General features: G+C 37.6%; 1 protein-coding gene across 4 annotated transcripts; it reads right to left on the reverse strand.

Annotated features, from left to right (window-relative positions):
* Positions 1-12,838: 12,838 nt before the first annotated feature.
* MYSM1 (Myb like, SWIRM and MPN domains 1) lies at positions 12,839-53,533 on the reverse strand. Of its 4 annotated transcripts, XM_059923671.1 has the most exons (21): positions 53,447-53,533; positions 48,719-48,794; positions 46,823-46,893; positions 44,792-44,869; positions 44,675-44,698; positions 43,477-43,555; positions 40,608-40,706; positions 37,308-38,080; positions 33,381-33,511; positions 32,171-32,274; positions 30,857-30,934; positions 29,295-29,383; positions 26,323-26,377; positions 25,926-25,976; positions 25,133-25,207; positions 24,323-24,511; positions 23,495-23,627; positions 19,113-19,218; positions 18,877-18,934; positions 16,764-16,941; positions 12,839-16,641 (listed from the first exon to the last, which is right to left on the reverse strand). In XM_059923671.1, exons 1-20 carry the CDS (start codon positions 53,509-53,511, stop codon positions 16,774-16,776), a joined length of 2,502 nt encoding a protein of 833 aa, XP_059779654.1. In that variant the 5' UTR covers positions 53,512-53,533; the 3' UTR covers positions 12,839-16,641; positions 16,764-16,773. The 4 variants fall into 4 exon arrangements, 3 of the variants coding, with proteins under 3 accessions (XP_059779654.1, XP_059779663.1, XP_059779645.1); XM_059923680.1 differs by having other exon boundaries at positions 12,839-16,941; positions 23,495-23,543; XM_059923662.1 differs by having other exon boundaries at positions 12,839-16,941.
* Positions 53,534-72,089: the final 18,556 nt, after the last annotated feature.

Below are 72,089 nucleotides of genomic sequence, written 5' to 3' on the forward strand. Positions count from 1 at the left end.
CATGTGTAGGTGCCATGGAAAAGAACACAATGTGACGGATCAGAGTGCTTGAGCACCACCCCTCCCCCCCCCCCCCGCCAGCTTTCAGTGATGAAAATACACAGGATGTAAAATGATGAAGTTACTGAAGCCTCATAATTATCCAAGTTCTGTTGCACTTTTGATTAGAAAATGCAGTTACGTTTTTTTTTTTTCACACACACGCACTGTATTTTATTTTTACAAGAGATAAATAGACTGACACCAAGCATTGTACATGGATGACCACAACAAAAGCAACAATGATTGCAATTACCAAACACGAAACACACTCATACTATGTCATAATATTGACATTCAGTCCAGTAATCCTCCACTGTAACAGCTCCTTTACTTTGCAGTGAAAATTGATTTGTATATTCTTTGCCTCTGAGTCCTTGTGGGATTTTTTTTTTTTAATTCAAACAGAAAGTCACAAAAATTATAATCATCCTCATCAGTTCACTCAGTCCCATGTAATTAATTTTTTTTTATCTTGATCTTTTGTTAGCACTTTTATAAGTGCTATAAGTGCTAATAAGTGCATATATGTTCCTATAAAAGGGTTTCCTCTTCAAGAAATTCATGGAAAAGACTGACAAGTACAGGTTTCTGGTAACTGACTGTACTGCTGAACTGAAGGAATAAGCATTTTCAGAACTCTAATGAAAAACTGATGAACTTATAACAGTTACGTTTATAGTGTTATAATCTCACCTGTCTTTGTGTTTCTGAGGAAACTGCAGGAGGATGCGTCTTCTGGAGCAAGCGGCCCTTGCTAATCAGTTGATTCATGTCTCCGGAAGATCTCAACACACTTACGCTAATGAAGAGAGACTGCTTCTCCCAGGCCCTCGGCTCCGCCCGCCCTCCGCCCTATTCTGGGGCTCGTTTTTCAGAACAAACATTCCTGCCTCAATTCTTTTTTCCTCCTTATAGTAGGAGACAAAAACACCTAGCATCTGAGTGTGAAAAAACTGATTCCCCCTGCCCCCCCCCAAAAGATCTGCCTTCCGTTTTTTCTTGTTTTCTTTCATTCATTCAATCCTTTATTCATTCATCAAACTGCCATTCGGTGCCTTATTAATTCATGCTAGGTATCATAATAGGCACTGCGGATACAAAGTTTAAAAAGTTAGGGTCCATGCTATTCAGAAGCTCACAGGACCGTGAACGTGGCAGAAAAGCAGAGACAAGTGAAAGCCAGCCTGCCTGGGGCCGTGATTGAGGTAAGAAGAGGGTGTCAGAGGGGCTCAGCTGAAAGGATCAAGCCAGTCTAGAGGGAAGAGTGGAAGAGTAGAAGAATGAAGAGCAGGCTTCTAGGGCAGAGGTGGTGTTTGTTTGAGTTTGAAGTTCACATAGAAGTAAGACAATGGTGGGACAAGGGGAGGTGTCCCATGTAGGGGAAAGGCATGGATAGGCTGCAGGTTGGAGCTGCACGTGTTTGGATTCACCCAGTCGTTCAGTATGACTAAAGCAAAGAGTGTGAGTGTGTGTGTGTGTGTGTGTGTGTGTGTGTGTGTTGGATTGGAAGGGCAGGAGGGCTGGTAAGAGGTGAGGTGGAGCATGGATAAGGGCACATCATAACGGTCTTCTCAGCTTCCATGTTGGACTTGGTGCAGAAAGCTTGGTGAGCCATTGGAGAATTTTAAGCCAAGAAATGACATGCTCAGATTTGTGCTTCATAAAAAAAATCCTTCTGGCTGCAGTATGGAGGAGGCAGGGGGACCTATTGGAGGCAGAGAGATTAATTACTTTTAAAAATGCAAGGTGTTTTTATGAATTCTCTTCTCCCAGGCTTGGCTGTAATGGAAAAGACAGGGAACCATATTGGAGCAAATTTCTATCCATGAGGCCCATTTCTTCTGTTCTTAGGTAACAGACTAATAATCCCACGGCTTCATCGGCTGTGTTAGGGTACAATGTGGTGCAGAGTCTATGAGCACAGGATTTCTTTGGTTACGCAGAGAAGTCAGGGATTCCCATGAGGTGTGATCCAGGAGCCCTGGCAATGGGAAGACCTTGACTTCCCAATCTGGCCTTGACTGGGTTTGTGACTTGGACAAGTCACTTCTCATCTTTGGGTATTAGTTCTCCCATCCAAAAATGAAGAGATTGAATTAAATTGTTCCTTAGGTTTCTTGCAGCTCTGAAATCAATAACATGATAGTTTGGAGAGCTGATTGTAGAATCATATGGATCTCAGTTTGAATTCTGTTTTTGCTACTTCTCACTGCAAGACCTTGGGTAAGTTACCTAAACATTCTAAAGCTAAGTTTATTATCTATCTATCTATCTATCTATCTATCTATCTATCTATCTATCTATCTATCATCTATCTATCTATCTTTGGCTGTGCCATGCAGCTTGTGGGATCTTAGTTCCCCAACCAGCGATTGAACCCAAGCCCTTGGCAGTGAAAGCGCCAAGTCCTAACCACTGGACCTCCAGGGAATTCCCTAAAGCTAAGTTTATTTTATATAGTTTTAAAATTTAATTTAATTTATTTATTTTTTATAGCAGCAGGTTCTTATTAGTTATCAATTTTATACATATTAGTGTACATACGTCAATCCCAATCTCCCAGTTCATCCCAGCACCACCACCACACGCCCCCACTTTCCCCCCTTGGTGTCCATACGTTCATTCTCTACATCTGTGTCTCCATTTCTGCCTTGCAAACCGGTTCATCTGTACCATTTTTCTAGGTTCCACATATATGCGTTAATATACGATATTTGTTTTTCTTTTTCTGACTTACTTCACTCTGTATGACAGTCTCTAGATCCATCCACATCTCTACAAATGACACAATTTCGTTCTTTTTTATGGATGAGTAATATTCCATTGTATATATGTACCACATCTTCTTTATCCATTCATCTGTCGATGGGCATTTAGGTTGCTTCCATGACCTGGCTATTGTAAATAGTGCTGCAATGAACATTGGGGTGCATGCGTCTTTTTGAATTATGGTTTTCTCTGGGTATATGCCCAGTAGTGGGATTGCTGGATCATATGGTAATTCTATTTTTAGTTTTTTAAGGAACCTCCATACTGTTCACCATAGTGGCTGTATTAATTTATATTCCTACCAACACTGCAAGAGGGTTCCCTTTTCTCCACACCCTCTCCAGCATTTGTTGTTTGTAGATTTTTTGATGATGCCCATTCTAACTGGTGTGAGGTGATACCTCATTGTACTTTTGATTTGCATTTCTCTAATAATTAGTGATGTTGAGCAGCTTTTCATGTGCCATCTGTATGTCCTCTTTGGAGAAATGTCTATTTAGGTTTTCTGCCCATTTTTTGATTGGGTTGTTTGTTTTTTTAATATTGAGCTGCATGAGCTGTTTATATATTTTGGGGGTTAATCCTTTGTCTGTTGCTTCATTTGCAAATATTTTCTACCATTCTGAGGGTTGTCTTTTTGTCTTATTTATAGTTTCCTTTGCTGTGCAAAAGCTTTTAAGATTCATTAGGTCCCACTTGTTTATTTTTGTTTTTATTTCCATTACTCCAGGAGGTGGGTCAAGAAAGATCTTGCTGTGACTTATGTCAAAGAGTATTCTTCCTATGTTTTCCTCTAATAGTTTTATAATGTCCTGTCTTACATTTAGGTCTCTAATCCATTATGAGTTTATTTTTGTGTATGGTGTTAGGGAGTGTTCTAATTTAATTCTTTTACACATAGCTGTCCAGTTTTCTCAGCACCAATTATTGAAGAGACTGTCTTTTCTCCATTGTATATCCTTGCCTCCTTTATCATAGATTAGTTGACCATAGGTGTGTGGGTTTATCTCTGGGGTTTCTATCCTGTTCCATTGATCTATATTTCTGTTTTTGTGCCAGAACCATATTGTCTTGATTACTGTAGCTTTGTAGTATAGTCTGAAGTCAGAGAGACTGATTCCTCCAGCTCTGTTTTTTCCCTCAAGATTGCTTTGGCTATTTGGGGTCTTTTGTGTCTCCATACAAATTTTAAGATTGTTTTGTTCTAGTTCTGTAAAAAATGCCATTGGTAATTTGATAGGGATTGCATTGAATCTGTAGGTTGCTTTGGGTAGTATAGTCATTTTCACAATATTGATCCTTCCAATCCAAGAACATGTTATATCTCTCCATCTGTTTCTGTCATCTTTGATTTCTTTCATCAGTGTCTTATCGTTTTCTGAGTACAGGTCTTTTACCTCCTTAGGTAGGTTTATTCCTTGGTATTTTATTCTTTTTGTTGTAATGGTGAATGGGATTGTATCCTTAATTTCTCTTTCTGATCTTTTGTTATTAGTGTATAGGAATGCAAGAGATTTCTGTGCATTAATTTTGTATCCTGCAACTTTACCAAATTCATTGATTAGCTCTAGTAGTTTTCTGGCGGCATCTTTAGGATTCTCTATGTATAGTATCATGTCATCTGCAAACAATGACAGATTGACTTCTTCTTTTCCAATTTGTATTACTTTTATTTTTTTTCTTCTCTGACTGCTGTGGTTAGGACTTCCAAAACTATGTTGAATAAGAGTGGTGAGAGTGAACATCCTTGTCTTGTTCCTGATCTTAGAGGAAATGCTTTCAGTTTTTCACCATTGAGAATGATGTTTGCTGTGGGTTTGTTGTATATGGCCTTTATGATGTTGAGGTAGGTTCCCTCTATGCCCACCTTCTGGAGAGCTTTTATCATAAATGGGTGTTGAATTTTGTCAAAAGCTTTTTCTGCATCTATTGAGATGATCATATGGTTTTTATTCTTCAATTGGTTAATATGCTGTATCACATTGATTAGTTTGCATATAGTGAAGAATTGTTGCATCCCTGGGATAAATCCCACTTGATCATGGTGTATGATCCTTTTAATGTGTTGTTGGATTCTGTTTGCTAGTATTTTGTTGAGGATTTTTGTATCTATATTCATCAGTGATATTGGTCTGTAATTTTCTTTTTTTGTAGTATCTTTGTCTGGTTTTGGTATCAGGGTGATGGTGGTCTCATAGAATGAGCTCGGGAGTGTTCTGTCCTCTGCAATTTTTTGGAAGAGTTTGAGAAGGATTGGTGTTAGCTCTTCTCTAAATGTTTGATAGAATTCACCTGTGAAGCCATCTGGTCCTGGACTTTTGTTTGTTGGAAGATTTTTAATCACAGTTTCAATTCCATTACTTGTGATTGGTCTGTTCATATTTTCTATTTCTTCCTGGTTCAGTCTTGGAAGGTTATACCTTTCTAAGAATTTGTCCATTTCTTCCAGGTTGTGCATTTTATTGGCATAGAGTTGCTTGTAGTAGTCTCTTAGGATGCTTTGTATTTCTGCGGTGTCTGTTGTAACTTCTCCTTTTTCATTTCTAATTTTATTGATTTGAGTCCTCTCCCTCTTTTTCTTGATGAGTCTGGCTAATGGTTTGTCAATTTTGTTTATCTCCTCAAAGAACCAGCTTTTAGTTTTATTGATCTTTGCTATTGTTTTCTTTGTTTCTTTTTCATTTATTTCTACTCTGATCTTTATGAATTCTTTCCTTCTGCTAACTTTGGGTTTTGTTTGTTCTTCTTTCTCTAGTTCCTTTAGGTGTAAGGTTAGATTGTTTATTTGAGATGTTTGTTGTTTCCTGAGGTAGGATTTTGTTGGTATAAACTTCCCTCTTAGAACTGCTTTTGCTGTATCCCATAGGTTTTGGATCGTCATGTTTTCATTGTCATTTGTCTCTAGGTATTTTTTGATTTTCTCTTCAGTGATCTCTTGGTTATTTAGTAACGTATTGTTTAGCCTCCATGTGTTTGTGTTTTTTACGTTTTTTTCCCCTGTAATTGATTTCTAATCTCATAGCGTTGTGGTTAGAAAAGATGCTTGATATGATTTCAATTTTCTTAAACTTACTGAGACTTGTTTTGTGACCCAAGATGTGATCTATCCTGGAGAACATTCTGTGCGCACTTGAGAAGAAACTGTGATATCTGCTTTTTTTTTAATGGAATGTCCTGTAAGTATCAATTAAATCTATCTGGTCTATTGTGTCATTTAAAGCTTGTGTTTCCTTTTTAATTTTCTGTCTGGATGATCTGTCCATTGGTGTCAGTGAGGTGTTAAAGTCCCCCACTATTATTGTGTTACTGTCGATTTCCTTTTTTATAGTTGTTAGCATTTGCCTTATGTATTGAGGTGCTCCTATGTTGGGTGTATATATATTTATAATTGTTATATCTTCTTCTTGGATTGATCCCTTGATATTATGTAGTGTCCTTCCTTGTCTCTTGTAACATTCTTTATTTTAAAGTCTATTTTATTGATATGAGTATTGCTACTCCAGCTTTCCTTTGATTTCCATTTACATGGAATATCTTTTCCCTCCCCTCACTTTCAGTCTGTATGTGTCCCTAGGTCTGAAGTGGGTCTCTTGTAGACAGCATATATAGGGGTCTTGTTTTTGTATCCATTCAGCGAATCTGTGTCTTTTGGCTGGAGCATTTGATCCATTCACGTTTAAGGTAATTATCGATATGTATGTTCGTATGACCATTTTCTTAATTGTTTTGGGTTTGTTTTTGTAGGTCCTTTTCTTCTCTTGTGTTTCCCACTTAGAGAAGTTCCTTTAGCATTTGTTGTAGAGCTGGTTTGGTGGTGCTGAATTCTCTTAGCTTTTGCTTTTCTGTAAAGCTTTCAATCTCCATCGAATCTGAATGAGACCTTGCCGGGTGGAGTAATCTTGGTTGTAGGTTCTTCCTTTTCATCACTTTAAGTATATCATGCCACTCCCTTCTGACTTGTAGAGTTTCTGCTGAGAAAGCAGCTGTTAACCTTATGGGAGTTCCCTTGTATGTTATTTGTCATTTTTCCCTGTTGCTTTTAATAATTTTTCTTTGTCTTTAATTTTTGTCAGTTTGATTACTATGTGTCTTGGCATGTTTAACCTTGGGTTTATTCTGCCTGGGACTCTCTGTGCTTCCTGGACTTGGGTAGCTATTTTCTTTCCCATGTTAGGGAAGTTTTCGACTATAATCTTTTAAAATATTTTCTCAGGTCTTTTCTCTCTCTCTTCTCCTTCTGGGACCCCTATAATGTCGATGTTGGTGCATTTAATGTTGTCTCAGAGGTCTCTTAGGCTGTCTTCATTTCTTTTCATTCTTTTTTCTTAATTCTGTTCCACGGCAGTGATTTCCACCATTCTGTCTTCCAGGTCATTTATCTGTTCTTCTGCCTCAGTTATTCTGCTATTGATTCCTTCTAGTGTATTTTTCATTTCAGTTATTGTATTGTTCATCTCTGTTTGTTTGTTCTTTTATTCTTCTAGGTGTTTGTTCTTTAATTCTTCTAGGTCTTTGTTAAACATTCCTTGCATCTTCTCAATCTTTGCCTACATTCATTTTCAAGGTCCTGGATCATCTTCACCATCATTATTCTGAATGTTTTTTCTGGAACATTGCCTAGTTCCACTTCATTTAGTTGATTTTCCTGGGTTTTATCTTGTTTCTTCATCTGGTACATATTCCTCTGCCTTTTCATTTTGTCTATCTTTCTGTGAATATGTTTTTTTTCCACAGGATGCAGGATTGTAGTTCTTCTTGCTTCTGCTGTTTGCCCTCTGGTGGATGAGGCTATCTAAGAGTCTTGTGCAAGCTTCCTGATGGGAGGGACTTGTAGTGTGTAGAGCTGGGTGTTGCTCTGGTGGGCAGAGCTCAGTAAAACTTTAATCCGCTTGTCTGCTGATGGGTGGGGCTGAGTTCCCTCCCTGTTGGTTGTTTGGCCTGAGGTGACCCAACACTGGAGCCTGCAGGCTCTTTGGAGGGGCCAATGGCAGACTCTGGGAGGGCTCCTGCCAAGGAGTACTTTCCAGAACTTCTGCTGCCAGTGTCCTTGTCCCCATGGTGAGGCACAGCCTTCCCCTGCCTCTGCAGGAGACCCTCCAACACTAGCAGGTAGGTCTGGTTCATTCTCCTATGGGGTCACTGCTCCTTCCCCCTGGGTCCTGATGCACACACTACTTTGTGTGTGCCCTCCAAGAGTGGAGTCTCTGTTTCCCCCAGTCCAGTCAAAGTCCTGCAATCAGATCCCGCTAGCCTTCAAAGTCTGATTCTCTAGGAATTCCTCCTCCCGTTGCCGGACCCCCAGGTTGGGAAGCCTAACGTGGTGCTCAGAACCTTCACTCCAGTGGGTGGACTTCTGTGGTATAAGTGTTCTCCAGTCTGTGAGTCACCCACCCAGCAATTATGGGATTTGATTTTATTGTGATTGTGCCCCTCCTACTGTCTGAGGATTCTCCTTTGTCTTTGGATTTGGGGTGTCTTTTTTGGTGAGTTCCAGTGTCTTCCTGTCGATGATTGTTCAGCAGTTGTTAGTTGTGATTCTGGTGCTCTCGCAAGAGGGAGTGAGTGCACGTCCTTCTACTCTGACATCTTGAACCAGTCTCCTAAAGCTGAGTTTAAAATGGGGATAATAAAACTTGTTTCAGGGTTGTTGTGGGGATTAAATGCTATACCGTTATGTATAGCATTTAGACCTGTAACTATAAATGGATGATGCTATTATTATAATACCTTCAAAATGAAACCTTGAAAAATGAAAATGGCTACCCTGTAGATACCATGAAACAAGGATGCTCACCCCAAGATCACACAATGTCAAGGCACTAGGCAACCAAATGATTTACAGTGTTTACACATTCAGCCAGATGTGCAATCTTCTCTTTGTAAAGCCAAGCAACACTACAGGGCTGAGATCATCGTGCTCATAGACTGTGACGGAGGGCCCTCTAGTGGTTTTAGATATTAACATTTTCATTAAAAAGATTGAAGAACAAATGTAGTTTTGTGGATTTATAAGCAAACAGCAAGGATTTGGGGTTCGTTAATCTTAGATAAAGCTAATAAAGGTAATCTTAGATTAAAGCTAATAAAGGGCCATTAATTATATCACTTCTAATAGTAATTCTTTAGTCAACTTTTTCCATAAAAGTCATGTTCTGGGCATTTATTAGACCTTGCAGTTCTGAAAGACAAAATTACATTTTAAATTAAAACATAAATTATATTGAAGATTTGAATTGCACATAAAATCTTCAGAGTAGTTCTTTATGCCATGAAATTAAAAATAATTTGGAATCACTCAAAAGGATGGTGCAATAGCAAAACTGTGGTTTTTCTAGACGTAACCTTGCTACAAACTTGACTGTATGACTGGGCAATGCCTTGCTTCATTTCTATGGACCTCGGTTTCTTCATATTAGAAGATAGGACTCTAAGCCTAAACGTTTCCAAGGTCCTTTCCAACTTTTAAGATTCTTCGATTTTAGGCGGATACGTTATCCATTTTCTTTTAATACTCGGGCTCTGGCACAGTAATTTAAAGTCCATTTGAAGATGAATTCATAACATTCTATAAAACCAACCCTAGCCATCTGTAACAGAGATGGCTAGTCACTAACAAAGATTCGTGTTCTCCTTCCACAGTGTAGAATCTTGTGAAGCAGTTGTGCAATCAGGACTCCATTGAGCGGCCCATCTTGGCATCAAGGTAGGACCATATGACTAGTTCTTAAAGAAATGTGAGCAAAACCGTTGTGTGTGCTCCAAGCCAAGGTCAATTATCATGTGTGATTCTGTTCTTTCTCAACCACCTGTCCTCAAATGGATGACACCTGCGCTACTTAGAGTCACAAGATGCCAGAGCCACATGTGAAAGGAATCTGGGTACCCAAACTACCTGTGGGAGATGAGCTGCTCGGGGAGCCACCCAATCAGAACAGCTGCAGTGCACTTTGTGTGAGAAATAAACCAGTGTTAAGACACTGAAAATTAGGGGTGGTTTGTTCTAGCAGCTAGCTTTAATTATCCTAACATACTCTCCAAATCTGTGATGTTGCAATCTAATTAGAGGTTTTGCCTAAAAGCAATCTCTCTGTCTCTCTCTCTCTCTGGCAGTGCAGGGTGGGGGTGGGGGGTATGTGACAGGGAGGATTAGTCTACTCATTGTTTTGTGATTAGGAAGATGGTTCTGAAAAAGGTCTTATCAAGATTTCCTTTATTTTGTTACACAAAGGGAGTCTGATGTGGACAATCTTCTGGTTATCGATGGTTCAAGATGCCACAATTACCGCTGAGTCCTAATTATGAGGTGTTTTGGAACAAAAGAAAGTTCAATGATCACTAATCTAGGTAAAATGAACTAAGCAGTGAACTCGCTTTCAGAAACTGTCCAATTCTTCCGCATTTTGAGGTGAACTTGTTAATGGGGGAAGGTGGGAGAGGAATCATGGATTATACCCAGTAACAGGTATCAGAGTTATTAACTGATAAGTTTTGTTTTTGATAGCAGGAAAAATATGGAAGACAAAAGCAAGTTTTTTATTTAGCTATATCTCTCTGCATATACTGACAATATTGCATATACTGACAATATTGTATTTAAGCTAGCATTCTATGGGAAGATAATTGAGAATCAGTGATGTAGAAACACATCAGCAACAGTAAGAAAAACCATCATTACAGTACAAATTAGATTGTGGGACAATGCTGGTCTGGAGCTACAGGCTATGACGCTGGCCAATCAGAAAATTATAGCAAATGCTTAATTAGCAGGAATCCATAACAGCTGTACAGCCTTGTGGAATTAGCACTCTTAGGATTTTATTATACTTTGCCACCTAAATTACTTTCATTTAGGAGCCTGAATTCAAATTGGTTCTGTAAACAAGATGATGAACGTGGCTGTACTACTATGAGAAAAATTAGCTTGTGGAAATTGAAATTTTTTTCTGCAGATACTAACAAAATGTAAGGGGTACATAGATCTTCATTTAGCAAACACCTAGGAATCTATTCAGAGAAATTTTAGAAGTGTGCAAAAATTATTTTTCATAGAAAAATGGGAACATCTGAAGTTCATCAGTTGAAAACTGATCAAATTAATTATGGCAAATCTATACTACAGAATGCTATGCACCTCTTGCAAAGAATGAATAGATGTTTATGTGCTGAGATGGAAAGAAGTCCTCAATAAAAGGACAGACATTGAAGATACGTATGTACTGAATATACACAAGTCTGATCCTGTTTTTCTGTTTTTGAAATTGATAGGTTTTGCAGAAAATAAGGACTGGGAAGTTAAGGACCAGTTAATGAGTTAATTCTAAGGTGAGAATTTTCTGTCAATTTATACCTTTTGTATCCTTAGTTGGTTGACTGAATGTGAATTACCTTCATAATTAACATCTTCACATACCCTACCCTCTGGCCAAAGACTCACCACTCTAAATCTTTTTTCATTCCTTACCTCCATGCCTATGCTCTAAGATCACTTCTCTCTGGAACATCTTCCTCAAATGTCATTTTGGTTTAAAGGTGATCTCTTCCAAGCAATCTCACTGCTTACATTCTAGAGAATTCTCATTTATCTAAAACACCTCTTACCCTTGAAGTCTTACAGGCATTTGTAATCAGTTCCAGTTTGTATCCTAGTGTCTTAGCTACCTATGTCAGGTTTTATGTTTCCCACTTATTAGGTAGTAGGTAGTAGGATTCTTGTGGAAAGAAACCAAGACATTCATCTTTGTGCCCCTACAATGCCCAACAAATGTTTGCTGAATTAATGGGGCACTGTTTGTAATTCAGTGTGCATGCTGCTAATGATTTAGAAAGCAACCAAATGATTCACCACTTTACTTTCAAAATTTTATTTATATAGAATCTTCAGAATGTTTCCCTTTAAATTTTACAAGCTAAAACCCCAAAGCTTAAAATCAGATATTTTATGTCACAGTACATAAAATAAAGTACAAGGAGGAGAGTTCAATCATTTTGAGGAAAAGCTTTCATAATTGTACAAACATTAATATTTACAATATTCTTTATTACAGATATAGACAACATGGCATATTTAAAAGCACAGAATAGTTGAAATCATTATATTTTATTACAGAACATTCCAAAATTCAAACTAATAAAGAAATCCATAAACACTGATAACATTTGGGGAAAACAACAGCAACAGGTTTACCAATAATCATAGTAAACTTATACATAATATACAATTTACACATCAAATCGACAAATTTAAAGATATATATGACCTATCTATTTAAATCATGCTACAATCTAAATACTATTTTATAATCCATAGGTTGAAACAAATGTTCTGTGGTAACCTATGAAACAGGAATACAAACTATAAAATCATAATTAACATACTTCTTAATTCCTAAGAGAGTACTCCAGGAAACCTCAAAGACAGCAGATCAGGCATTTTTTGCTGACATTAAAGTTCTTATGAATATATTCATAAATATAGTCAAAGGTATAAAATAAAACAACCCAGATACCACAAGTTAAGTTTACCTTCTCAAATTTAGTTTGGTATAGAGCCCCTGGCATAATCACAGCTTCTCTGGGATATTCTGACTTTCTCCTGACTTAGGGGGGATGACATATTTATTCTTTGCCTTGTTCCAGAAAGGATTTAAGGTAGCTTAAAAGATAAGATTTAGAAAATACCAGAAAGCACAATTATAGGTTAAATGAAAAAACAGAATTTGGGGGAACAGCACACATAAAACCATTTAAGAAAAGGTCAGGAATTAAGCTAAAGTATATTACATTATTCTCCACAGTGATTTTCTGGAAATATTGCAAAATATGGCATTAATTTGTAAGAAAACTATTAAACCACTGGTAAATTGGAGATGCAGATCAAATTTCTTTGTTAAATTTTGTATTAACCCTGATGAAACAGATGATGTTACAAATGTATGTGCTTTTTTCTTCGTGTTTGTGAGAAAAAAGTTTTCCTAAATGTCATAATATGTGACTCTAGATTTAGTGTCTAGTTCTGGGTAGAGAAGAGCATAGGTTAAAAAAAAAAAAAAAACAAAAAACCCACAACATTTGGGTACCCTGACTTAATTTCTACTGAGAAACCCACCAACTGGACGCTTGCTGATGACCTGAGGATGGTAGCTACCTTCCAGGTGGCCAGGTGTCCTATGGCTCTTTTGTAGGGACAGGACAAAGCATCAGTTCTAGGGCCTCCTGACTGCATCAGTTCCTCCAGGTCCTACAGCTCACTTCGTTAGGACCCAGCAAGACAAAGAAGAAGAAGGTAAACTGAAGAGCAGGAAGCCCACTCAGGTTGGCATGCTGAGACCACAGTCTCCTCTGCTGCCCAGATGGTCTGCATGCCACAGCCCTTGCCCCAGTCCTTTGGGGGAGGAAAGTTATGGAGAGAGGGCTGGGGCAGCATTAGTCAGCTTCTGGGAAATATGAATGGGTTTGTTCAACTCTATTCTTCAGGCCCTGCTTTCAACACATGACAATGAAGGATCTTGTACCTATGCACTGTCAGGTAAGAAGTGAGGGAGTGAGGATGAAAAAAAAGGGCTTGAGGGAAACACAGGAAGAAAAGGCGGCAGGACATGTGGCATGAGTTTCAAAACTATCGATTAAGAATAGAATAAAATATCAACCTGAAAACTGAAGTTAGCCACAGCGGCCTATCGTTCTTTGGGGGATGAATGGTCCCAAGTAACACTCCTGAATTTTGGTCACGTCAGTAAAGAACAAAGTTCAAGTCTATGGATCTAAAGCTGCAGGTACTGCAATGTTCTTGGCTGTGTGGCAAAGTTCCTCTAGGGTTTGTGAGGTGGGTTTATAGGGGAGCAGGTAGTGACTGCCATTTTCCCAATAGTACCCTTCATAGTATAGGCAGGGCCAACTTATCTATTAGGCACCAGGTCTCAGGCCCATAATACATTCAGAGGCCCCCCAAAATGTTTTAATTTCTTTTAAATTCGTAAGAAAAAAACCAAACTTTTAGATTTAAGGATGTGTTTATATATAATATAAAATTCATTTTATACAAATGCAATTGTAACATTAATTTTTGATTTTTTATGGAAGAAGAGGCCTAAGAAGGCAAAAGTGTCTAAGGCCTATGAAAGTCATAAAGCTGCTTTGAGGGCCAGTGGTTCAAGGCTAAAATTACAGAGGGGTAAGGAGAGTCTGATCTTGTGGGTCTCATTCTACTGATTTTTCTTTTTTTGAATGTTACTTTGGGATTAGATTTTTAAGAGTGCTAGGTCAAATACTAGTGAAGTAGTTGTGTCAATTTCCACCAGGCAAGCTGGAAAAGGAAAATAAATTAAGCTCATTATTTTATTGTCATTGTGCAAAATAAAGAACCAAATCAGGATGAAGAGACTTGGATGTTTTCAAGTCCCATCTTCACTCTGTAAAAATTACTAGAGGTAGGTTTCCCTCTGAGACCCTCCCTGCCTCCTAAACTTCCTGCATTACACCGCCACTCTCAGCCCTAGACATCCTCTGTGCTTCTCAAGGCCTAGCTCCGACTGCCCTCAGCAGGCCAAGGTTGGCAGTGACAGGAATGTGGGCACCTGTAGTTACAAAAATGTTTTAAGAATATGATGAGAGAAAAAAAAAAAAACAATGAATGAGGGAGGAGGGGAGGAAGATATCAGATTTTAATCTAAAATTACATGATGCAAAAAAAAAAAATGGGGAAAGATTTATACCAAAATGTTAACTATGCTTTCTGCTTTTTAAAAAATATTTTCTCATAAGTGTACTCTATCATCAGAAGAAAACAGTATTATTTTAAAAATTGTTCTCTCAAAGCTGTAAACTCTGAATATTACCACCTTTGAGAGTTCCTTATAGTATGGCTCAGGTTACTAAATGTGGTGAGCCACCAGCATGCAGAGGACCCAGACTGAGAACAGGACTTTTAACAATTTCCACTATTTTCCAACCCCAATTCATCAATATTACTGGGAAATGTCAATCAAGAAAGCTAACTAATACCACTTTCTAGGATCTGTTCCTGATACAATGAAGAAAGTATGTCAAAAGGAAGGGTAGAAAGGAACGAATCACTACCCTTTTACAGAATCACAGACTTTCTGCCCTTGAATTACAGGTGAAGATTCTGAGGTCCAGAAGGTTATGTGATCTTACCACTGCGACACAACAAAGCTGGTAAGAGAATTAGGGTAAAAACTCAGGTTTCCTGATTCTTGGTCTATAGCTCTAATAAGCCCAGTCCCAAAAGTAACTGCTTTGTAAGTTATGTTTCACTGTTTATCCTAAATACATATAGAAAAATGGAAAATACTACCACTTTTCTTTAAAAACATTCATTAATTTGGGAACTGTAACATCTCAAAATACAAGCTCCAGGTGGGTAAGTCCAACAATCAGAGTGAATCATAAGATTTTAGACCTGAAAGGATGCAGGGCAGATAATTTAGACCTCGGTTACACATGAATTTAGGCCCAGAGAAGGTAAACTATGTCCCCCAAATCACAAGGCTGAGTCAAGACCCAGGTCATCTAAAACTGGCTCACTGCTCCTTCCAATACTGACTTATTTTCCTTGGATATTCATTAAACCAAAAAAGGCAAAAGTACAGAATCATATGCAGATTAGAAGTAATAAGACTGATATTAATAAGAATGCTTGGAGAAAGGACATTAGTCAATTCTTTAGTTAACAGAAGTAAACTAAAATCTATCAGAATAAATCACGCAGCATGACTACCAACTTTCATTTGAAAACAAACTTAAATGTAAATCACAATTTTTAGTTTTATTGTTGTTTGAAGATGATACAAGACCTTTCAATGTCTCAGGCTCATGCATTTGAAAATAAATTCTAAATGTTTGCAATTCTCTGGAGCAGGGTTTGGAAGATAATGGCCAGCAACCTGTTTTCTGTGAGCCTCATGAGCTAAGAATGGTTTTATGTTTTTAAAGGGTTGTTAAAAAACATAAAGAAGAATGTCTGATAGAGATGGTGTGTAGCCTGCAAAGCCTAAGTTACTAACTGCCCCTTTACATAAAAAGTTCACTGACCCCTGTTCTGGATTCAGCAAGTACATGAAACGGGGCTGAATACATAATATGTCCTGGAAGGATTTTTTGTTTTTAAAATTAAATCTGATTTATTCAAGCTTTATTGTAATCTGCCTCTTTCTCCTCATAGCAGGTAGTAGGAAAAAATAAAAGTCTAGTTTAAGGGTTATGATTACCTGTGTTCTAGTTAACCGAGGCTTTATCACACAAATGAACATAAGTGGACCTATAGTTGAAGCTTATTATGTTACGTATCTGAAATCCATACAAAATGTTTCAGCTGAGAAAATGGCATATCCTATAGTAGTGTTGTTATACAATAAAATGGAAGCAAATATCTGTAATTAAAAAACTGGTAATTTGATTCTCTCCTTTAGGTCTCTAGTCTGTTTTGAAGATTTTCTCCTGATGCCTCCCCTGGCCTCCCACAGCATGTCCTTAGATTCATTAAACCAGCAGTTCTCAACCATGTTAATTACCGCTGTGACCACCCACCCGTATCTCATTTACAACCATAAACAAGCCTCACCAAAACACATGAAAAGAATAGAAGTGCTCCTCATGAGACAGGAGACAGCAAAACTGGAATGACTAGTTCAGGGGGAAATAACAATCTGAGACACAACGCACTTATCAACCTGAAGAGAGCAGGGGGGCCGCCCTTCAGTCCACACCCTGCTGACCGGCCGAGGAGGACTGAGCGCCACATATGAAAACAAGTCCAAGCCCGTGTCTCTTTCTTGTCACATGGTTTATGTGGCAAAATTTGGATTTCATGAACTAGCAAAAAAATAAAAATAAAAAAAAAAATCACAGCTGTACCACTGTTAACTAAATTACAATAATTTCAAGGCTATAACTCTGAAAGTACGGTCTACTGTGTCGCGGTTAAGACGTCTTACTTTAAAATAGTCACGTTAACAGCACCTTTGGCTCCACGGCGCACTTCTCTTCGGCCGCTCCGTTCTCTGGCTGGCTTTTGTAATTGGAAAGGAATAAATTTTCTATTTGGGTCAAGAATTCTTCAGCAATGAAGCAATTGGCCACTTTGCTCAGAGTTTTCCTCAGACACTCCAAAAGCTAGTTGAAAAGGAAAGTTTTATATTTAAAACAAAAAGTGGTAAGAAGAGGGTTTGCATCACTATCACTATTTTATCCCTTTCCAAATCTCCCCTTTTCTAATGCTTAAATGAGAAACATTCTCCTTAAAGGTGACTGAGGATAAACTTGTGTTTAATAACTGTACAGCTGAAGTGCAGGAAGCCATTGCTGAGGAATGCTTAGCAAAGCTTGTCCTGAGCCCAGCTCAACAGAAGAAGCACAATTCTTCAGTCTGCTACAAATTGTTTGTGGAACTTCTAGGGGTTCCCAGGACCCCGGTCGCCTCCCAACTGCTGTCCATGTCCTCACCCCACCCCCCATCCTGGGGCAGTGCCTCTCCCCACAGCGGCCTTAAATCTAGGTGTGTTAGTCCAGCACCTCCTTGGTGAGTAATTCTTTGAGACTGGGGGGTGGTGTGGGCGTCAGGCCTGCCTCTTGCAGGGCCTGAAGCTGGGCCTCTGACTGGCGTTTGTCCAGGCCCAGGTGCCAGGAGAGTCGCACTTGGGCTTCCAGAAAGGGTACCAGAAAAGGGTGAGGGCTCTTGTCCCCCAGCAGCTGTAGGGCCTTCTCACAGCATGCCCGGGACTCCCCAGGGTCCTCCAGCTCCCGGTGGCACACAGCCAGCCCCGCCAGGGTCAGCAGAGGGCGGTCTGGGCCCGAGGGGACACCCAGCTGGGCCTGCAGCTGCCAGGCGTTGGCCCACAGTGCCAGGGCCTCACGGTAGAGGCCAGTGGAGGTGAGGTGCAGTTCCTTTCTGATTTTATATAAGGAGATAAAACTGAGATTGCATGTATGATGCTTTCTACTTTGGACAAACTTGTGACTTTGCTTCTTTTTTTAGTAGTTTTATTTACAAAGCCAAGAATCCTATGGGATAAAAATCTATGTACATAAAAATACAGGATTCTACCATTTCAAAAATAGGATGATAGAGTCTATTTCCTGGGAAATGTGCATATTAATCTTCCAACAGAGCAAAGAAAAAGTGGCTATAATAGGAGGGGGTAAAAAATATTAAAAAGAGGGACTTCCCTGGTGGCGCAGTGGTTAAGAGTCCGCCTGCCAATGCAGGGGACATGGGTTTGATCCCTGGTCCCAGGAGATCCCACGAGCAACTAAGCCTGAGAGCCACAACTACTGAGCCCGCGCGCCACACTACTGAAGGAAGGCTACATGCTCTAGGGCCCGCATGCTGCAACCACTGAAGCCCGCCCACCTAGAGCCCGTGCTCTGTGACAAGAGAAGCCACTGCAATAAGAAGCCCGCACACTGCAGTAAGAGTAGCCCCGGCTCGCTGCAACCAGAGAAAGCCCACGTGCAGCAATGAAGACCCAATGCAGCCAAAAAAAAAAAAAAAAAAATTAAAAAGAAATTTAATGTTAAAATTTTCTATTCCCAAACTGTTACCAAAGGAAAAAAAGAAAGACCAATGTTGCCAATCTTATTGAAATTCATTATACTCATAGAAACAAAACTAGAAGTGAAATAAAATAATTCAAGACTCTTTTTTCCTACCAGAAAGTTAAGTAAAATGACCATTTAAATTTAATTGTTAGGTTTATACTACCGTTTTTAAAAATGATCAATTGTTAAAGCTAAATGGAAACATGGCACTTTTGAATTTAATAAAATAAGAAAAATGTTCTCCATTGTGTACAATAATAATCTGCTAAGAAATTTATCAGCCAACATGAACAAATTTTTTCTAAAACAGCATTATTTCTATATGCAAGCATGGGCACCAAAACACATTACTAATTATCTCCTAGAAATTAATTTTAGAAAGAAAAAAGCAATAAAGGAAATACACAGAAGGTGTATCCACAAAGCATTAGGCATCATGGGAAAACACATCAAGATGAATAGCTCTGGAATCTGTGAGCAATGAAACCAATTAAAGTGAAGGCAGCTTACTTTCTGCAAACAAGTCAGGTCAGAATCCCGGCGAAAGATTTTATCCATGGGGACACTGCTGTTGGAAGAAATATGAAAACAAACCAATGAAACAAATACTATAAACGAATCAGTTTTGTAATAAACTATCACTGATGCCATACATCACAATTTTATATTTAACTTGGGTTTTTCCTAAAACGTAATTTAATGAGAAACACTGCAGATGTGCAACCATCTCAAACCACAGTACATACCTCCGGGATAGCCCGTATTTTTCTATTATCCATTTTGTCTTTTCAAACACTAATCCCCACCGAGGTTCTTCTAACATCTGTTGTACTTCAAATTTATAAGGTAAACCTAGAAAAGCATAAAGCAGCACATTTTTACCAACTATTTCTTAAATCTCCAATCTCCTTTTAATTACTTAAAATTCCCTTTCGTGTTTTCACAACCGCAGTTTGGCAGACCAGCTAAACAGCACGTTAAACATAGTGGGCATTCATTAAATATGCACTGCCTGGCTGAACTTGGTTCATCAAGCATATTAATGCCAAGCAATTAATAAAGAAAAGTAAAAGTGCCATTTTCATGACAATTCTATGCAAGGAACTGTGACAGGTAAGATGATCACATAATTTATCATCCAAACCAAGACACTTTCGGAGTGAAAGCTGGCACTATTAATAATTGTGCCAGAACCACAGGCTTAAATTGGGATTGACCTAGGCAAACCAAGATATATTCCATCCCAGTGATATTTTTTTTTTTAACACGTTATCAAGCTTACAGCACTGCTATAAGGTAGGTAGCATTATTCCTATTTAACAGATAAAACTGAGGCTGAGACAGGTTGAACAAGCTCCTTCCACTAGTAAAGCAAAGAGCTTGGATTTCAAACCCCACCAGGCTTGCCCGACTTCTGAGCCCACATTCATTCCACCTCCCTCTCCGTGCTGATCTAAGACTAGACAGGGGCTAGGTTTAATTCTGGAGAGCCAGTAACTGCACTTGAGTCACGCTAAACTCTGGAGGAAACAAGTCCAAGGGGTAGATATCACGTACATAAGTTAGAAAGGAAAAAATACCAAAAGACGAGCCTACTTAGACATTTCTCACATATCTTTCAAAATCTCCATGTAATTGTATTTGCAGTATATTAAAGGCTCAGCTGATTCATTACCAAAGGCCAATACCATAATAACACTTATATAATGCTTACTCTGTGCCAGGCTTTATATATAAAGGTGCTTTTTATATAGATGTAAGGCCAGTTACATGAACTAGCTACCAGTGTTGTCCCCAGTGTTTTTTTTGACGAGGACACTGAGCCACAGAAAGGTTACTAAATAACCTGTTCTTGGACATATCTAATTAGTAAGAGATAGAGCCAGGATTTGAACCCAGGCAGTCTGGCTCGAGTTTATGTCCTTAATCTTTACATTATACTGCCTCTCAACTTGCATTTTTGCCATCGTAGGCTTTTCGAGTAAACAAAATGTCAGCATATCAGAAGGTATTAAGAAAAAAATCATAATTCTACTTCCACACAATACAAGCATAATTTGTCAATGTGCCCTAAAAAGGCTTTTTCTCCCCATTTTTTTTCAGGTGTATGGAAGGAGAGAAAGGAACAGCAAGCCTGATGATAACTGATCTTTTTTCATTTCTCAATTCTCTTCTATTTCATTTTCCCCCTCCAGGAACTTAAGAAGAGTGACACATTATAGTACACAAGCTATTACACAAACTCCTTTTGTGATAACAATCATTTACTTGATATGTTTTGATTACCTACTAAGCACATACAACAGCTATGATCATAACTACCTATTTTAGACCTATTATTTACTAAGCACTTTACATACATTACTGACAGTCTCTACAACCTCCCGTAAGCAAGTTAATAATTTTTTCTCATTTTACAGATGTGGCAAATGAGAATGAGAGGGATTAAGTAACCTGCCCAAGGTAAAATAACTAATAAATATCAGAGCTGGGATCTGAATCCAGGTAAGCAACTCCTACTCTTAATGAAAGTAAAAAATGAGACTAAAAGAGAGGTAAATAAATAAATACATTTTCAGTCTGTGCTCATAAAAAAACCATGAAAATACACACACACACACACACACACACAACACGTTATACACCTCTATTTGGTATTAAGAATATTTTCTAAGTTAAAAAAACGGCACTAAAACCAGTAAAAATTTCTTTTTGTACTGATTATTTTTTGATATGCTTATTATTTTTTTAAATTGAAGTATAGTTAATTTACAATGTTGTGTTATTTTCAAGTGTATAGCAAAGTGGTTCAATTACACATATATGTACTGATTATTTTTATCCACTAAAGTGTCAGAATAAAACGAATCACTAAGTATATTTCTGGCCTATTACAAATAGAGAAAATGATTAACCATTAGACATACTGTAAAGATAGGATTTGGGTACACACCTAATAGAGGGGGAAAAAAAAGAATGAATCAATGAATGAACAAATAAATAAGTAAAGGACCCAGTTCAAAGTACTGTAACACAAGGTATCCCAGGGCTTCTAGGAAATTTTAATTCTTGAACCAGAAGGTTTCCAAGAGGAGCAAAGAGAAGAACCGAGGATTAAGACCTAACAAACAGGGTTAACAACGGTCAAGTCATGTAAGAGGCAGCTCTGCCCAAGAGAACTTTCTGCAAGGATGGTAACGTGGAATACTTGTGTGCTGTGACGGTAGCTTATGCAAGAATCCAGCACTGTGCCCGCTAATCTTTCGGGTGATTCTTTCCCGTCTGGGGTAGTCTGTTCACACACATGCATTGGTCTTTATCTTGCTAAACAATAAATTTGAACCTTCTACAAATCTTTGGAGTCTGCTCTCTAGGCAGCTTTCTGCTCTCTGGTACAATGTCTTGCAAATTTAGTTGCCCTGGTCTCCTTGCTCTTACCTCCATCACCTCAACTCAGAGTCTGCTAGGCTCTGGGTGGGTTTCTTCACCTTGTGCCACACCTGGAAGTTCTTTTAAGTCAATGAGCTAGGTTAACTTGGGCTCACTTTGTTTCCCATCTCTCAGGAATCATATTCCTTCACTGTTTGATGTTATATCCTAAATACCACTGTTCTCTATATTTTGTCCAGTTTTTTGGTTGTTTCAGACAGGTCCTTGTTACTTCATTTTGGTCAGCAGTAGGATTCTAGGAACTGAATTTTAAATTTCATTTAATTCTAATTAATTTAAACAGTCACACGTAGCCACATGTGACTGTATTAGACAGCATCAGAGTAGAGGCTCACTCCCCAAATCTAGCAGAATGTGACAGTAAGACATGGTTTAAATGGAGGACAAGTTCACTGTGATTCTTCCTTTTGTTAACTTTTTGTAAAGTTATACTGGCGTAAAGAATGATGTATATATGTGCTATGTTCAAAATGGGCATTTTGGACTAAAGTTAATGTCAATACTATTCATTCAACAAAAACCTATAGAGCACTGACCACTCCTTAGGTATAAGGCAATTGATTAGGTACTACAGGAGATACAAAGAAGGCATAGTTCCTGCTCTTTGGGGCTCACAATTTAGTGAGACAGGCTAAATAAATAAGTTATATTAAAACATGCAAGCAACCATGAAGGCAGGAAACAAATGTTGCAGGTGCACAAAGAATAGAGCAACTAATAGTAAATGACATGAGGGGTGGTAGTGCTGGGGTCTTTGCCAAAGAGGGTATTTTTGTGACATTATTAAGAAAGGGTATCTGAGTGACATTATTAAGAATGAAGAAATTAATTTGTTAAACATTCATTTAGTACCTACTTTATGCCAGGCCCTGTGCTAGAAACTGAGAATAGAAAAATGAGTACAATATCATATCTACCTTCAAGGGGCTCATGAGCTAATGGGGAAGAGTATAATGTAGAGTGACAGTATCCAGAGAGGACAGTCAACTAGAGCAGTGGTATTAAGGATGAAAAGAGAGTATCCTAGAGATGTAATTGTTTCCTCTCATCTTTTCCTTCCATCCACACTCGCTTCTTACACTCCCCTACTTTTCCTAGTCTGCTACACTAATTCTCTATCCAGCCAGAGTTGATTGGAACAGCAGTGGACATAAATTCCAAAGGAACCAAGTCATATGATGGGCTAAACCAACCAAATTCTTTCTTGAGAGAGACAGATATAAAAATAGTTAGGCACTGTTGAGCCTAAACTGGGAGATCATGGATAGCTAGTGGTAGGGTGGTCATTATTCTTTATTAATATTATTTTTTCATTTGAATGTCATTGCAGAGAAAGCCAATCTGCATTTATCTAGAATTTTCAAGAGAACAGAAGGGACTTTGTTTTGCTTACTGCAATGTCTCCAGGACCTAATACACACACACTGCTTGGCCATAAGTTTTCTCTACATGGTAATGTTTTTGCCCAGTGGCCATGGTAACACAGTGGGAACTTTAATGCAGAAGGAAATCATAAAAGGAAAGAGGGTGGCTGCACTACATGGTATGCAAACAGTGATTCCCTAGTTGAGGACACAAACTTTTCCATCAGATCGCTTTCAACGGGTATAAATTCTGTGATTTGTAAGATTCAAAAAAAATGAAAGTAGAAGTCGGATTATTTTTGTTGAAAACTTACGATAAGAGCCATCTGGGCTAATTTCATCACTTATAACCAGGCAGGTAATCTGAGAATAAGGTAAAGGATTATTTCTATTATAAGGGCTAACAATCATTCCAATGAACTTTGCACCGCCTCTGGAGAAGTAACTCTACAATTTAAAAAAAAGTATAATTAGTTTCAACCACATAAATTTAAAAGTCAGTATTTACCCATACCAACATTTTAAACATCCAATAGAGGAAAAGGGAATGCAAAAGTGTGTTAAAAACTTCACTTCCGAACAGCAACTAAATTTATTCCATACCCTAAAATTTTCAGGCCAAAACATGTCCAACCCAACCTGAACAGATCACTTTTTTTTTAAGATCACCCTTAAAAAGATCACCTGGCCTGCAAAATCTATATTTGTCATGAATACATTTACAAATTATATTCACTAGCCCCTCAGCTGTAATCTTTATCTATATGGTAATAATTTACAAACAGCTGCCTACAGCAGAAACATCCAGATATCAAACATAAAATTGCAGAATAAAACAAAACTCTGTTTTTTCCAGAGGTGCAAAATATATTATATTTCCAATTATTTCAATTGTACCCAGCCCCTGTCTTAGTTATCCCCATCATTTTTAAAGGCTCTGGGGGGAATTATCACTGTTACTTTGATGGCTTGTCTATATTAAACAGAATAGCTAATTTTCTAAATGTGTAAATAAACATGTATTACTCTTATAATCACTTTGCTAGAAATGTTAAAAGTGTATTTATTTAACAGAAAACAATGAGAGGGGAGAAAATGTGCAATTATTTACTGACTACATACAAAAAGACCTATAAACACACCTGGTATTTGGCTTGAGTGTCAATATCTCGTAAGGAAGGATTAGGATCAAAGGCAGGATGAGAATGATACCATCCAATAACACTATAGCCCCTGACAGCCAAGGTTTCCGAGGCTTGTGTTTGTGAGACGGGATCCATCTCACACTGTAGTCCTGTACTCAGACTGTTACATGGTTCTGCTGCACAGACCTATAAGGGATTAATCCTTAGATGATTATACTGAAATCCTGTTAATTCTATTGTTTCAGTCCTTTCATACACAGATACAGAAACTTTTTAAAGCCAAGCCTTTTATCTGCCTATATAATAGGCAGCCTTTAACTTGCAAACGAATTACTCTCCAAAAGTGTGATTGTATGCGAGGAACTCAAAATCCATTTTCCTACTCAAGACAAGTTACGGGTTAGTTTTCCAGGTTGGCCTGTATAGTATCTGTATAAACAGTCTTTCAATGACCCCTATTACTTATGATAATAATTTCTAGCAAAATGATGTATACCAAGCTTCAATTATAAGGTTAGTGCATGTTTCCTGGTCTCTGGCCTCTTAGGAGTTGAAGCTTTTTACTGGCAAAGGCAAGGAAGAACTAAGGCCTGGTAATGTTCCCTCTTTCTCGGTGGTAAAAGGAAACAGGTGCTCAATATATGGAATGTTCAGTCACCTCTGGGAATATATAACTGTCCACATTTGCATATTCTCATTTATATCATAGATAAGGTTTATATGTTAATTATACACATTGAAATCTATAAAAATATTTGGTATGGCAGCAGGACTAAATAATTTTTAAAATTTTAAGAGAAAACTTACCTCAACTATCTTATCAACTTCTGAGTATCTTCCTCCTAACAGACCAATCACTTCTGCCATAGAAACATGAGCATGCTAAAAGAAATACAAGATAGACTTAGCCCAAACATACAAACCAAACACACCTGACCAAAAAATCAGAATAAATCTCACTTATCATAGGAGAGTCATTTACAAGTACAGTAATTATGCTTCTCAAAATGAAATAGCATAGTAGAGGAACCAGATGCTAGGCTCAGCACACAGAGACTTAAGATTTTAGACCTATCTGTACTGCTGGCTGAGAGGCTTTGAACCAAACATTGGAACACTCCAAGATGCCATTTTTTTCATTTACAAAATGAAGATACCATTTGCTCCCCCTACTGAGGAAAGGTATCATAAGGATGCAAAGTAAAAATCACTCTGGGTCCTCCTACAGAAAACACCATAAACACACACAACCGCTGGAGATCTCTGTAGTTTAGTGCAGAACAAGGAGTCTCCAAATTATAAGTTGTGCTTTGTTGCAGTTATCTAGAAGGCAGCAGACAAGGATACTAGGAAATTAAAATAGGGTTAATGATGATAAACAGTCTGCAAAAACTCACATTAATTTATTTTCTCTAAAATATGGAAACATGCAATTGTTTGGCTTTTCTCCAAAAGAAAAGACTTATTTTTTAGATTCCTTGTAAAGGAGGATAGTTAAGATCCAAAATACACGTCTTCCATACTCTCTCTTACGCCTGCAATAAAAATACACAAGAATAGAAATCAGAATAACTAAGTAAACACAATATAATATCCTTACCAAATCCATTATTAAAAGTGCTTCTGAAGCCACTTTCACCTGAAATGGCTCCTGAAATATAAAAAAAAAAAAAAATGGGGGAGCATAAAAATAGAGATTTTGTTCCTCCTATCGGAATGCCCACCCTTTTCTCCTTTATCTATCACACCAAGTTCTCACCACCAACCAAGGCTCAGCACAAATCAGACTTTTAAAGAAATATATGTATAATTCAAAGCCCTAGCATGGAGAAATTCTTTTCTCATTTTCCATCTGTATCACTCATCTGACCTTCAGTGTACCCTGCCTTATCCAACCTTTCTTATACACATGCCTTGCACACACAGAAAAAGAAGAAATATTTCATGTCTGAGAGGAGGGTATTATTTATGGTCATTCAGTGATGAATAAGTAGTACCTGCTTTTCTTCACTGAAAAAATTACAAGGTATCAGTTGGAAGGGATCGAATGAGCTGGAAAAGGAAAAAGAAAAAAAAATCATTCCTAATATAATTTCAATAACATAACCAGGAAAATAACATTCATTTACAAATTTGAAAATGTGTACCAATAATCTAAACCTAAACTCTGAGTGAAAAAAATATTAAACTAGGAGAACTTCTTGTGATACAACCCTTTTGAAAGAAGCACTGTTCTTTCAGACTTGATTAAAAATTTGGGAAACAACATGACCTTTGGGAAAAAGTAATTTTGTTGTCTTAGTTTCTTTTAACACCCAAAGAGGAGAACATTATAAATGGCCAGACATGTGTCCTACACTGAAAGGTTTCAAAAGTTCAATGAAAACCTAACCCTGACATTAAGATAGGAAACAAAGTTCAAGAAAGATGGAAGTTTCTCAGAAACACTTCTGTCAGTACAATGTGTTCAGCAGAGTAGGGACTCAGTAAGTATTTGTTGAATGAATAAATGACAAACAGTTCTGTTAAAGATATGAATGGATATCGAAAGTTCTATGATAAACTCATCTTTTAAAATGAAAAAGTATAAACGATGGAAAGAGGGATGCCTAAGCAAGGCTAGATACAAAAGCATGTGTAAATCTGAGAGAAATATTAGAAAGGCTTTGTTTGACCAATAAAGAATTGAGGTTTGAGAAGAATATTTAAAGTGTTTTTAGGCTACAGTCAGAGAAAACAAACAGCGAATATGTTCAAGTTAACAACTGGAAAAGAGCAGAACTATTTAGTTCCTATTCTACCACACACATAGTGCTAGGAGATCAGATACTTTGTTTTGCTGAATACTGTATCGCAAGTACCTAGAACAGTGCTTGACACACAGTAGGCATTCAAAAAGTGTTTGCTGAATGAGGAAGATCTTCAAGTTAGAAAGTGCTTTGTCAATGCAAATAAAAAGAAATGAAAGGTCAAGATAGATGAGAAAATAGAAGGAAAGCATATGCATCCCAGAACACTTTGAAGAACCATCATGTGAAACCACCATCAACCCTTTTTGAGGAACCATAGAGAATGAAAAAATTATTGGAGGACTAGGAATAGGCAATTATTGGGCCTGTTTTCAAAACACAAAAAAAGAAGCAGAGGAATTAAATGTTGAGTATCAGGAAAATTCTAGAAAAGATTAAACAGCTGATTTGTGAGCCTTTAGCAAGTGAAGAGGTGACTACTAAGAACAATAATGGGTTCATGAAAACATAAGTCATGACAGGTATACCTAAATTTCATTTTTGATAGGAATGATCTACTAGAAACTAGCAGACTCATAAAGACTCAAATATAGTTACTAAATGTAAGCAAGACATCTGCTATGATTATTCTTCTGCATAAGATGAAGAAATAAGAGTTAATTGTGGTAGTATATAGCTCATTGAACAATGATGTCTGAGGTTTACATTTATCTCAGTTAAACATTTTAATCAGTGATCAATGGTAGAAAAGGCAAGCTTATTGAAATGTTGATTCAAAGCTACGAAGAAAAGTGGATCTGGATTCAAAAAGGTCCTCACAAACTGGAAGAATGACTTGAAATTACAGTTAAGTATGTCTCACATTTAGATTCTGAAAATCAAATGTGCGGACACTAGATGAGGAGTCCTAGCTTAGGGACAACTGTATTTTCTTACATGGTTAATCTCATTTAATTTATTCTCACAACTCTAAGTTTTGATTTTAATTTTAGAGAGGTGATATATAATGTAATGGTTAGGAGTATGGATTCTTAAGCCTTAATGCCTGGGTTAAATCACAACACCACCATTAACAAGCATGGGCAAGTCACACAACCTCTTTGTGCCTCTCAGTTTCCTCATCTATAAAATGGGAATGATTATATTAACTACTTCATAGGGTTGTCATGAGGATTAAATGAGATAATATATATAAAGTGCTTAAAACATACCCAACAGTGTTAGCTATTATAGACATTATTTTATAAATGAGGACCCAAGGCTTATAAAGGCTTTGTGTAACTTACCCAGGGACATACAACTGCTTGAGTATTAGGGCTCTTTCCATTGAAAATAACCAAGTGGCATTCCTGGATGTCTTGTTTTAAAGGGACACTGACAAAACTATAGTCTCTTTCATGGGTCATCTGCAGGAAGTGAGGGTCTACAAAGTCAAGGCATTTAACTTATTTGGTGACCCTTAATGTTACAAGTTAAATATTTTAAATTATTAAAGAAAAAAACCTAACATTCAGCATCAATCAAAGAGAGAACTAGTCATTTCATGAGGTTACCTGTTCATAATGTCTAAGGAGTTAAATGACCACCTGTCACAAACAAGGTCCCCTTACAACATATGTTGGATCCTATATTCACTGAACATGAACAAATTAACACTTTTGCTCAAGGTCTCCCAAATTAATAATCAGTGAAATAAAAAATTTCAGCAGTATTTTTTTTTAATTTATTTATTTTATTATTTTATTTTATTTATTTATTGTTTCTGGCTGCTTTGGGTCTTCGTCACTGTGCGCGGGCTTTTCTCTGGTTGCGGCAAGCGGGGGATACTCTTCATCGCGGTGTGCAGGCTTCTCATTGTGGTGGCTTCTCTTTTTGCGGAGCATGGGCTCTAGGTGCGCGGGCTTCAGTAGTTGTGGCACGCAGGCTCAGTAGTTGTGGCTCGTGGGTCCTAGAGTACAGGCTCAGTAGTTGTGGCACACAGGTTTAGTTGCTCCACGGCATGCGGGATCTTCCCGGACCAGGGATCGAACCCGTGTCCCCTGCACTGGCAGGCGGATTCTCAACCACTGCACCACCAGGGAAGCCCCTTCAGCAGTATTTTTAAACTTAATGTGGACAATGTAATGTTGCAATATCAGATATCCCTTCCATACATTTTCTAATCACTTGTGATACGTTTAAAAAAAAAAAAATCACACTTATATGATGTCACACTATACCTTTTTGTTGGCCTTGGCACTTTTGAAGATTTACCAGGTTTGCATTTTTCCTCTTCTCTTCTTCTTGCCAACTCCTCAGCAGAGAGATGCTAAAAAAAAAAAAAAAAAAAAATACCATTTGATCAAAGAGTCCATCAACCACTGAGAGGGAAAGTTAATAAAGAGACACCACAGCATAAAGCTAAAGAGCACAGATTCGGCAGACAGAATGCCTGTCTCTACTACTTACTAGCTGCGTGACCCTGGCCAAGTTACTGAAGCTTTCTGTGTTTCAGTTTTCCTCATCTTTAAAATGAGAACAATAATAGTAATAATAACAATGTCATGATGTTATCATGAAGATTAAATGAGTTAATGTTTCCAAAATATTGACAATAATGTCTGACACAGTAAGTCCTTTATAAATATAAAATAAAATAATTCTCTTTCATTTCATTTCTATTACCAATCTTATATTCCAGCCCTTATGAACTATGTACCTTTTCCAGAATATATCTGGTATTTTCCTATGTCTGTACCTTTGCTTATGCCTCTCCTTCAGCTTGGAGTTCCCTCATCCACATTTCCAAATTTTGAGATTCTCCTGCTCATCCTTCAAGTCACAGATGAAAAATCCCATCTTCTGTGAAACCTTCCCTGATCACACCCTTAGGGAGGACCTTATATTTCTTGGAACCAATCTCATAGAACTTACCATAGGTTTTATCTTTCCTACTAGAAATGTAAGTTCCTGGTAGGAAGGAACCATGTGTTACTAATTGTTGTGCCTAGAATAATGCTCAGATGTGAGGCTGGGGGGCAGGGAATGGGGAAGAGAAAGAAGAGAACTAACATTTATTGAGTACCTGGTACATGCAAAGGCTTACTGAGTACCGAGTATTAGGACCGTCATACATTTTATTTCACTTAATTCTTACAACAATCTTTGAGGGAGATGTTATCACCCACACTTCATAAATAAAGCCCTGAGATTTGGTACAGTTACGCAAGGTAACAAAGCCAGTAAGTACACATTCACATATTATTTCCATTTGACTGCACTGGTTGTTCACAAACAAATTATATATGCACAGAACACATTCGTGTGTGTGTGCGCGTGTGTGCACATACACACATATACTCACTGCCTATGTTTCTTTTTAGGACCATAATTTTTGTTAGTAGAAATAATACTTTAATATTTGTAATTCAATTTATGTCTAATGCATGGAACAATATTTTGATTGGTATATCAGAACATCATTCAGTGACTTTACTGAAATGAATAGGGCACAACTCCCTGGCACCTTGGCAGATATTCTGGAGCTAGAGACCAGAATATAGAGACAGATAATCAAAGTTCTGAAAATTAGTCAAACTCCTAGTTAACTGTACCATCAGTGCCTTCTTTGTTGTTTACTGATGACTTCTAGACAAACAAATTAACGTGGGAAAGAGACATATATATATATATATATACACCCACACATAAAACAAGTGTAATATATGTGACATTAAGATATACAAATGTATACTGACAAAACAACTTTCACTTTTGAGTCATTTGAAGGGATCAAAGTTACCTCAAACGTTTGTCCTTCTAAGTCTTTTGCATCACACCAATTTCCCCAGGGGTCTCGGACCCTACGTCTCCTTGTGCGCTGTGATGAAATTAAAAATAAAGCAAAAGGTCACAAGATTAGCTTGGAGAAATCACAGCACATTAACACACAAAACCAAAATGATAATTTTCTAAAATTCAATTTCTCCATTAAAATACCGTAATCCCTGATCAGCAATGCCTGACTGTATTTTATTAATTTACATTGAATAGTTAGCACTCTGCTCAGAAATAAATCAGTGATGATTTTCTAAATTTTATTTCAATTTCTCTTTAATTTTCGTTTCCTTTCACCATTTGGGAGTTACAACTCTAGGACAAGAATATTTTTTAGGACCAAAAAGAATCACCATGAAAATGACTTTGTGGTAGAAAACTTGCAAGAACACACAGCCAGAGGTATAATATTGAAAACTAGAAGCAAAATAATTATATCTCAGGCTTAGGAAAAGATTGCCTAGTTAATACAAATAGTAAAAAATTATAAAGTTGGTTGACTGGATTAGTAATATCCAGTTTTGCAAACATCAGTACTGAAGCCTTTAAAATGGACCGGCTGCCAGAAGCCAGTGTATGACTAGCACCACCTCCAGCAACTGTATATGAAAACACCTTTTCTTAAAAAAATAAACTAGGTAGAAATGGTTTACAGCCTAAACACTCTGAGAAAAATACCTACTCTATTATCTATACTTTTTCCATTTATCTTACCTATTACCAATTTAACCTATTTTATTAGTAAAGTCAACAAGACCACAATATGACTCTGCCTTTTAGGAGACTTGTTGGATCACTTATTTTCAAAATAAGATGCATGCATTTTAAAATACTGTAAAACTCACTAACCTCAAGAATTAAAAACTAAAGGCTAAAATATTTTGAATGGCACTTCTACAAAGCTAAATCTTATGGTAAGAATTTTCAGCAAACAAAAAACAAATGAAAGAAAAAAGAGCTAAACTGTATAGTTTTAAAAGATACATTAGATACAGAAATCAAAACAAAGCAGTCTAAGACCACTTTAGCGAAACATCATGCTCTGTGTGAACTTTGTGAGTGAATTTTTAAATTTTGGGGGTTTGTTTTTTGCCTCATAAATCAACATGAAACTGAATGGAAACCAAAAAAGTGAATGGCTTGGGTGAAATAAAAGCGAAAACATGTTCTTCTACTAGATGGCCATTTGTTAAACAGGGGAAGAGAAGTAGGCATATCTTTCTTAACAGGGTAAGGAGCAATCAGGAAAGATCATTTAGTGAGAGAAGGGACTGCTTACCATAGACTGCAGACGCTGGGCAAGTTGGTACGCTTCTACTGTGTCTTTTCTGTCTCTGATTCGTACTTTATCAACTGGCTGTGGCCTGTTATATACAGCCTGTTCTATTGGAATCCAGGAAAAACAAAACAATCTATTATTTTATGGAACTTATTTGTTAAATAGGAAGGCACATCTATACTATTAATTATAAGCCAATATCTAAGTTTTTAAAAAAATATGAGCTTATTTCCACAATACACATTTGATGTGCTACTTGGTAGTTCTCACATAAAAGTATGCTGTTATTATAAGGAAATCTCAATAAAATGAAACATTTAGGAAATGGGTCATTTGTTTAATTTCTGATTAAATGAGTGTTAAGCCCACTTTGTTACCTTTGCAAGTCTAATACAGTAAACATGATTTCATTTTTCTTTTAGTGGCTAAGGAAGGTATGACACCTTAGTTTTCCTGTAAAGCCAGTGCTTTGGGCAAACAAGGATGCTGAAATGTAGGACAGATCCCAGGGCAAACTATAAATTCTCTCTCTACATGAAATGAAATAATCTCTGACAGGACGTTTTCTGGTTGTCTTTTCATAGACACAGAATACAGAATATACTCCTCTCAGACTATGGGTTATAAGATTCTAATTAACTTATCACTTTGCAACTATAACTATTATCTTTCTTCAAAATTGTCATGTTAATTCAATAAAAGGACAGAATACATTTAAAAATATGCTTAAATTTGAGAAAAACTAGAGTGAAAGAAACTTTCTACCACGAAAAATATTTTGGCACTTTTATTACATTTAAGTGTAGAGGTTCATAAATTATTTTCTTTATTTAAACACTGCTAGACAGTATTTCTAGCATTAACACAGTATTTCCAAATCAAATGGGCTTTGATTGGACTTTTCATAAAATTACTTTTACTTGACAAAGAACTGCATCCTTAAATCATTTCTACCAGTTAGACTGAATATTCTTCCTTTAAAATCATACCACCAATTTTCAATGTAGGTTAAAAGGAAATATAGTTTATCAACAGAAATCTGTTTCAAAACAAAATCTCAATAATACATTTATTCTATAATGTTATAGCATCTTTCTGTATTCTATATCTATAATAAGTCTAACTTGAATTCTAACTATCAAAGAAATTAATGGGTGCTATAAGAATAAAAAATGTCGAGTAAAAGATGTTGTTGGGTTTTTATTTTTACCACATCCAAAATTGATTGCTCCTATCAACTCGAGGTATGTATGAATCCGTCCAATACAATTAACATCCCCACAGTTCTTCAGGCCAGGACGTACTGAGGTCTTATTTAAGTATTTCGGTTTGCATATCTCCCTAAGAGATGGAAGTACAATTATTTTGGATAAAAACATAAAAGAAGATTTCTGGGGGAAACTTTTAATCTTTGAAATATTTTAAAAATGTACCCCCTCTCAATATGTAATGTGTACAGACAACGTTAATACATAATACCCAAGTGTACTTTCTTTTCTGAAATAAAATATCTTTCAATGATACAGTAACTTACAAGTATAGTGTGAGTTTTACAAGTATCATTTCTTCCCCAATATTAAATTCAATAGATTTCAGTTATCCCAGGACTCTGAAGTTAGAGCGTTATATATCTACAGATCCAAATGCAAGCCTGAATCTTTGAATGAAAAGGGCATATTCATAATATATTGAAAATATTTAGTATTAGACACTCCAATTTTTAATAAATTGCTTAGGTTCATTTACTTTTACTTTGCTGGACAACATCTTTTAATTACAAGCTACCTTATAAATGCTTAAAAGTTTTATATTAGTTTTTAATCATTATGCTAGTAAATATTAAGTTCTCTCAGTGGAAAACAGAAACGGATACTACAGGGCATTCTAAAGGAATAAAGAAACGCACAAAGACTATGAAAGAAATAAGAGGTTTCCATAACAAAACACGTATTTACTAAATATACTTAATGTACTATGTTAGATGGTACAACATAAAGTTTAAGTAACAGAGGACTTAATAACAGTAACAAACAATTACTGAGTGCTTATAACAGATGCTGTACTAAGGGTTATATACAACTCTACAAAGCAGATTTTATCATTCTTATTTTAGAGGAAAGGAAACAAGTAGGTGAGAGGGATTAAAGCACTGACTTAAGGAAGTGACAAGATTCAAACACAGACTTTATAAACCAAGTATTCAGATATATCATATAACATAGGTATTTCTTAATCAATCTTTATTCTACAAATATTTATTTTGTGTCCTATACACCAGGCACTGTTCTAGGCACTAAGGATACAGAGATGAATCTGAAGTTCCTGAACTTACAGACCTTACATTCTAATAGTCAATAAATTAATGAATAATATATACTATGTTGTCAGGTGGCAGTATGTGCTAGGAAGACACAGTAAGAAGGATAAGAGGATAGAATAGGACAAATAGCTACAGACTATTTTAGATAGGGTGTTTAGGGAAGGCCTAAGCAAAAACCAAATTGAAAATCATAAATTCTATAGAAGTTCAGGGAGGGTAAAAAGTAATCTGTGATGTGGGAGGGTATCAGAAGTTCCATTACAAAGGTGAGATTTCAGTGTATCTTGAAAGAAAAGTAAACAAACTGTGCAAATGAAGGCAAGAAAGCTGGAATGGGCATGGTATACCCAGCCATCCAAAAACTGTACGAATCTATGAACTGTACTGGTCTAATTAAAGATTATCCAAATTGAAAGGCTTTAAACAAAGAGCTTAGTACTAGTACTGCACTGAACAAATAGTAAGGCCTCTACAAATATCTGTTTATGATATAATGATGATTCACTCTTTCAATCTGCCTCTGTATTCCAAGCATTGTTCTAAGCACTAGGGACGTAACAATGAACGATGAACATGGAGCCTACATTATCATGGGGGGTTGGGGAGAGAGGAGACAACACACAAATAAAAATATAATATTTTCAGTGGTAATAAGTTCTATAAGATACATAAAATGCAGGGTTAGAGAATGACAGGGAGGAGATATGTGAGTTACTGCAGACACAGGGTGGTCAGAGAAGGCCTCTAATTTCCCTTGAGCAGAACGGAAAGAGAAGAGGAAGCAAGATTCACCAAGATCTGGCGGGGGGGAAACATGCAAGGCAGCATGAAAAGTCAGTCAAGGCCCAGAGATGAAAGTGTGAAAATAATGGGTCAAGACTGCAGTCTCTGGAACCACCTTCGCCTAATGGGACCTGGAACAAGTTCCTTTCCCTCTCTGAACCTCATTTTGCTCATCTGTAAAATGAGGACAAGGCTGTCAAGAGGACTAGAGATGACTTAAATACAACGCATTGCATTTGGTAAGTATTCAATAATGATACTGACTACTATTTTAATAAAATATTCCCCTAAACAGGGAGTTAACTGCATGTGCTTTTATGGAAAGGATCTTTAAGCAACAAACAAATCTAGCAGGACTTTTTTTATCTTTAAAACTTTAACTCTTCTATTTTTTTAATACTGCCTCCAGTCTCTAAACACTCTCTTCTATTTCTGAAGAGAATAGGTTTGAGTTCCTGTTCAAAACATTCCTTTTTGCTTTCACACTCTTTGACTAAATCATCATACTGAAACAGTAATATTTAACTGGTTTCATGAACTAAGGCAAATGACATTAGGAAACTACTGCCATATAATTTATGCTATCCATATAAATTATTCTGCCTCATAAATCCAAAATTCAAAGTAACAAATGAAATGTGATTACAGTAACATTAAGTAGTCACTGATAATTTATAGACACTTTTGAGTTAGCCATTATTTTGAAGCACTTTTATTTTGGCCATTCATGCTCTTATTTCCAAAAACAAAATTAGATACCAACAGAGATTTAATTTAATTTGTCTTTTTTAATAGTGTGAATTAGGCAATGTGGAATAATGGCAAGAGTGATTTACAGAGTTGAGACTTGCACTGAAGTCCTTCTTTTGTCAGCAGCTGGTCTGTATAATTCAAGGCGGCTCCCTAAACCTCTCCTGACCTCAAGATCATTCTATCAAATAGAGAAAATACCACCTATTTTACAAGATTGTTGTGAGGATGACAGAGAAAAGACAGAGAATCTGAAAAGACAGATGACAGAGAAAAGCTTTCTGTAAACTATAAAACACTATGCAAATGTCAGGAGTGGTTCCTTATAGGTATTCTTTACTTTGATACCACCCTTACCTAGAATTTTCCTAACCTCAACCATTTGTGAGATAACCAAGAGTCAAGAACAAGAAAAAAATCTTTCTTTTAGAATAAGGCTATCTTTAGATGTCAAAATACTTAATACTGTGTGGGTAAAATGAAAGTTACTAATTTAGTAAGTCTGGTTGTTTTCCTTTGGTAATCTTCCTAGGTTACAGCAGAAGCCCTCTGTAAAGATGGCTCTACACAATTCTGTAGCTCCTAAAGCAATAAAAATTATGCATGTTTGATGATGTCTTAATTAAACTATTATGAAAAATGCAAATCACTTTCAGAGCACTTAAGCTAATAAGGTGGGAAGTTTTTGGTTTGTTCCCCATCCCTGAGTAAATAATTCAAATAAAAGGCACTGAAAATTTAGAGGGTAAACTTAATATATCAAAAAATTCCTGTATCCTGATGAAGGAATTATTAACACATTATGTCACAAGTTCAAAGTTGAAAGCATTTAAGGCAGCTATTTAGAATGGTTTCTGAAATCTAGCCACATTTTATGATACTATCTTGTCACCAAAGTTTTCTCTCTTTGTACTTCAAAGTACATCATAAACTAAGAAAGACATTCTCCCCCTTTTCCCATGCAGTTAGTGTTTTCTATATCTTCCTAACATTGTCCTAAGAAACCGCTTCTTAAGGCAATCATCTATCCCTTTTCTTCTAGGACCACAGACTCTTAAAGAACAGACAGATGGGTTAAGATAGCTATAGATGACAATATTTACCAAAACTTTCAAAAGATTTCATTATGAGAAATTTTAAGTTTTGCCTATTGAAATATATAATATGTTAAAGCTCTCTGGAACACTAGGAATATAAAATACTAAATTCTGCATAGGCCTAAGTAAATACTCTATAGAGTATCATAAGTTTTAAACCAGCACCAAAAATACAATTTTTCCTTACCACTGGTCCAAAATATAATTCCTAATTTTCAAATAGCGTTCTGGTGTTTTAGCTTGGCGTCCCTCAAAAAACTCAGGAATTGCTTGTTTTTCTTCCTCTTGAATGATATTTCTATCAATTTCTATTTCTTGTTCTGGTGGCTTAAGCTCTTCTTCCTCATGGCTCTCCTCCTCCATTTGGCAGGAAGAATGAAAAAGCAATTCATTATCACTCAAGTCTTTCTGAACTTCACAAGGCTCTGGAGAAGGTAACTGCCTGGCATCATCTATTATTCCATTTCCATCATGCTTATTACAGTTTTTCATCAGTTTATTACATTTCTGATCATATAATTCAACTGATTTTTGGTCACTGGTGTTGTGATTTTCAGTCCAAAATGTATTTCCTGAGCTTGAAAGTGTTTCCATCTCATCTTGCTTTATATTCTGAAGATACTCCTTGGAAGATTTAGAAATGGGATCTTCCTGGCTGTCAGAAGCAATGAATTCTCCTTTACTGGTTTCATGACTTTTATTTTTAGAGATATCTAATAAGAGATCACTGCTAAGATTCTTTTGGGGAGCTTGAGAAGTCAACTCATCTGCCTCATCTGTGATGTCTACTTCTTCATCATCAGATAACTTTTCAATTTTTACAGCATTCCAGTTGGGATCAGCACGACCCCTTAAACCTGATGGTGTCCATGCCTTTGTGCCTTCATCTTCATTTTTCATCTGAAAACCACTGCTGTTTTTCTGATTTGGTGTTTCCTTCTCTGGACCATCTGATTTTACCTTATTAAAAATCAAGATAAAGCCTCCATAATATTAGCATTTTAAAATGTAATCACTGGCACAAAAAAATAGGATAGATACAAAATTATTAAACTGAGTACATGTCAATGGTATATTATATCTTTATTGTGCTTTTCTTTGAAGGGTTTACAACTGCATTTTAAATGTAAAAGATCATCATTTCAAATTTCCATAAATATATTTGACTCATTCATGGTCTGGTGATTTTTATTAATGAAATAATCATGACCTACTATTCAATACTTAATTTTCAATATTAAGTTTAAAACAGGAATCTGGCTCAGATCAACCATACAGAATGAAGCAAACAACCGTCATACAAGGTATTCTCTAAGATATTTGTAAAGGCTTATTTCTCAGAATGTCTGATACCTCAGCTGATCATTTTTTATAATGCTAAAAAAAATCCTTTAGTTAAAGGAGTCTATCTCACATATCTTCACTTAGTACATTAAAATCATCTTTTATTTAAATACAAAGACAATAGAAACAAACTGGTTTTTGCAGGTTCATTTAATGTAGCTCCAATTTAAGGCATGAAATTATCTATCATATCTGCTATTATAAACATAAATATCTTGTAATGCAATAAGGAAAAGAAAATAAATGTCAACGAGTATATATGATTTGAAATAAAACCTTTGTTACATATAGTTTTTGAAAAATCTTGTACGACTGATATACCCAAGGGATGACAGCTTCCAAAGAGAGATTATTTATAGATCTTTTATCACAATAGACTCCCAGGATCTCATATTTGAGGTTAACTGGCTTACTATGTAGAGGAGAAGGAGAAGGTAGCAGGAGGGAAAAGGAGATTTGGACATTTAGCCTGAAATAGCCATTAACAACCTTGCTATTTATTTGAAGTCTCCAGTTTTTAGCTTAAGAATTTAGATAAAATTTTGCATTGTATTTCATTATATATTAATGTTTCTTTTAATATTAAAATGTACCCTTTCACCTCAAGCCTTTGAGTAAAACTGACACTACAAGATGCCCCGCACATTCTACTCTGAGGAGCATGGGAGTAAGAATAACTAAATTAGGCTTATTCTGTTCCATAATACCTTAACCTTAGCAGGCTGTCTTGAAAATGCTTTTGCTGATTAAAAGAGGTAGTAGATGATTGATTTACAATGAATCCATTCCATTACTTACTTCCTATGCCCAAATGACACTAAGTTAGATAAATCTTGTATACAGGGTAAAACCCATTACAGCTGACCCTTGAACAACAAGGGGGTCAGGGGTGCCAACTGTCCACACAGTTGAAAATCTGCATATAACTTATAGTTGGCCCTCCGTATATGCGGTTCCTCACCATCTGCAGTTCTTCCCCAGCTGCAATTCCGCACCAGCAGATTGTGCAGTGCTATAGTATTTACTATTGAAAAAAATCCACATAGAAGTGGACCTGCTCAGTTCAAACCCTATTTACATTAAAAGAAAATGTAAATAGGGTCAACCCTATTTACATTAAAAGAAAACACCAAATTTCACTTAAGGGCCAACCCTATTTACATTAAAACATCAAATTTCACTTAAGATACTTTCAAATTCTGTATAATTATGTTTCGAGAACTCAAGCAGAACATATTAGAAAAATTCTAAGTATCAAAACTATATGGTTGAATATAGCACAAATTACTTGAAAGACTAAAGAACTAGACCATAACTGTACATTTCTGAACACTGCAATTTATTAAAGTTTTCAGACAATTCTTCATAGTAATTGTACAAGTTTCATTGCTATTAAAAAGATTTTAGAATCATGTTAGCATTTTGGGCCCTTAAGCTCTAATCATTCTTAAAAGTTTAATGCAAGGGCTTCCCTGTGGCGCAGTGGTTGAGAATCTGCCTGCCAATGCAGGGGACACGGGTTCGAGCCCTGGTCTGGGAAGATCCCACATGCCGCGGAGCAACTGGGCCCGTGAGCCACAGTTACTGAGCCTGCGCATCTGCAGCCTGTGCTCCGCAACAAGAGAGGCCGCGACAGTGAGAGGCACGTGCACCACGATGAAGAGTGGCCCCCGCTCGCCGCAACCAGGGAAAGCCCTTGCACAGAAATGAAGACCCAACACAGCCAAAATAAATAAATAAATTAATTAATTAAAAAAACCAAAAAAACAAAAAAAAAAGTTTAATGCAAATAGTTAAAAAGAAATTTAAATTTCCAGGAAACAATGACCTCTAAGGTTTTCCCTTTGGAATATTATTTGCTTTATAGGATGTTTTTGAACAATTAATATTTTGTCCTATTTAACTGCATGAAATTAAGTGGAGTAAAATAATAATACCTATTTAATAGCAATGCTCAATACATTGAATATATGCTTTGAGATTTTTGAAGACAAACATTTATAGGGTACTTTATGGGTATAAAATACTTTCACTATAAAAATTTTGAACGTTAAGACTTTAATGCCTGAATTAAAGAAGTATTTCTGCTTATTAATTTTGTTTATTTTAAATATTATCACTAGGGTGTTTATATTCTGCTTACCTTATTTTTAAAGTACTGTCTGGCATAACTCTTCACTTGTAAAACAGTGCGACTTCCAATTAGCTTTGCAATTTTGGTCCACCTTCGGCCAAATTTAGCCTATGTTATCAAAATGGAAAAGAAATAGCTTTTGATTAGCTTAATATTCCAAACTACTGTCATACTAAAAAAAAACCTATCTTTATTTATTTTCTAAAGCACACAATGAAGCCTCACATACAATATATAGTTAAGACTCCTAAAATCAAAGCCCACATTCTTCTTTTCAAATCTTGACTTCTGAAAACAGACCAAGATGATTTAGAAATTTGTTTTCTTTTTATAGCTACCTAAATGAAGACCCATCACTTCTATGTATTCCTAACAGTATGTATTAGTAGTGTACATTATGATGTTCCAAATTTAAGATAACTTAAAAAAAAGTGCCTGAAATGGAGGCAGGTTATATTTTCCAAATATAGAATCAACTGAATATGTTCTGACACTAATTTCAAAATATTTTTTTTTACCCAGATTCCATCTGTTACAATACCTATTACATGTTCCATAGCAGATACTTTTACACTATACAGATATCACAGTAAACTGACTTACAAGAGTGAATCACAAATGAAGCGACCTGCAACCAACATCACCCTACATCCCTCCACTGTCAAAGGCTGTATACCTACTTACACTGAAGCTGTGCAGGGAAAAGCTGAGAACCTGAGGGAGCTCTGGTGTGTTCTGCAGCACAGGCAGGAACACATTGTAATTTTAAAGCGAGACAGGATTTTTAGGTATCAAGCCTATCATTTGATACATAAATCTCCTTTACATTATCTCCAACACAAGATATTCTCTACTTCCCAAAGTAGCTCAACAATCCTTTTTTAGAATTCTTAAAACTATTTAAAGAAAAAAAAAAAAACCCACAACAATTCAGAGAAGCTGATTCCAGGGTCAGATTTACAGGTCAGACAGTCATGACTTATGGCAATAAATCGTCTTCAAAGTTCTGACCTAAATGATAAACCTTAATTTATACACTTATTTCTGGTATTCATTAGAAAATCTGACATATGGACAATTTCTTAAAACTGAAAGTACTTCTGAGAAAAGGATTACTAAGTATAAATTAATTAAGATTTTTCTTAACTAATACCTAACTGAGATCAACTTACTGAAGATTTAGTTATCTGTATTGCGTGATGAAGGCAAATAGGTAACTTGGTAGCATGGATCACTTTTGGAAATAGGAAGGATCTGGATAAAGTCTGACTAGTTAGGATTGCAGGGGCTTGGACACTATGAAAATTGGAGAGGGGACACTAACAAGAGGAGCAAAGAAAACAGTTACCAATTTAAAAACAGAGCAAAGGGACAAGACAGAGAAGGAAAAATCTTTCATCATTCAGTACCACATAATTTCCTTCTCTCAAGCCTGACAGAATTCAGTCTATAAACAAATGATACTAATAGGTTAAAAAGCTGGGAATACAACCAATGGTTCCATGTATTTTTGTGGTAAAATATTCTAGGTTTAAAATATCTATGTATATAGATAGATAGGTAGATAAAGATATAGATATCTACATATGTACCTAAATAAATAGACACTTGCTTTTACAGGGACAAAGTATCTCTGGAAGGATATACAAGAACAGATGACAATGGTTACCTGAGGCAAAGAGAACTAAAGGTTGAGACAGGAGTCAGAGGGAGACTTACCCTACAACTTCACGTACTATTTGAATTTTGAACCATGCAGATATAGCCTTTATAACTACCACCAAAGTCAACAATAACCTAAAAATTCACAACCCGTGTGTGTGTGTGGGTGTGTGTGTGTGTGTGTGTGTGTGTGTTCTGATCTTTGGTAATGAACAAAACAGCAAAGTTGTCAGCAATCTTAAATAAACGACTGGTTAATTAGATTATATAAATGATAATCATGCAACAGACTAAAATACCAATATAAAAAACATCAACAGTACAGGAGAAAAATCTCAGGAGATAAAACCCTCAAAATAGTTTATGTATTTATATAAAACATCACAGAACATAGATGTCATGGTGATGTTAACTATAAAAATATAAACACATTTTATTTCCTGTCATCTGCAGAAATATTAACAATGATGTTTCAATTTGCATTCATGAATCCTACATAATATTACATAAATATTCTATATATGTAATATATAAATATATATAATTTCAAAATTAATTAGTACAATACTGGTAACACGTAAGAAAAAGATATAATCTACTATTGACAGTTAAAAAAATTCCTGCATGTTTTGTTAAGCTTCATTATATTATGGAGTTTTCTCATAATTAGAAACTTGTGCACATATTTTTTTCCATTATGCAACTTATGGACATTTAAATAGATCTCAGTGAAACATTCATGCAAAAGGCATGTTTCTGGTCTTTAATTACATCCACTAAAATATTTAGACTGTGTGCACAATGCCAAATATCTGAATTAAAAAAAAACTCAGCTGATCACCCAGACGGTTCCAAATATACATGTTTTATCCCTAGAGAAAAGATCAGGTAACCAAATAATTTTTCCTTTTAATCCAGGTAGTTGGTGTCATGTATGCAGATACAGTACAATTTCTTGGATTTTATTAATACAAAAAAGGGGTGAAAATCAATATTGATCCAAATCTATTTTAATATTTTAGTAACTTAGGTATGAGTTAAAAGGAATTCTCTTATGCTACACTACAAACATCACTCTAACTACAGAAAAACTATAGATATGATCACTGTAATTAAAAAGAAATTTCCAGTCTCTATAAATTAATTTAACCTTATAATTCTATCAATATTTGCTTCTAGAATTATTTTACTATAAATTAAAAATTGCTCTATTTACCAGCCCTTGTTCAAACAGCTCTTTTTCTTCTATTGTCCACTTTACTGAGTAACTGGCTGGTTTTGTAGGAGAGTGTACCCTGAGGGGAAAAAGAGGAATTGCAAAAAAAATTTCTGAAATGGAACATTCCATATTTATGCAGCTAAAGGTTATACATAGCCATGGGCTAAATTTAATACTCTGAGTCTAAGAATTAAAAAGAGAAGAAGAAGGCTGCAGTCTCCACCTGGGGGAACAGATCTGCCCTGTCTCGTATACTTCTCTAGCTCAGGATGATAGGAGCCCCAAAAACATAATCCTTGGGTCTGAGTGAAGATAATACTAAAAGACATCAAAGGAAGTCAATGTGATAACAAATAGGCTTCCTCAGACTGGACACAAAGCAGCAGATGTTAATATATTTCCAAATCCATAGTTTAAGTTGGCTTGCTAATTGGCATGTCAGAGTTTAAATTGGCTCCAGAAATATCACCTCTCTTATTCTTCTATGTAAATCTATGTAACTATCAAGCCAGAAAACAGGTAAAAATACTATGACATTACATTTATTGATTTTGAAATGCAGGACATTAAGAAATTAAAAATAAAATAGTGATGAAACTCACTAATTTAATTCAAGCAAACCATTAATCTTTTCATTGACTTCATTTGGTTTCTGTTTGTTCAGCAAAATGCAAAAGCCAAAGTCTGCTCAGGGCTCAAACTGTTGGTAATTGGAAATCTACCCTCTAAGGGATTATAAACATGAAAGTTTAGAAATACTAAATAACATCAAACTTTCTTCAATTGTAGGGAAAGGACGTTTATAAAACAGTTAATACTTAATTTCTCTAGATAATTTTTGAAAGCCACAAATTCAAATTAAATTTTTGTTTGAAACGACTGAAAACTCAATGACAGGGCAACAGAAATCAAGTCAATTCCTAACATATTAAAGGGCAGCTTTATAAAAATGTTCCCCACAAATCCCTAGAAAACCACCTTTTTGTAGGGCCCGAAAAAAATTCCGACAAATAAATAACATAATAAAATTATCTTGTGACATTCCAACACCTGTACAAGAAATTTTGACTTTATATTTTTGTATAACCCAAGGTCAAGAGGGCTTTTCCACAGGCCAGCTGTAACTTTTTGTTTAATTTTTCCATAATTTTTAACTAATCAAAAAGATATTAAAATATAAAACATAAGTACATACATGATTTTTGCTGGTTTCTGCAGACTGCATCACATGAAAAAAGAAAATAAGGAAGCTTGTGAAGAAGTTTTTAAAAATACAATTCAGACTTTTAAAAGTATTATAAATTGACTTTACCTCTTCATGTATTTTTTATCATCTTCCTTTTGATCAAGCCAGAATTTTCCTGGAAGTGACTTTTTGGATAAATAATACCTGTGTAATTATTAAGGAACTTTTAAAAAAATAATAAAGTCCTATAATTTTTATGCAACTTAAAGTAGGCACTCACATACTTGTGAAAGTCACACTTGAATTCTAGCTAAACCAGGTCTGCAAAAATTATGACAAAAATGTTTATACCTCACAGGGTTGTTATATGGATTAAATATTACATGTGAAGTCACACATAACACAGTACCTGCACAAAACGTGTGCTACATAAATGTTAGTTTCTTTTATCTTATTTAGTGGCTAAGAGAAGATATATCCTCAATGTTTTATTTAAATCTTTTTTTCTAAAACACATGGAGAATGTAACAGATGAATCTGATTGGTTGTCCAGGGTAATTTAGGAGTATTTGCTTTCATATTTCTGAAAGTAACAGAGAAGAGTTTAGGGTTGCTCTATCTTAATAAAAATAACAAACGCTTGGGTCAAATTTACCAGACAGTCTCCCTCTCAGACTTTTTAAACTTACCCTATACTGTAATACTTTAGATTAGTCTGAGATATTCTTCACTTAACAAATATTGTATTTTGTGTACATGTATTGTGTACATGAGGCACTATGCTAGGTACTAGGTGCTGAGGACAAAGAGAGAAAACATTACCCCTGTCCTACAAGAGCTCACATAGCTTTTACTCTCATTATTTTGTTTCCAAATCTGGAAGTGAACCAGTGACTACTTAAATATTCATTAATCTAGAATGGCACTGTTCAACATATTAGCCAATAGCCACATGCGTAGCTACTGAGTACTTGAAATGTGGTTAGTACAAACTGAGATGTACTGTAAGTACAAAATACACACTGGGTTTCAAAGAGTATAAAACAAAGAATGCAAAACATCTCAATAATGTTTATATAGTGATTAAATGTTGAAACAATATTTTAAATACACTGGGTTAAATAAAATGTTATTACAATTATGTGGCTACTAGAAACTGTAAATGATATGTGACTTGCACTATTTTTCTACTGAAAAGCAATGATCTAGGCTGTAACTGTAATGTTTGGGGAGAGTTAGAGAGTAAGAAAGCCTAAAAAGGGTTAACCTATGATAATTAAAGGTACAAAGACACCCTGAAAACGACGTAGCAATAACTGGGAATAAAAAGAACAGATATTCTGGCTTAAAGAGGAGATAAAAATCCATGAAACACAGGTGAGTTGAAAATAAACCACGCACTATTTATTAGAGTAGTATCAATAATCTTTATAAACCAGAAATCTTTTTGTTCAATCCTTTCATTTTATATATAAAAAAATGGAGTCCCAAAAAAGTTAAGTTGCAAACATCACAAATAGATGAAAGAAATAAGGACAAGAAGCCAGTGGCTGAACTGTGAATAAGGACCTACAATTTCTGGTGGAAAAAAATCTTCATTCTAGGTTTATGCTTTTTACTTGGCTTGCTCCCATTAACACCTGTAAATTGGTAGAGCAGGAAGTGAGAACTTTTACGTATTTTAATTCTATGTCCTTGGACAAATTAACATCTCATATAACTGAAAATGGAGGTTTAGACTGAATGATTTGGACTTCAACTAAAGATTCTAGCTGATTTAAAACACTCTACAGGGAATTCCCTGGTGGTCCAGTGGTTAGGACTCCACGCTTCCGCTGCAGGGGGCACAGGTTTGATCCCTGGTCGGGGAACTAAGATCCCACATGCCGCGTGGCGTGGCCAAGAAAAATTAAAAAATGAAACACTCTATAATTTCTACTCAATATTAAGATAGTATAAAGAGTTGGTTGACAACAGAAACTCAAAAATATTGAGTCAGATCTCAGACTTAGCGGTAAAACAGAATAGGTAGGTAACACATTATATACTAGCAGTTACATACTATCTAGTAACTAACAGTGGTCTCTTCTGTAAGTTTTGCATTTATGGATTTTTAACCCTGAAATCTTTACTTTCCTCATAATCGTTAAAGGATACTCTTCTTCCAACAACATTTTCTCAATGACAGCTCTGTTCTCTTCACTGATGGTGCTATCCAGAGTCCAAGGCTATTAAAAAAGGGAAGAATAAATTTCTTTATTTACTGCTTTTTGAAATTATCTTGTTTTGTTAAATAAAAATACACAATACAATGATTACAAATAATAAAGCTACCATTTACTGAGCACACAGACATATCTTTGATTCCCACAATAATGCTATGAGACAGGCATTACTTCTTCACAGACGCATCCATAGAGGCACTCGCTGACATTTCAAGCAGGAGAGAAGAGATAAAGTAATATGATAAAGTAATAATGGCTATCCTGTACGAGGAACTATTAGGTATTAGGCATTTTGCTAGATACTTCACCTATTTCCAAAACTCACAATTCTTTTTTTCCCTTAAGCCACAATCTCTCCTTAAATAATCATACTCCTTTTTAATTCTCAAAACTTAAAAATTTTCAGCCCAGGTCTCTTCTCCAAGCTCTATTTAGACTGTTATAACTAACTGCCCACTCAAAATTTCCACTTGGATCTCTAATAGGCTTCTTTTTTTAAAAATAAATTTATTTATTTAATTTTTAAAGTTTTGGCTGTGTTAGGTCTTCATTGCGGTGTGTGGGCTTCTCACTGCAGTGGCTTCTCTTGTTGCAGAACACAGGCTCTAGGCGCATGGGCTTCAGTAATTGTGGCACGTGGGCTCAGCAGTTGTGGCTCATGGGCTCTAGAGCGCAGGCTCAGTAGTTGTGGTGCATGGGCTTAGCTGCTCCCCAGCATGTGGGATCTTCCTGGACCAGGGCTCGAACCCGTGTCCCCTGCATTGGCAGGCAGATTCTTAACCACTGTGCCACCAGGGAAGCCCCTCTAATAGGCTTCTTAAACTTAACATATTCAAAATAAAACTCACCATAACATACATTCACCTGCTTCTCCCCCTGCCTTCCCAATTTTGTAAACAGTACTACTAGTCACCAAGCTATTCCAGCTAGAAACCCAGGAATCATCCTGGATTCTTTCCTTTTTCCTCAATCCCCACACCCAATATACCAAGCATTTCTACCTCCAAAACATAATTCAAATCTGTCAACTTCTACCACAACCTTAGGCCAAGCCACCACCAAATCGCGCTTAGATTCCTACAAATGTTTCCTAACTAGTCTCTTTGATTCCCCTCATTTGCCTTTCCAACCTTGTCACAGCTGTCATCCCCTCCCCTTTCCCACTATATTCTAGACACTGGGTTTCAACCAGAGCCTTTGTGCTGCTACTCTTTCTGCCTAGAATATTTTTCATCAACTCTTCACGTATCTACTCCTGTTTTCAACTTAAATGTCACCTCCTCAGTCTCCCTCACCAACTTCATCTAAAGTAGGTTCCCCACCTTGTAACTCTCAGGTCAGCATCTTGCTTATGTCCTTCATGATCTATAATTAGTCTACTTGTTTACCACCTGACTCCCCTTTAGAATATAAGCTCCTTGAGAGCAGGACCATATCTGTCTTGATTACAGGTGTATCCCCCAAACTTGGCCTAGTGTCTGGCACACAATAAGTACTTGACAAATAACTGTTAAATGAAGAAACGAAGCATGCAACGATCTCGATTTTTTAGATGAAGAAACTAAGGTTCACAAATCTGATAAGTGGTAGAGCACTGATTCATACCTAAATCTAACTGGCTCCTAAGTTGATTCCCAAAAGGCCATTTTTACAAAGTCAAAAGAAGAAAGAATAAATTCCTCCTATTTTTAAGTTAAGAAAAAGGTTTCAATATATTACCTCTGTGACTGCTGAGAATTAGCACCAAGTTTAAAAAAAAAAAAAAAAAGAGGTACTCTGGGTACTGAGTAATAGCTTAATGCACCTGATATTCCCATAAAATACTTACAATAAGACCATTCTCAGTTCTCCACGATGAGTCAAGATAGTGGTCTTGTAAAACAGATGCTGTATTTTCATCACTTCTGTAATAATTAAGAAAATGGGTATGAAAGTGAGATTATACCAGTTAATGAACATAATTTACAGAGCACAGTGATGGGAAGGTTTCAGATGTTAAGCAAATATTTAGTTCCTTTCCCCCCTTAACAGATTTAACATTGCAGATGCCTGCTCTACCTTTGGCCTGTGAAATATATAGTGGCTTTAAGCCACCCTATTTCAATTGCTAAATATCAGACTTCTCCTTCTCCCAATAAACAACTTCATGAGGGAAAAAATACCTCCAAACAGCAACCACAACATATTCTGTGGCTATGAACCAACACTTCAGATTTCTTTTGATGAATATGCATGTGTATACAGGAATTCAACTTTACAATTAATTCTTTTAGTTATATCTGAAGCATAAAAGCCACCCATCAACAGTACCACCCTCAAAATGAAGAAAAAGCAAGAACAGATAGAAGAACCAAAAGAAAATACTCAAAGGAGGACAGTACACTGAAGAGATAAGAAATGTGATGCTTTAGTAACAACTCACATAAAAAAAAATTAACTTGGGTTACTTGGGGGCTTTTCTATGTCCATGGGGGATTAAACTTTAATTCTCACTCTTTTCACTAATTAGAAGTTTCTAAAGTCACACTGTTCACTTCATATGGAAAAAGCCTGAATAGTTAAGTTTGAGGAGGCCCAATCTGTGATATAATTAAATTTAATATTTGCTTCTGTACATTTTGAGGTTATAAGGTTTCCTAGTTACTGACTTTTCTCAGTCTAGTGGAAAGAATTTGTACCTCTTAGACTGCAAAAACCTATCTACAGGTTTATCTCCATCTGGCATATATATAAGATTTACTGTCTGTCTCATCCAATAAGAATGTTGGTTCTAAGAGAGCAAGGACTTAGTTTGGATGACTGCTATATACCCAGGGCTTGGCATATAAAAGCTAATCAATATTCGCTGAATGACTGAATGAACGAGATAGGTGGGGCATGGATCACACAGGTCTCTAGGAGTTAAGGAATAAAGATTTTATCATAAAGCTAACTGAGGACTGAAGGGAATAACATGATCAGATCTGGATGTAAGAAAAGACTGCTCTAACTTCAGAAAAGACTAGAAGGGAGTCAAAGAGACAAGAAGTGGTTAAGACGGAGTGATTATACAGATACTAGAGAGAGGTGACAGTAACTTAGACCTAAAGAACAAACAGTGTGAATAGGAAGAAGTGAACACATTTGAGAGGATACTCGGAATCAACAGACTCTGACAGAAGGAGAGAGGTAAGGAAAAGGGATAAAATCTAGGTCTGGGCCTTGCATGACTGGGTGGATGGTGCCACTCATTGAACTGGGGAACTTGGAGAGGCAGGTTGGGTAAGGAAAGTTTCTATGAAGTGAAGCTGAGGTGCTTGTGGAAAGTCCAAGGGCAAACAGATTCAGAGAATTGGATAAATGGATCTGAAGCTCAGGGAAGAGATTTGGGAAACATCAGCATGTACTGGGTGGAATTTAAGAAACTGTTGTTTTTGTAAATCAAAAATGGTGGAACGTTGGGAAAATTTCATATGGTCCAACTTAACAGAAATTTAAGTCTTGAGAGCTGCACTGTGTGGTTAGAGAGAAGTCTTATGACAAAAATCCCCTGGAACGTTATGATTTAAAGAATAAGCAGAAGAAATGGAGGATGACAAAGAAGGGAAACCAAAACATTTCAACACCATCTTCTAACTTTGGTAGCCAGCACTTAGCAAGGACTTAAAAGTGTGTTTTCAATTAATCCTCCAGGGTTCCACAGATGTTATAATCAGCTGTAACTACACAATTCAGAGGGGCAACTAAGTGTTCACTCACACCAAATGCCATGTGATCAGAGCCCCCAACACCAAGGAGCAACTTTCACCAGAATATAATGTTAATGATGATCTGTGGAATTGTGTAAGGCAATGGCTCTGACCATCAGGAACCAATAATCTGTTACTGGTTGCCTGAGACTAATATGATTACAGGTGCCACCAGCAGACTTAAGGCTCAGCAGAATAATAAGAAAGGAAAGGGCTTCCCTGGTGGCGCAGTGGTTGAGAGTCTGCCTGCGGATGCGGAGGACACGGGTTCGAGCCCTGGTCTGGGAGGATCCCACATGCCGCGGAGCGACTGGGCCCGTGAGCCACAATTGCTGAGCCTGCGCGTCTGGAGCCTGTGCCCCGCAGCAAGAGAGGCCGCGATAGTGAGAGGCCCGCGCACCGCGATGAAGAGTGGCGCACCGCGATGAAGAGTGGCGCACCGCGATGAAGAGTGGCCCCCCGCTCGCCACAACTAGAGAAAGCCCTAGCACAGAAACGAAAACCCAACATAGCAACCAATCAATCAATTAAATAAATAAATCTTTAAAAAAAAAAAAAAAAAAAAAAAAAGAAAGGAAAGAAAAAGGAAAAAGAGAAATAAAACACAATCAGAAAATAAAGAAGAAGAACCCATGGAAAGGGGTAAAGCCAATGCTCTCAGATGATCTTTAGTGTTTCCAAGGCCAACTCATTTCTCTCTGGACTGCAGATAAGAATCCCTCCCGTTCCTTAAAAAACTAAAAACAGAATTACCATACGACCCAGCAAACCCACTACTGGGCATATACCCTGAGAAAACCATAATTCAAAAAGAGTCAGGTACCAAAATGTTCATTACAGCTCTATTTACAATAGCCAGGACATGGAAGCAACCTAAGTGTCCATCAACAGATGAATGGATAAAGAAGATGTGGCACATATATACAATGGAATATTACTCAGCCATAAAAAGAAACAAAACTGAGTTATTTGTAGTGAGGTGGATGGACCTAGAGTCTGTCATACAGAGTGAAGTAAGTCAGAAAGAGAAAAACAAATACTGTATGCTAACGCATATATATGGAATCTAAGCAAAAAAAAAAAAAGGTCATGAAGAACCTAGGGGTAAGATGGGAATAAAGACACAGACCTACTAGAGAATGGACTTGAGGATATGGGGAGGGGGAAGGGTAAGCTGTGACAAAGTGAGAGAGTGGCATGGACATATATATACACTACCAAACATAAAATAGATAGCTAGTGGGAAGCAGCCACATAGCACAGGGAGATCAGCTCGGTGCTTTGTGACCACCTAGAGGGGTGGGATAGGGAGGGTGGGAGGGAGATGCAAGAGGGAAGAGATACGGGAACATATGTATATGTATAACTGATTCACTTTGTTATAAAGCAGAAACTAACACACCATTGTAAAGCAATTATACTCCAATAAAGATGTTAAAAAAAAAAAGAATCCCTCCCATTTATTTCACCGACTTATTGTGAAAAGTAAATCAAATCATGCATGCAAAAGCACTTGATCAATATTAACTTGATCTACACAAATGTGAACAATGATTGTTATTAAAGGCTTCCTACTCGTTTGTACAGACTCGGACTGCTTTGCCTAAAGATTTGAGGGAGAATGACTAAACGAACTTAGTCACTCCTCATTTTTATAGTGGTTTAGAGTTCAGGAGAACTTTAAACCCACTATCTTGGTGCCTCATGAGCACCATTCTCCACAATTTACAGGGGTGCTATTATCAGGTTGGACCATGTGAAATTGCTATTTTATAGGTCAAAAATGGTCTAAGATTGGCAGTTTTACATGGTTCAACCTAGAGACTTCTAATGAAGTTGCTCATAGTTACAAGCAACATAGATGGCTGAGTTTAGAATTGAGGTCTTCTGATTCCTGACCAGTCTAGGCCTCTTCCATTACTAAAAGAAGATTCTGAAAGCACATTTTTAAAATGGCATGTATCAACTTCTCTCTCTGCAAGCAAGGAGTCAAAGAGCTAGATGTCTCAAGCTGGAGGATGCTGTTTAAAATCACACTGGCCTGCTCTGCAGGAATTGGTACTAAATAAGTTATGACCCCCTCACTGGGTCCTCAAAATACTAGCCCTGGTGGGATGGTAAAGAACACAACATTTACAGAGCACCTACCTTATGCTAGAGCACATCCCATAATTATTTCATTTGATCTTCACAATAACCGTATGAGGTACATAACATGATTGTCAGCTAACACATGAGCTAAGGCGCAAGGTCACACTGCTAGTAACCGGCAGGGTCAACCCAGAGCTGTCCAACTCTAAAGTCCAGCCCCTTTCCTTCAAGTCACGCTGCTTCTCGGGAAGTTTTTCATAACTATCCCTACATGGAAAAGGAAACCGGTGGCCGCTAGGGATAAAACGACACGCCCAAGGTCACAGGGCCTGCAAGCGATGGAACAAGACTCCTAAGCTCGGGTACTGTCCAGGGGCCGCCCTTGTTCTAGTTATTGTTGGGCGGTGGCAAGGGGGCGGATTCTGAGGTGGCAGTAATGGAAAAAGGAATCTAATTGCTGAAGAGTGGACAACGTGCTAGGCGCGGCCGCGCCCTCACAGCATCCCCGGTAAAAGGTGAAAGGGCCGTCGGTCACTAGCCTCCGGTACCCGCCCCCTGGGCTCAGGAGGAGCCCGCAGGCGGGATGGGCGAGGCGTCTCCCTGGCCGCTAGGAGACCCTGGCCCAGCGGATGGTCTTCCGCTCCCCTGGCCCCTGCCGGAACCGCAGCCTTTCTAGGATACCCTCCTCACATCTGCGCCCCTCCTTGTCTCTGCAAGACCCAGTCTCTACGCCTCACCCAGACGGTGCCGCCGCTGGCACCACGTCCCCTTCGATATCCACATCCGCCTCTTCAGCCGCCATGATGGGACCTGACCCCTGCCGTCCTCTCGAGAGATCCCGCGAGAGGTGGAGGGCCTGAAGGCGGGGTCCTATGCGTCACGGGGCGGAGTCGAAGCCTCGGCCAGCCTTTCCCGTGTACAGGAAGCGGGGCTTTCAGAGGAAAAGATGTTTCGGAGCCCTGCGCCTTGGTCCTTTTGACTTTTGTTGACTTGTAAAGACCTTGGCAAGTAGCCCAGGCTTGGGTTTTGAAGAGACCGTGCTCTTGCATAAATTCTTTGGCGCCTCACTTCTCTAATTTGTAAAACGGGGATAATAGTAAATCTCTAGTGTGCTGAAAAGATCAAGTCAGACCTACTTTGAACTGTGAAGGTGGCAACAGTGACCCTTACCTGCTGGTTTTTTTTTTTTTTTCTTTCTTCCTTCCTTCCTTCCTTTCCTTTTTTTTTTTTAAGAGAAGGATTATTCAGCACTTATTGAAGTGCTGAACAACATCTGTTTTAAAATTCAAAAGAACATTTAAGAATGTAACTTATGATTGCATATTTTATTTCATAGAGATCTTTACAATTAATTTAAAAATCACTCTCATGACCGTTGATCTTCACAATAACCCAGTGAGGTAAACAAGACTAGTATTATCAGTCACACATTACAGATGAGGAAACTGAGGCTCAGAAAGCTGAAATGACTAACATAAAGGATAGACAACTAGTCAGAGACAGAACTGGGACCAGAATCTAGGCCTTTTGACTCTTTATGAGTACTCACCCTCTACAGATCATGTTGTTAGGAACTGTGAAAGACAAGCACCATTTCTCTCAGAATTTATGGCTCCTCAAGAAATTAGATATTGGCGTATGTATTCTTCTACCTTACCATCTATCACTCACATTATTGTAGCTGTTCATTCACTTGCCTCCACTGCTGGACAGTGAATTCATTAAGGACAAAGACTGTATCTGCTAGTCTTTGCACTAGTCCATATACTACCAACATTCAACATGATGTCTGACACACATAAGGTGTGCAATAAATATTGAACTGATGAATGAACCAATCAGTTAATGGAATGAGTTCACTTCCCACACTGTTGTGAGTTTGTCCCATCTCACCTTTGTGCTCAAGCCATAAGATGAGCTGTACTATGAATGTGATGGCAGAAGATGGAGAGAAAGTTTTGTAAAGAAGGAGATCCAGTGCTCAGAAACTGAATAATGCGTCATCCTTAGGTCACCCTGACGGTGCTTTTCCTGTTGCCAAAGGGCTTTTCCAATGACCGGTCCCAGTGGTAACTGGCATGCCTGTAACAGAGTAGGCATTCTAAGATATTTGTTGGATGTAATTTACAGCAAGTTTAGATAGAGGGATATAACCAGATAGTCAAAAGAAAATAGGGACTTCCCTGGTGGCCCAGTGGTTAAGAATCCGCCTGCCAATGCAGGGAACATGGGTTCGATTCCTGGTCCGGGAAGATCCCACATGCCGCGGAGCAACTAGGCTCGCGCGCCACAACTACTGAGCCTGCGCTCTAGAGCCCGTGCTCTGCAACAAGAGAAGCCACCGCAATGAGAAGCCCGCACACCACAACAGAGTAGCCCCCGCTCACCACAACTAGAGAAAGTCCGCTTGCAGCAACGAAGACACAATGCAGCCAAAAAAAATAAATAAATTTAATAAGTAAATAAATAAAAATTAAAATAAAATTTAAAAAAAGAAAAATAGATGCTTTTCATTGATCTTTACATAGCAGGCAGGATGGGAACCCTGGTAGTACTGTCTGGATACACATGATATCAAATGCTTTCTAGAGCATGACACAGGATACTGTGTGAAGAGCATCTCCTGCAACACAGAACTAAAGGCTTTCTGGCCCAGTGCCAGGCATCAGTAGGCATTAAAATATATGTGGAAGGAAGTCCTGAACAGAATTCAGATATGCCTCAAGGCCTTTGATATAAAGGCCTCCCTAAACAGAAGGACTAGTCTGAAGCCTCTCCACACATACCCCACACTGTGCTCTTGGTTTGCTGGCTTTATGTGAAACAGGCTCCATAAGGGTCCAGCCCAACCCCACCTGCAAGGATACAGCTATAACCCCACAGTCGGGTGGACTCCTGAGGCCTGGTCTACTATTTATAATTCCTTGTTCTAGAGGTCTGCAACTCTGTGACTTGTTTAAAGACCTATTTTCTCAACCATTTTCTGAAAAATTCAGAATTCAGAATTCACAAATATTTATATATTCCTACTGTACTCAGTACTAGGGAAATGACATTGAACCAGATGCACTCAGTCTCTGCTCTCATAAAATCTATCAAACATGCAATTTCAAGATGATGTAATAAGTTCAATGATGGAGGAGTTACAGGCTGCTATGGGATCGGGGTGGGGGGTGGGCACTTATCCCAGAATAAATACTCTCCTATACCACATTTTTGAGGATGATATTCATCAGTTAAAATTTGAGAGTAATGCTCTAGACTCTGGGGACTATGAAATAGAAGACTCTGTCCCTAACTTGGAGAAAAAACCAATGGAAAAAGATTAGAAGAAATAGCGTCTGATACTTACACAGAGTTTAAAGACAAGATCTGAAGGGCTCAAACTGTTTCCAGGTAAACTTAACTACATTTCGCCTCCCTCACCAAAAAGCTCAGGAGTACTTATAAGAATACAAAAATAGGTAAGCCAGACAAAGAAAAATATCATATGATATCGCTTATATTTAGAATCTAAAAAAAAACAAGAAAAAGATACAAACTTATTTACAAAACAGAAAAAGACCCACAGACATAGAAAACAAACTTATGGTTACCAAAGGAGAAAGGGTGGTGGGAGGGATAAATCAGGAGTTTGGGATTAACATATACACACCACTATATATCAAATAGATAACCAACAAAGATCTACTGTATAGCACAGGGAACTATACTCAATATTTTGTAATAACCTATAAGGGAAAAGAATCTGAAAAAGATTATATATACATATGTATAAGTATATGTATATATCACTGTGTTGTACACCTGAAACTAACACGACATTGTAAATCAACTATACTTCAATAATTTTTTTTTTTTAAATACAGAAATACCCAGCACCCAATAACTTTCAAAATCTCTGGCATCCAATTATGAGGCATGCAAAGAAGTAGGAAAATATGACCCATAATCAGAGAAAAAAATCAATCAATTGAAACCCACCCAATACTGTCACAGTTATTAGAATGAGCACACTAAGGCATTAAAATAGTTGTTATAACTGTATTCTATATGTCTGTATGTTAAAAAAGTTAAGTAGAGACGTGGAAAATATAAAAATAATGAAACTGAATTTCCAGAGATGAAAATTACAATGCCTGAGACAAACAATACACTGGGTGGGATTAATGGTAAATTAGACATTGCAAAATGAAGGATTAGTGGACTTGAGCACATAATCAAAGAACTATCACTTTCATTTTAGAGGTGAGGAAACCAAGATTCAGATAGAGTTACAGAGCTGAGTACCAGAGCTGAGATTCCAACCCAAGTCTTTCTCACTCTACACTTACTCTGTTATATTTTCATTTACCACAGAAAGAATAGGGTATTTTGCAATACTATGTGTGATATTTTCTCATTTGGTTTAAGAATAAATCACAATCAGGTATCTCTGATTTCTTTGAGGTGCTTAGGTCTAGAAATGAGTAGAAAGTGTGTTCTGAAGGCTGGAAAACTGTCTTGGGTTTCAGATTTTCTGTCCCCCATTAATACACTCTATTTGATCCTTTGTTGATCCTAAAGTAGAATTAGCAGGAGGTGCCATACCTGTAAATCCTCCTGAATGCTGTTAGAGAAACATTCAGTCAATTAAGTGTCTGTCACATATCTCAGCTACATTGTGTTTGAATCCTTTGGAGAGCTTATTTATTTCCTTTTTCCCCATTTCTGGTGAAAAAAGATCACTGCATTTTTATTGAAAAAGCAAAGTATAATGGCAATATTAATCCATAAAAGCTGGCATTTTAATATTCATTCTAATTAGCTCAGATTTGTAACGTGCTTTAAAAGTGGGAAGTGTCATACAACTGCTCACTAATGTTGTTATTACATTATGATCCAAACTGTCAGCTAAATGATTGCCAGGGATTCAAAAGAATTCCCATTTTAAAAATAAATTGGCCAGTTAGTGGGGAGGAAAACCACTTTATCTAAATAGAGGTGAGATAATAGATGAATGCAGACATAGAATTATAGACTACACTTGGCAAGCATTGGATATGGCTTGAATTGTTCCAGGAAAGCAAGCTGCATTTTATTTTATTTTCCCTCCCCAATTCCCTGAAATCACATAAGGTAGCTACTGCAAAAGCTGTTCTCAATATGTTGTAAGGAAAGTCTGCCAATGCACTTCTTACATTTTAATTACAGTAATGTTACATTCATCTGACGTTATTCGGAAGGAGAAGAAAAGATGCCAACATTAATGAGCTCCTACTGTGTGCCATGCATTTTACATACATTATTTCCTTACAGCCCATTGAGGCAAGGAATTGTTATTTCCATTTACAGATGTGGTAACTAAGGTTCAGAATAGTTAAGCAATTTACCCAAGGAAATGTAGCTTATCATCTTTTCATTACATCATGCTATCTCAGGTTGGGTACTAATAGCATCATTCAGAATTGCATCTTTTCTTCTCAGCAGCCCCCAGTGGAAGGATTATTCCTCTTTCTCAATAGCTCCGGGAGGATGAGTGGGGCTGGCCAGGCTTGGGTTTCATGCCATCCCAGAAGCCAGGTGGACTCAGTTCCACCAGCACCACATGGAATAAGAGGAATGGTGGCTCCCCAAACAAAATAAGGGTACCATTTCCAGAGAGAGGAGGAATGGATGCTGGGTAGGTAAGACAGCAGATGCCCACTGTACTGTTCCATGTTGCATGTCCCCTCTGTTCCCTCAAGCCTTGGATACAGTCTGTGAACCACTACAGGCTCATGTTAACATTGTTATCAGGCAAATTATTCAGCCTCTCCAGTCTCCTGCTTCTTCATTTGTAAAATGACCTATGAAATAATCTCTTCCGGGGTAAAATTCTTTGATCCTGCTCTTATTCATCTCACAAACATTTATTGAACATTGTTATGGGCAAAACAGGGGGATGGGAATGTCGGAGTTTGCATGGGTTTATATATAGTTCTCTGGACCACAAACAAAACATGCCCTCTACTTTAAATCTGCATCTCTTCTCCCATTCCCAGCCCATCCACATTCTCAAGGGCACTCTGCCTCTCTCCATCCCTCCCCTCTCCCTCCCTCCCTCTCTCCCTCCTTCCCTCCCTCTGAAAGGGCTGGTTCTGACTGAACTCTGGTCTTCTTTTGCCCTTTTGAAACTCTGGCTCAGAGTTGCCAAATCCGATTTTTCTTTTAAGACCAGCCAGAAATCAAGATTAATTTGTGAAAACCAATTCAAGTTTTTAAAAAATGCTGTTGAAACAAACACTTATGAGGGCTATATCTGACCTGCAGTTTGTGACTGTTGTCTTAAATCCTTCTCTCATACAAAATGTAATGCTTCAGTGTTTTTGTTTTTGTTTTCACATATGCTTGTCCTGCTATTAAAGACTTCTTAAGGGCAGGGAAAATGCTTCTGTTCTTCTTACTCATGACATCTAGCACAATGCCTGGTACACAGTAGGCACTTAATAATTGTTGAATGGATGAGTGAATCAAGTGGAAAGAATATGGCCAGAGTTTTGTTTTAATTGAAAACAAAGAAACTTACTTTATAAATACATAATCAATGAATATTTTAAATGAGAAATATATATGGCAATTGAATTATGATCCTGACCAAAAATACACAACCCAATAGACAAGGGGAAAATTATAAACCTAAATAGATTCCCAAAGTCCCTTTCCATTACTGAGGGAGAGACACATGAAGTTCTACTGCCTGACTATTTATTTAGAGTCTATATTTTCGGGGGGAACCGAGGGGAGGCAGAAGATAAGTAATTAAATTGAGGAAAATAGTTCACTGTGTATTGATCCTAAAGGACTGTTTAAGATCAACACCTGTGCTGGCTCTCATTTCTATAACTCACATGTGACAGAATCCTTGTGCACAAAATCCAGTCCAGTGTCCTTCACTTCATCATCTTGGTAGCTCCATTTCTATGTGAAAAGTCAGCTTTAGTGTTATCTCCTCACTTAACATCTTCCTGACCATCCACATACAAACCCTCCCTGTTCCACAAGCCTAAAGCCACAGTGCATGCTGTGTCAGGGTGCCATCACTCCGGCATATAATTGTGACCCTGCCCATGTCCACACTAGCCTGGGGCTTTTTATGAGGACGGGGACCACGTATAGGTTATCCATGCCTAGCACTTAGTGGGTGCCCAGTCAATGTTTGGAGAATTGCATCAATGACATGTCCTCTACATTAGGAAGCATATCATCTCCAGAGCTTCAAGGTATTCAGATCAATCCAGTAAGTGTTTATTGAGCACCTATTATGTGCCTGACACTGTTCTGAATGCTTGGGATATGCCAATGAGTAATAAAGACAAAGTCCCCTACCTTGGTGGAACTCGCATCCTAGCAGAGGGGAAAAGAAAATAAACAATGAACATATATTAATTAATTGTATATTTGTTAGAAGTGGTTGAGTGCTAAGGAAAAAGAAAAAAAGTAAAGCAGGATAAGGGGCCCAAGAGTTCAGAGTGGTGGAGGCCTGCAGGATTAAAGAGGGGGCTCAGGGTAGGCGTTATGGGAAAGGTGGCATTTGAGCAGTCTTACAAAACTGAGGGAGTTGCCCACCTGATGTCAGGAGAAAGGGTTCAGATGGGAGAAGCAGCCAGTGCAAAAGACTCCAGGTGGGAGTGTACCTAGTGGAGGCCAGTGTGAAGGAAAGTGAGCAAAGAGGAGAGTATTTGGAGAAAAAGCCAGACTTGTGATAGGACCGCATTTTGTAGAGCTTTAGGTGTTATTATAAGGACATTAGTTCTCATGCTTAGTGAATCTGGGAGTTATTGCAGGGATCTAGAGAGATTAAAGATAGATTTTAGCAGTATGAGTTCACTGAAATTTACTTAAGATTACATACTGAGTGGTTGATAATGTATTTAATGTTTCTTAAGAAACATACAACATATGTCAGATTTCTTAAGAAAAAAGTCCCATCAACTATAACGGACACTTTTCTCAAAATAATTCCTTTTTTCCAGGATCATGTATGATCACCTTTTTGTCTCTGCTGACTTGGTTTTCAATCCACATGACTTATTTCTCCTTTTTTCACACTACATTATAATGTCTCTTTTGAACAGCCATATCAACTGCTTGAGAAATAGACTGACTGCCATAAAATTTCCCATTAATTTAAAATGTGTGTTTTAAGTATGGAGGTTCCCTAAAAAACTAAAAATAGAACTATCATATGACCCAGCAATCCCATTACTGGGCATATACCCTGAGAAAACCATAAATCAAAAAGAGACATGTACCACAATGTTCATTGCAGCACAATTTACAATAGCCAGGACATGGAAGCAACCTAAGTGTCCATGGATAAAGAAGATGTAGCACATATATACAATGGAATATTACTCAGCCATAAAAAGAAACAAAATTGAGTTATTTGTAGTGAGGTGGGTGGGCCTAGAGTCTGTCATACAGAGTGAAGTAAGTCAGAAAGAGAAAAACAAATACCATATGCTAACACATATATATGGAACCTAAAAGAAAAAAGTGGTTGTGATGAACCTAGGGGCAGGACAGGAATAGAGACACAGACTTAGAGAATGGACTTGAGCACATGGGGAGGGGGAAAGGTAAGCTGGGATGAAGTGAGAGGGTAGCATTGACATATATACACTACCAAATGTAAAATAGATAACTAGTGGGAAGCAGCCGCATAGCACAGGGAGATCAGCTCGGTGCTTTGTGACCACCTAGAGGGGTGGGATAGGGAGGGTGGGAGGGAGGTGCAAGAGGGAGAGGATATGGGGATATATGTATACATATAGCTGATTCACTTCATTATACAGCAGAAACTAACACACCATTGTAAGGCAATTATACTCCAATAAAGATGTTAAAAAATAAATTTTACATTAAATACATTCATTGAAAAATAATAAAATAAAATGTGGATAATAAGACCTACCCACTGCAAAGGGTTGGTATGAGGATTAAACTTTGAGTCATTATATATGAAATAGCTTCATTTTTTCTGAAATGTTATACAGATACAAGGGGGAAGCTTTCATTAACACAGATATCTCTGTTTTGCATTAAAAAATGTACCCAGCCTGTGGATTATACCAGGAATTAGCAAACTATGTCTTGTGGGCCAAACCTGACCTGCTGCCTGTTTTTGTAAATAAAGCTTTATTGGAACACACATACACACAAAATAAAATGTGTGTTTTAAACTCATAGAAGAAGAGATCAGATTTGTGGTTACCAGAGGCAGGGAGAGAGTGGGGAGGGGGGAGGGGGGAACTGGGGAAAGGTAGTGAAAAGGTATAAACTTGAAGTTATAAGATAAATAAGTACTAGGGATGTAATGGACAACATAATAAATATAATTAACACTGCCGTATGTTATATATGAAAGTTAAGAGAGTAAATCCTGTGAGTTCTCGTCACAAGGAAAAAATTTTATGTATTTTCTGTAATTCTGTATCTCTATGAGATGATGGATGTTCACTAAACTTACATGGTAATTTTATGTTGTATGTAAGTCAAATCATGATGCTACACACCTTAAAAGGTGCTGTATGCGAATTATATTTCAATAAAACTAGAAGAAAAAATACCCAAGAGAAAAAAATTTAAAAAATAAAATGTGCGTGTTGACTCCACTGAGGGGGCCTTAGTCTATATGGTGTATGCTGGTTACTCTGCTGGATTCAGTAGCTACTGAACAAAATCTTGCCGGCACTGCTAAGAAGTTCATACCTAATATAGAAACTGTTTATCAGAAAGCAAGAAGACAAATGCCATGAGGCAGAGGTCTGTGCCTGGTACCGTGGAGGTCTGATGGGGCAAGGCTAATTCTGTGCAAGTTAGGAAAGAGAGACCTCTTCTGCATGGCCTCATCCTCTTAGCCCATCTTTTACTCCAGCTGTTGCCATGGCAACCAGCATCACACAGGTATAATCTGATAGCACTACGCATCTCTCATTTTCTGTACCAGGACTTCTCTGACTCATGCACAGTCTGGGAAAGCAAGGATGTTAACATCCCATAAGGCAAATAATGACCCATGGGGAGTAGGATTTCATGAGTAAATGCCCTTCTCTTCTATCCCACAGGTAATAATTCTGAAGTGCATCCTGTGCAGATCCTGAAATGATCCCTGTAGGATGGAGCCCCAATTGCTTACAGAAAGGAACAAAGCAATAACTTACTCTTCTATTGACTTGGTCTTCTTCACTGTTAATCTCTTTCCAGTCCTCCTTCATAATCTTTGGGACTCAGATAAATCACCCTCTTCAAGCCCTGGTCCCACACCCTTTTTTCCTGGGAAAGCCCAAGCTAATACAGTGGTGTTAGACCTGGGTTTTGAAAGTTGAGCATGAGTTTTCCAAGTATAGAGACAGGGAGAGTGCATCCCCGGCAAAAGGAAAAAGCAGGAGCAAAGACAATGAGGCACGAACAGTACAGGCACATCTAGGGATTTGCAGTAACCAGCTGTGGCTGAAGCATGGGGTGTTTGGAGGATGTGAGGAGGAGAAAATTCCTAGTGGGAAGGTTTGTTGATTGAGAAATAACTTATCAGATACACTAAGCTGAGAACATTGAAAAAACATTCCCTCAAAAGTTTTGTTTGTTTGTTTGTTTTTCATCATAAGCACCTGCATTGCTCTTCATTTCTGGGAAATCAGTGGCCCATGGACTGGATAATAACTTTCAGCCATGCTGAAAGTTGAAGACAAAGTTGAATATTTCGGTGAAAGACCAAATTCTGGAAAACAAAACTGCTCTTAGTGTGCATATTATCTACAGGTATGTAAAACAATTTACAACCATCTTACCATGACCAAAAGAAGGGGACCCCAAAAAATTTCAAGGAAGTAAAGTAAATGGAAATGAATTGTGTAATATGCATTGTTATTAATTAGTAAAATAGCAGTGAATTTCATTGTTTTATTATGATGAACAAAAAAGGTTTACAAGTGCTTTTGTGTAATAATTCCCACATTATTTACTTTTATTTACCCATTAGGTCTTAAATTCTTTAGCCACAAATACTCTTAGGGAGGGGTGGTACATTTACATTTGAAAAGAAATTTTGGACCTCTTTATTTTAGTACTATGTTCTGATTTATATAGTAATGACCATATTTCATCAAATCTTAACTTCATTATAATGGATAGTAAGTTATTCCCTTATTTTATATGCCGTTAAGAATGAAAAAGCACCTGCATGCCACAACTAGAGAGCAGCCTGCGCCGCAGCGAAGAGCCCACATGCCACAATGAAAATTCCGTGTGCATCAATGAAGATCCTGTGTGCCGCAACTAAGACTTGATGCAGCCAATAAAATAAAATAAAATAAATTAATTAATTTTTTAAAAAATGAAAAAATACTGCCAATTACATTTTGACATGCATCCTGATTTCAGAGATTTGAGAAAATAGGCAACGTAAATTAGATGTCTGTAATTTCATTTCCCTTGCCTGATTGTGAGCTCTGGGGGAGATGGGAATTTGACTTGTCCAGCTTTGACTTTTTCTACCACTGGTACAGTTCCTGGTACATGTATAGTTGATATGTGTTCACCAAATGTTTGCTGAATTAAACTAAGCAGATCTCTATCTATCTTTACCCATGGTGGGTATCCTACCACAGACTAGGACATTCCTTGGGATGAGAATTTCATCACCCATCTCAGAACCCTGCATAACGTAATGACATAGACCTACTACTGTTCAGTATCAACAAAAATATCATATTACCATCTTCTTGTTTATACTCAGTTGAGAAGTCAAAGTGTGTGAAGATTTTCCACAATGTGTTTTATGTATGTTTGTCTCCATGCCACAGATCATATTCTATCACATGTATAAGAAAACCAAGGCCCTCTTTAAAAAAATCATTGTTTATAAGTGGTAGTAAAAATAATTTTGAAAGTACAGATATTGTGTTAATTGTTTACACGGGAAGGTGTGTTTGGGAGGCCACGTGCTGTTTGTAACTCTTCTAAGCCTTTGAAAGGATTTACATAGAAAGAAAAAATTGGACATCAAGGAATTATTCATATACATTCTTCTGTGGTTTTCATTTAAGGCAGGAAGGGATTTTTCAAGGTTTTCCATGCTTTTATTTGATTTAATTTCATGCTCACTGAGGCCCATTTCCATCGCAGCCACTGACACCTTGAACTTGCTGTGATTTTCCTCTGCTAAGCAGCCCAGATGATATTTGGTAAGATTCTTGGCATCTAAGCTCCATGTCTTGGAAACAGATCTCCCTGCATTAGTGAAGATTCCGGGGCATTCTTCTTACTGATCCGACTAAGCCTTTGAAAATATACTATGACCACGAGGATTTTTCAGCCTTAGTCTGGATCTGGCATAAAAGGAGCTGGGGACCTTGGAAGGCTCTGATGCCTGGGGTGCAGTGGTTACACCTCATTAGCCCCAGAGCAGGGGCTCCTTTTCCCCCTTGCTCTTGTGGTCTACACCTTCCTATCCTGGCCCATGGCCTAGACTGCCCACACCTCCGGAAGACGGCACTGTCATCTGACGTGCTTCCCGGGAGAGTAAAGACAGACAGACACACAACCACCCTCATACTACCGCTGCAGGGATTTCATCTTTATTTTTATTTGGTCTGCTTATGGCTTGTCCTAACTTAAGAGCTTAGGTGGATTCTCTGAATGGAAAAGGTGATGTTTGCCAGAATGAACAGTGAATGGAGGAGTGGAAAGTGAACAGGAGGGAATTCTGGCTTTGCATTTACTGGCATGATGCATTTGAAAAGTACTCATCCTTACTGGGTCTCTGTTTCATCATCTGTAATGGTGGGTAAGGATCCCTACCTCGGAGGGCTGTTGGGAGGATGAAATGACATGAAACAAAATGAAATAAAGATAATGTAAGTGGAAAGGCTTAGCCCAGGGTATGACACAAGGTTAGGTACTTAACAAATGTTATGCTGCCTCAGGCGACAGTTGTTCTTGGCTATGGCGCTCCTCCAAACACAATGCGTCTGGGTTTGACCATAATGTCTGCTGTAGGTCTGTGTTCAAAACAGTCGCTCCTTCAAATGGGCACTAGCTTGCCTGTGAGGTGCAGCTGAGAATGTCACTGGGGACCAGGCCTTTGCTGCCTGCCTGGGGAGGAGAGCTCTGCATTTCTGGTTATCATGGCCCTTTGCTGTCAGTTGCCGCTTGAGATGACTGACATGGTCTGTATTAAATCTGAGATCATACGGCCTTGCCCACATCCTCCCCGTTCAGTGACTAGGACAGACAGACTCTAAAGCTGTAGAATGATTTAAACATGAAATCTGAGGTCTAATAATTCCCCTTCATGTTGTGCAAGCCAGAAGGTTTAAAATCACACGAGAATGATTTAAGGGAAAAAAACACTCATTTCTGTTCTTGGCAAACACAAGCAGCTAATGCTTTGCTAGTCTGGTTTTCTTAAATGATCTTTACTTAGAGAAGGATCCATTGCCCAAAGAGAGTATCTGGGTCAGGAATGTGCCAGCGGGAAAGTGACTGGCACATGCTCTGGAGTTCAGATGGTTGGGGGCTCAAAGGCCTGCCCCGGTGTGTGCTGGCCTCAGAGGGAAGCCGGGCTTTAATGTGCCTTTACTGGATCTCGATGCTCCACCCAAGGATCTGGAAATGAAGAAATCCCTTTGCGCATTTGTCTCCTTCCCTTCAGATGACATATGCCAGCAAAGGGGTAGGGTCTCTGCTTAATACCCCTTGTCTTCTCTCTTTCTTTATTTTCTCTCTGCTTTCTTTCCCCCTTTCTCCATCCTTCTCCTGCCTCCCCTCTTTGAGTAAAATCTAGAGCAAAGTGTCAACTCAGAAGGCAAAGCTCTCTGTCTTCAACTCTTATGAACTGTGTGACCTTGAGCAAGTCACTTAACAGCTTTGAATCTTTTTTTAAAAGTATCTTGAAAAATAGAGGCACCATATTTTTCATGTATCCAAGCATTTGTAAATTAACTTATTAATCACATATCTACTAAATACCTTTGGATGCCAGGCCCTGGACTGAAGATACGGGGGATGTGGATACAAAGGTGATTAAAATACAGTCCCTACCCGATGGGTGATCACACTAGAGTGGAGAATGATACTCAACTCATAGTGCTGTTTCAAGATTAAATAAAATAATGCAGTTTAAAGTATTTTGTGAACTGAATAGTTCATTATGAAAAGTAAAATATTAACACTTCTGACTTCCTTTCAGTAACTTCTAAAAGGCTTAATTTCTGCCATCAAAATATCTCCTTGGGTTGACCTAGACTTTCAGATTGCAAGCCCTGTTGGAACTCGTGGAATAAAGAACACATGGCTATTATATTAGGTATGATGGACATTTGACATCTCCGGCAGAGACCTAAAGTAAAAGGGCTTAAATACTGCAGAAGTGTCTTTCTTTCTCATGTAACAAGCCATGCATTGGCAGACCAGGGCTGATGTAGCAGCCCCTCCTTGGACATTCAGTGGCTGCTTAAGGTATTGCCCTTCTTGGGATGATCCAACCTGGCAGAATCCAAGGTGGCTACCAGCATTACAGCTGAATGTCAGCCAGCAAGGCAGAGGTAAGAGGCAAAATGGAGAGTACCCCTTCCCTTTGGGAAGTTACCTACCTCCTTCTGCTTATGTCCCATGAGCCAAAATTTAGAATTAGGTGACCTCACCTACTTTCAGGGGAGGCTGGGAAATGAAATCTTTACCCTGGGCATCTGTCCCACCCCACATCCAAACTGTCAAATGTGTCCAGAATCCAACCCCTTCTCGCCATTACCCTGTTTTTACTATGGTCCAAGTCACCATCATTCTCCTTTGAATGACTGCAGTAGCCGCCTAACTGGCTTCCCTGCTTCTACTCTTGCTCTCACCTGGAATCTTCACTCAACACAGAATGAATCTTTTGGAAGTCCGATTTTTAACTTCTTTACTCAAAACTCTCCAATGGCAGGTGAGACTCTCAGGATGAGATTCCTGTTACCTGTGACCTTCTCCCCTCCTCCCTCACCCACTCCAGCCACACTTGCTTCCTTGCTGGTCCTCAGGATGGCAGACACACTCTTGTAGGATGCTTTTTACTGGCCATTCCTTCAGCCTGGAAGACCCTCCAACTGAGATATTTACATGGCTTATTCCCTCACCTCCTTCAAAACTATGCTCAAAAGTCACTTTCTCTTAGAGGTTTACCATTACTACCCTGTTTAAAATTGCAAGCCCCATTTCCTTCCTCTACCTATCTACCTTATGTATATTTTTCATATTAAGCACATTTTCTACTATTTGGTGTACTTTACTTATTTATTATCTTTACTGTTCTTGTGTATCTTCCTTTGCTAGAAAGACAGCTCCATGAACACAAGGATTTTTATCTTTCTTTTAAACTGATGCATTCCAGCACCTGGTACAGTGCCTGGTACCTAATAGATACTTAACAAATATTTGTTGAATATAAGATTGAATGAAGAGATGGAGTCAAACCCAGTTCTGAAATTTGAGTGCTGGATCCACTTTGTCTGAAATAAGACCAATTCTAGATTTTTAAGTTCCACAGGTCAACAAATTCATTTGAAAATTTTATTTAAGAAAAACTGTTTATTTAACTAAATCAATTAGAGTTGGGATTTTGTTATTTGCAAGAAAAGATCCCTGGCCTCCAGAGAGAGCTGATATAGGCTGGGAAATAATGGAAGAGCTCTCTGAGGAAGTAACAGTTAAGCTGACACTTGAAGGATGAATAGGAACTGGTCAAACCAGGATCAGGGAAGAGGATGAGCAGTGCAGGGAGAGTATTCCAGGCTGGTAGGTGATGGGAGCCCCAGGGCAGGCAGGCATTGAAAGCTGTCTGTTGAGACTGAAATATGATGAATGAGATGGAGAAGGGTGTGAGATGGAGCCAAGAGGTGAGCTGAGGCCAGATCACAGGAGGGCCATGGAAGCATGAGGGAAGATTTTTAATGATATTCTGAGGACAACGGAAAACACATTACGGGTTTTAAGCAGGAAAGTGACATGATCTAGCATATTTTTCTAAAAGATCACTTTGGGTATTGGTTGGTTAATGTATTTGTGTGTGTGTGTGTGTGTATTTTGGGGAGAGTATTGTGAAAATGGGGAAGATCAGGGATCCAGATAAGGTATGATAGTTGTTTGGATGTGAGTAGTGGCAATAGAGAGAAGCAGATGAAATTGAAATACATTTTGGAGGTATAATCAACAGGATTTGGTGACAGATTGGCTATGGGTGTGAGGAAGAAGGAGGCAACAAGAATAACTCTTAGGTTTTTGGATTGAGCAATGCAAGGGATGCAGGTGCTGTCTGCTGAGATGTGAAGACTGGAGCTGGAGCAGGTTGAGGGAGAAGCTCGCAGTCAGAGGCAATGTGGCCTGATGCAAAATGCTTCTTGGCTGAGTATTGATGATGTTTTCTACCATAGTTAGGCACTGATATATCTTGAATATATTTGTTGGACAATCAATTTATTGCGGCACATTAAAATTCCTTTTCCATGAGAGAAAGGAGGAACGCACTACATTTGCTCTATTTTTCTCTGCAAATGATGTGGCTGAGGTAAATTTCCTCAGAGTAAGAACATGATCCCAGCCAAGATTGTGTCATGCTGGGATCGCGGTGCTGAGGGCAGTGATTGTTCTTAGAGGTGTATTCAAGGAATAGTTAGAGCACCCCCTGCTGGGGAGGTTAAAGAAGGCCTCCAGCATCACATGGGGAATTGGAGTAGATGGTCTTTGTGGCCCTTCCAACTTTGGGGTTCTGTGATTCAGTGGGATAGCCAATGAGAAGGGTAACAGAAAGCAAAATCTGGAAGGGATGAAGGAAGCCCCTGGGATGAAACAAGTTACTAAGTGGTTTCTAAGAACTCATTCATGTCTTAAAAGTAAGACATTTACTCCCTTAGGGCAGCCTGGGTTTTTGAGCCACCTCTGTAGACTTATCGTCTTCCCAGTATCAAAATAGGAATACACAAGTGGAGGTTACAGTTTTTAAATAGTATAACATTTTTTGGAGTCTAAATTTAGGGTGAGGGCAAGGAAGAACATAAAGTTTATTGCTTTTGGAACTTAAAAGTGGGAGTTGTAGAGCCAGACAGACTGAAGTTTGAACCTACTCTGTCATGTACCAGCTGTATGATCTTTAACAAATTACTTAAACTCTCTGGGCCTCACTTTTTCCTTATGTAAAGTACAGTCAGTCCTTAATATCCAAAGGGGATCATTTCCAGGACCCCCTTGGATACCAAAATCTGCTGATGCTCAAGTTCCTTATATAAAATGGCACAGTATTGCATATAATTTACACACACCCTCCAGTGTACTTTAAATCATCTCTAGATAACTTATAATACCAAATACAATGTAATGCTACGTAAAGAGTTGTAAATACAATGTAAATGCTATGTATATGGTTGCCAATGCAGCAAATTCAAGTTTTACTTTTTGGAATTTTCTGAAATTTTTTTCAATTATTTTTGATTTGAGGTTGACTGAATCCACAGATGTGTAACATGTGGATACAGAGGGTCAACTGTGGAGGAATTTATAGTTCCTGCCCCATAGGATTGTTGTAAGAACCAACTGAAATGGATTCTGGCATGGAGTAAATGCTCAAAAAACATTAGCCTATGAGCACTTGGTGCTCAAATGACCTGTTTTACAAACATCCTAGAAACTATAGAAAAGTTTGAAAAAAGTATCACTTAGAATAAACATTTTAAACCTTTTTTCCATGTGTTTTTTTGTTCTGTACATTTGTATTATATAGTTACGATTGTATTGAATTTTGTATTCTGCTATATTAGTCTGCTTGGTATGCTATAACAAAATACCATAAACTGAGTGGTTTAAGAAACAGACATTTATTTCTCACAGTTCTGGAGGCTGGGAAATCTACGATCAAGATGTGGTAGATTTGGTGCCTGGAGAAAGCCACTTCCTGGCTTGCAGACAGCCACCTTCTCTCTGGGTCCTCACATGGCCTTTCCTTAGTGCACGCTCCCGGAGAGGGAGATGGATCTTCTTCTTCTGATTCAGGCACTAATCCCATAATGAGGGCCCCACCCTCATGATCTAATATAAACCTAATCACCTCTCAAAGGCTCCACTCAAATACCATCACACTGGGAGCTAGGGCTTCAACATAAGGATTTGCGGGGGTGGGAACACTAGCATTCAGTCCACAACACTTGCTCTTTCTCTTAATACTATTAGACCGTTAACAGTCTCCCTATTATTTTTTGTTGTTGTTTCCCCAATAAGAGTTTTATTATTTTTTAATGATAGTCTTATTGAGACATAATTCATATACCATAAAATTCACACTTTAAGATGTTTTATCAAAGTCACAGAGTGTGTAACCATCACCATGATCTAATTTTATTTATTTATTTATATTTAGCTTTAAGATCTAATAGGAATTCTTTTATTTTTTCCAGGTTTATTGAGCTATAATTGATATACAACATAGTACAAGTTTAAGGTATACAACATGATGATTTGATACATTATATATGGCAAAATAATTATCATCACAGTAACTAGCTAACACCTCTATCCCATCATATAGTTACCATTTCTTTTTTGCGGTAAGAACATTTAATAAGTTTAGCAACTCAACTTTCAAAATATAATACAGTATTATTAGCTTTAATCATCATGCTGTACATTGGATTCCTGGAACTTGTTAATCTTATAACTGAAAGTTTGTGCCCTTTGACCAATATCTCCCCATTTCTCCCACCCCCCAGCCCCTGGGAGCCACAACTCTACTCTCTGTTTCTCTGAGTTCAGCTTTTTCAGATTCCATATATAAGTGATATCATACAGTATTTGTCTTTCTCTGTCTGACTTATTTCCCTTAGTATAATGCCCTCAAGTTTCATCCAAGTTGTGGCAAATAGCAGGATTTCCCTTTTTCTCATGGCTGAATAATATTCCAGTGTGTGTGTGTGTGTGTGTGTGTGTGTGTGTGTTGTGTATCTCATATTTCTTTATCCATTCATCTGTTTTTTTTTTTTTTTTTAACACGGGTATAGTTGTTTTACAACGTTGTGTTAGTTTCTGCTGTACAATGTAGTGAATCAGCTTATATGTATACATATATTCCCGCCCTCTTGCGTCTCCCTCCCACCCCCTCATCCCACCCATCTAGGTCACCACAGAGCACCGAGCTGAGTTCCTTGTGCTATATAGCAGGTTCCCACTAGCTAGAAAACCATAAACGAGACGAAAAGACAACCCTCAGAATGGGAGAAAATATTTGCAAACAAAACAACTGACTTTGGATTAACCTCCAAAATATACAAACAGCTCATGCAGCTCAATATCACACACAAAAAAAACAACCCAATCAGAAAATGGGGGGGAAGACCT

The sequence above is a fragment of the Balaenoptera ricei genome, chromosome 1, assembly GCF_028023285.1.
Source record: "Balaenoptera ricei isolate mBalRic1 chromosome 1, mBalRic1.hap2, whole genome shotgun sequence".
Classification (NCBI taxonomy): Eukaryota; Metazoa; Chordata; class Mammalia; order Artiodactyla; family Balaenopteridae; genus Balaenoptera; species Balaenoptera ricei.

What these genes read in the sequence shown, in the direction of transcription:
- MYSM1 (XM_059923671.1), bottom strand. Translation starts at nt 53,511, where the DNA reads ATGGCGGCTGAAGAGGCGGATGTGGATATCGAAGGGGACGTGGTGCCA. An exon ending in GAACTGAGAATGGTCTTATT is followed by an intron (nt 46,894 to 48,718) that starts GTAAGTATTTTA and finishes CTTTTTTAATAG; the next exon opens with CCTTGGACTCTGGATAGCAC. An exon ending in ACACTCAAGCCAAATACCAG is followed by an intron (nt 23,628 to 24,322) that starts GTGTGTTTATAG and finishes TTTAAATTGTAG; the next exon opens with AGTTACTTCTCCAGAGGCGG.